This window comes from Coenobita brevimanus, chromosome 53 (genome assembly GCF_032717465.1).
Source record: "Coenobita brevimanus isolate Jiangsu-jjx chromosome 53, ASM3271746v2, whole genome shotgun sequence".
Taxonomy (NCBI): Eukaryota; Metazoa; Arthropoda; class Malacostraca; order Decapoda; family Coenobitidae; genus Coenobita; species Coenobita brevimanus.
The window spans coordinates 41,270,207-41,342,295 of record NC_137006.1 but is presented as its reverse complement, the minus strand read 5'-3'; positions in this window follow the sequence as shown (position 1 = coordinate 41,342,295).

Sequence of the window (72,089 nt, the reverse complement as noted above, 5' to 3'; positions counted from 1 at the left end):
GCAACTGATAGGCTTGGAGGTGTTTTGGTCCTGTTTTGGAGGTGTTTTGATCCTGTTTTGCTCGTGTTTTGGTGTTTTTGTCGTGTCTGGGAGGGGTCCTGGTTGTATTTTTGGAGGTGTTTTGGTCGTTTTTTCCAGGTGTTTTGGTCCTGTTTTCGGAGGTGTTTTTGTCGTGTTTTGAAGATGTTTTGGTCGTGTTTTGGAGGTGTTTTGGTCGTGTTTTGGAGGTGTTTTTGTCAAGTTTTGGAGGTGCTTTGGTCGTGTTTTGGAGTTTTTTTTTGTCATGTTTTGGAGGTGTTTTTGTTATGTGTTGGAGGTGTTTTGGTCGTATTTTGGAGGTATATTAATCTTATGCTGGAGGTGTTTGGTCGTGTTTTGGAGGTGTTATGGTCGTGTTTTGGAGGTCTTTTGGTAGTGTTTTGGAGGTGTTTTGGTCGTGTTTTTAGAGGTGTTTTATCGTGTTTTTGTCATGTTTTGGTTGTGCGTTGATCGTGGTTTCTTGGATTAACCCTGGGATTAGATGAGAAAATAGATAAACCTGCTCCATGTCAGTAAATTGAGACTATCTATCTATCTATCTATACCCCGACGCCCTAATCCCGCAAAGGGTGGCCGCAGACAAAGCGCCTCCAAGTCGCTCTGTCACCCACCATTTGACTGCCCTCCCCCTAGCACTCCCCCCTCCTGCATATACCTCTCAACTCCATCCCTCCACCTCATCCTCCGTCTACCCCTCCCTCTCCCTCCCTCCACCTCACCTACATACACCCTCTTAGTCAGTCTTTCATTCTCCGTTCTCTCCACATGTCCAAACCACCTCAGTGTATTTCTCCTAATTATCTCAACCACATCCACATCCACCCCACAACGTTCCTTCACTTCTTCACTGAGGCACTGGAATGAATGTTAGGAGGAACTGAATGATATATGTTGAATTATACCAAAGCTTTCATCATAGGGAAGAATCACTGAGCATTTCCAGTTGTTATGAAGAGACGGGGAGGAAAAATGAACTGGGAAATTAAGTGGAGTGTTGTGTGGACGAAGAGTAACCACAGTATCATTAAGAGTAAGTGGACCAAAGTGGAAGGAGGTCACTTGATTTCTGACGATCATTTCTGGAGAATACCTGTAATTCTTAGATGTAATTAGCCTGCATCCCACATCGTAGACTGTAACCGGCAACCATACAGAAAGATCAGACGTCCTATCATCATCATCATCATCATCACACTCTTTCCAAATTACCGTCACCGATTGGGAGGTAGTCTACATTTTGATATATACTTTTTTTTTTAAATAATTTGGCCGTAAGAGAAACCTGTCTGGCTGGAAAGTATGAGAATTTGGTGATATTAAGGACGATGTTGAAGGAAGGACGACTCTGATGGAAGGGTGTTTGGCGGGGCGTAAAGTACCCTACGTGGTTGGTGTGTTATGATTGGCGTGAGTGTGTCTTAAGTGTGTTTGCGTCTCTCTCTCTCTCTCTCTCTCTCTCTCTCTCTCTCTCTCTCTCAGACGTTGTTTACAAATGAGGGCTCTCGGTTCGGACCCTCGATTCGTATTTAAAAAACATCTTCTATTCCGTATTTATGAATGATTTTAAGTCTCTATTCTTAACCCCTTCAAGCCATCGACGTCTTTCTTATTTCTTCCTTATTTCAGACGATTTTTTCCGCCCAGAAGGAGAATTTTCGACCTAGAGGGATTAGAGATAGCTTTAGTTAACCCCTTCAATTCGATTTATTTATTGCAAGAAAGAAGGAACCTAAGGCCATACCCCGCACTGTTGTTCCCTCCAAGAAAAAGAAAAGACAACAGAGAGCCAAATTCAAGATCCGTTCATTTCGAGATGCCTGGACACACTGCCTTTGAAACACTGGAGGTCATAGGCAGAGGGAGACAGTTCCAGAGTTGACCTGTTGCATACATGAAGGACTGGGAGTAACGGTTAACTCTTGCCTTAGAGAGTTTGGACAGAAAAGAGATGAGAGTTTGCTGCTAGACGGGTGCTACGTGCCCGCCGTAGTGGTGGAGGAATGCAAGCACTAAGCCCCTTTTACCTTGACGTGGCCCGGATTTTCACCCTTATTTGAGATAGAGGAGTGGCAGGATAAGACAGTACTACAGCTCTACATCCTTTCCGCAGCACTTCTTCGTGACCAGCACCGGGCTAGGGTCTTGTTACAGCTCAGCATTCACGATGGAGAGATGGCAATTTTAGGCCAAGTTAGAGTGAAGAGAGGAGAGTTATGGAAATCCCACAATTAATCCTCAAATATTGGAGCTTTACCTTCCTGTCGCGATTTAATTAGAGTTTTCAGATTACAGGTAAATCCGTAAATCCCCTGACTCTATTTTTTTTTCTACTACCCCCTAGCGATTTTTTTCAACATGGGGAGGATTTATAGTAGTAAAAGGGGTTTCATGAGGCCTGTGTCTAACCCCCCAAGTTCGAGAAATCTCCTATGCTCTGAATGAAAGCGTCTGGGAACATCAGGAATTAGCTAAGAAAAATAAGTCGCCAAACGAAAGGGGTTAAGGCAATTTGGGGATGAACAGGTCTTTCTTGTTGTTTTATTTTCCTCCCTCCCCCCCTGTCTCTCTCTCTCTCTCTCTCTCTCTCTCTCCCTACCTACCTACCTACCTACCTCGGAATTAACCTATTGCTTATGTTATTTCTCTCTCTCTCTCTCTCTCTCTCTCTCTCTCTCTCTCTCTCTCTCTCTCTCTCTCTCTCTTGGATTCCTTAATTATTTTTTACACCAATATTAAAACGATAAAAAAAAAAAACAAGACAGTGTTAACGTGTAATAACGCAAAATAAATCGCTAAGGAACAGGTGCTGGGGAGCCTCCTAAGCCACCTAGGATCCGGGCGTAAAGATCAAGCATGTTCGTAAATGTAAAGTTCGTAAATATGGGCGTAAGAAAGTTCGTAAATATGGGCACTGGCGCCGTCCCCTCTGTGTGCCAGGAAGATTGTGTTGGCCCCTTACCAGATGCTGACCCCCCCACTCCGCCTCCCCTCACCCCTCCCCTCACCCCCCTCACCCCCATTTAGTCGATCCTACTACACCCCAGCCTCTACACCCCCAACCCCATCCTACATCACCCCCATCCCCCCTCTGACACCCCTCCTACCAGCCCTTACTCTCCTCCACCCCATCCCCGCACCTGCATCCACCTTCATCCCCTCACTCCCAATTTCACCCCATCCTATACACTTCACACCCCCTCACCCCTCTCTCACCATCACCATCACCCCACCTCCCTCACCCCCTTACAACACTCACAACTCCTCATCCACACCTATCCCCACACCTCTCTCACCCCCCTCACCCCGTAACAACGTCCACAACGCCTCATCCAGACCTATCCCACACCCCTCTCACCCCTCCCCCTCACCCCTCTAACCCCCCTCCCCCTCATCCCATCCTATCATACCCCAACCCACCCCATACAACCCCTGTCGACTCCAGCTAACCCGCTGAAAATACGAACAGAAAATCAATGCCAAGGTACATGAGGGAGGGTGGCTTGGCTTGGTAGGGGGGAGGGTGATCGTGTAGCTTAAGCCATACAAGAGTCGTGGTTCAAGTGGCTTAGCAGAGTTCTTAACAATTGTGCCTCAGCGATTCATTCTGTCTAGTGCGCCTCGGTATCCTCATATATTTTACTGATCCGTATTTTATCGGGACTATATGAGGGAGGGGAGAGTAAGTTGGGTGGGTGACAGAGCGACTTGGAGGCGTTTTGTCTGCGGCCACCCTTTGCGGGATTAGAGCGTCGGGCTAAAGATAGATAGACTAAAAGCGATATTAATAACACGAAAGATGAATAAATCGCTTAGGGAGAGGTGCCGCGGAGACTTCTATGCAAAATTTTAAAAGCTGAGAATGCACAGGTGTGAGAAAGCTAATATTTGAAGGTAATTAGGACACCTGTAATTGGTAGGTGCAATTAGCCTGCATCCCACCTGACAGAGCGCAGTTAGCAGTGACAGAGAAGGGCCGGAGAGGATGTTTTTCCCATCAGTGCATCCATAGAAAATTAATGACAAAAAAAAAAATCTTTTAGAACACTTCCTTATATCACTATTCTCTTTCCTGTAGTTTTACTCTCTCTCTCTCTCTCTCTCTCTCTCTCTCTCTCTCTCTCTCTCACATTGTACCTTCTAGTTTAAAACCTTCCTCTTCCTATCAGTTCTCCCATTAACCCATTCAGCAAGGGACCATCTCCTTCCATTTCATTCTTCCTATCTCCAGACGATTTTATTCAGCTGAGGAAGGACCTGTTGCGGTGAAGGGATTGAAGCCAGTTCGGAAAACCTCTCCAAAGTCCAGTGAGACTATCTAGAGGTGGCTAAATACAAGAAAAATAAATTATGTCTGACGATTTGAAAGAAAAATATAAAAAAAAACTTACCTCACTAGCGATAAGTATTGAGGTTTAGATGATGATGATGATGGTGGTGGTGGTGATGGTGGTGATGATGATGATGATGATGGTGGTGGTGGTGGTGGTGATGATGATGATGATGATGATGATGGTGATGATGGTGGTGGTGGTGGTAGTAGTGGTGATGGTGATGATGATGGTGATGATGGTGGTGGTGGTGGTAGTAGTGGTGATGGTGATGATGATGGTGATGGTGGTGATGGTGGTGGTGGTGGTGACGATGATGATGATGATGGTGATGATGGTGATGATGATGATGATGGTGGTGGTGGTGGTGGTGGTAGTAGTGGTGACGATGATGACAATGACAATGATGATGATTATGATGATGGTGATGATGGTGGTGATGATGATGATGGTGATGATGATGATGATGATGATGATGGTGGTGATGGTGTTGGGGGTAGTAGTGGTAATGATGATGATGATGGTGATGATGGTAGTTGTGATGTAGGGGCTGTGAGGAATATTTGAGGGGCAGGGTGGTAGTGGTGTAAGAAAGAGAATTGTGGTGAGTTGTGACAGGGTGATATGGAAGAGCTTTCATGTCGCGGCCACCCTGAGTGAACTCTGGGATTAGGCGTCTCGCAGTAGGTAGATGGATAGATAGACAGATTGATAAATAGATAGACTGATAGATAGATGTAGTTCCAGTATAACACATGGAAGGATTGAGTGGAGAGGTGATGAGTACAAGGCAGTAGATAGATAGATTGATAGATAGATAGATAGATAGATAGATAGATAGGTAAACGGATGGACAGACAGACAAACAAATTAACTGATTACAACTTTACGTGAGGGAGATATCTACAGAACTGGATTGTGGCAGACAGGCTTGGAAATTATTATTATTATTATTATTATTATTATTATCATAATTATTATTATTATTATTATTATTATTATTATTATTATTATTATTATTATTATTATTATTATTATCGTTGTTGTTGTTGTTGTTGTTGTTATTATTACCAAGAGACAATATTCTTCAGGACAGGGGAGATCAAGCTTTGCGAATGCGGGTGTAAAAAAAAATCGTGTAACTATGAAAGACACCCTCGCAGTAAAGGAACAAAGGGCAAGAGGTCGTAGGCAGTGGGAAAGACACATGAACTTGATGGCAGTCGTAAGGAGTGACTGTGAAGAAGTGGAGAGCTGGCTGAATCGGAAGGGCAATTGAGGTGGACGGTGACGTGTGGGAGTGTGGAGGGGGCAGTGTGGGTGATGGTGGGGGTATGTGTGAGGGGCAGTGTGGGTGATGGTGGGGGTATGTGTGAGGGGCAGTGTGGGGTGATGGTGGGGGTATGTGTGAGGGGCAGTGTGGGGTGATGGTGGGGGTATGTGTGAGGGGCAGTGTGGGGTGATGGTGGGAGTATGTGTGAGGGGCAGTGTGGGTAATGTTGGGTGGGGGAACTGGGGTTGATGTTGTGGGTGTGGGGGGCTGCGGATGTGAGCAACTTAGGTGGATGTGGAAGTTTGGTGGAGGAAGGAATTGTGGTGTTTGGACCTGTGGAATATATGGAGAAGGAGATCATTGAGGGTAACGTGGCAGCACCATTTCCCCTTCTGACTTTGACCTTTGACCTCTATCGCCCCAAAATATAATCACTTGTTGCTCTGGTAGTCCTCAATCAGTGTTCGAAATTTAGCGCAATTCTGTCCAGGGCGACATGGAGGCGATTTGTTTGTGGCCACCCCTTACGGGATTAAGGCGTCTGGCAATAGATAGATAGATAGAGACACCGATAGACAGAGCCAAAAGTATAACCTCCTTGTTTGAAGTAATGAGAGGGTGACGAGGAGTTACATGCAGAACAGACACGTGAATCACAAAGACCTTACAGTTCAGGCGATATTGGACAGCTCTAGAGGTGGTGTGGGGGTGAATTTAACATTGATTTTCTGTTCATGGGAGTACAAAGGAGGATTAAGCAAAATAAGGCTCTTTCATCCTCCAATGCGGTGCGGGTGAGGGACGCCTTCACCTGGTGGCACTGAGATGACTGGGTGGTGGAACTGCCCGGTTATGCTGTACAACTATACCTCAGGCCCTTCCTACCGCCGAAAGGAGGATGGTGCAACTCTTTGTCTTGCAGTTCTCTGGGTTCATGTTCAGTAGAGCCTGGAGCTACTACTACTACTACTACTACTACTACTACTACTACTACTACGTACCCTCCAAACCACCTGACAGTAACTCTTAAAGGAAAGAGAATAAATATCTATATGCCCAGTTTAAAATGTTAGAAGGGAATGTTATAGAAACGATATGAAGCAGTGTTAAGAATATACAGTAGTGTTGGTTTACAGACGGTGGGTAATAACTATGTAAAAAGTGTCCCCCAAGTTAAATATGTAAATCCATAGGTAGGGAGAACATAATGTAAGGTGCGTACGTTTATAATTCCTCACATTCGTAGTAACAGTTGCTGGAATTAGTCATAACATAGATAGATACTTTCTTCTTGTTCCAAATGATGGTTGAAGATTATAAATGGCGGGCTTTTCTTTGATAAAAATTACTACAGTTATCCATACTCTTGATCAAGGCTGGTTTTCTGCACAGGGTACGTTCATGTTTAATTGTATTTGCTTTTTTTTTCTATGCGAGGAAGAAGGAACCAAAGGCTGAGCCCGCAAAACAGTTCCTTCCAAGAAAAAAAAAAACAGAAACAGTACAAAAGATGATATAGATAGGATGAAATATTATACTGAGGAGTACTATTGAAGATCAGTCTGCAATCCCCGCCAAATTAATATCCATGTTATTGTGTGTGTGTGTGTGTGTGTGTGTGTGTGTGTGTGTGTGTGTGTGTGTGTGTGTGTGTGTGTGTGTGTGTAATTAATGAACTGCCTCAGCGAATGCTTCTCAGTGATTTTGTATACTGTCTGTAAATATAAGGCAAGTACTTGAACCACAACTGCGAACTGTCATGTGAAGGAAGGTGCATGATGCGATTCCCAAACTGAGAGCAAGTGAAGCCAGCTGGAAACGATAATTTACACCAGACAGCAGTTTCCATTACCCACCGACATCAGCCACTTGCGTTTAAAGAGACTGGATTACCATTTCCACGTTGCTGACCTCGTACTAATCCCATTAATCCCTCCAGTACATAGACATATATTATAGTTTACGTTTACAATACGGACTTCAAGACTTTACCGTAATCTAAACCATATGATGCTTTAAAGGATGACAGCCCTGCACTCCTCCACGCCTCATATATACTGCCCTTGTTGCTGCTGTGTTTACTGCTGCCTGTTTATATGTCAGTTTTTGTGTCTTACTGAATAACGTAGTACTGTGTGGAGATTATAAAATGTAAGGATGTTTCTGTGTTACATGCGTCTCTGTTGTAACGTAATGAAGAAGCACAGTCTAATTTGATGCTGGTTTCATTGTTACAGGTAATAAGTTGTGCAGGTACCTGATGGTCTACGTGTGTAAGTACAAGCAATATCCAGTCTATGGTTTATCTCATTCATAGGTTGGGTGGTCACTTCACTGTATTCATCACATCCCTTCTAGTACACACATTTTATAGCCCAAGCATTAACAACTTCAATGTATTTTCTGTCTTAAGTTTTGTCCCTTGAATATTGGCGTTAGAGTCGTTCTTTGGTGAATCTATGGTTAAATTACACAGGTTGGTGGATTTTTAAAACTTGGCTTCTCGGATTTGACAGGATTTCCCACATACATCCTCACCCGCTTCCTCCACCTCTCCTTCCTTACAGTCATCCCTCCACCTCATTCTTGGTCTGTCTCTCCTTCTTCCATTCACCCCCTCGCTCATTACCTCTCGTTTACTTTCATCCCTGCACCTCTTTCTTGATCTGCCTCTCCTTGCAGCCACCCCACTCTCATACACTTTCCAGTATCAACTTCCCAGCTTCGTCTTTCCATCTCATTCTTGGTCTTCTCCTCCTCCAGCCACCAGCCTCTAAGTGTTACCTACTCCTTCACGTGATGCCTTGGTCTCATTACTGGTCTACCTCCCTTTTCATCCAACCACGTTATTCTCACGCCCTTTTCTTTGTATTCTCCTTCCTCCTATACCCCTTCCCCCACCTTGCCCCTCCATCTCATTCTCAGTCTTCCTCTCTGTCCTTCAGTCATATCACTCGTACAGTCTCTCTCATTAACTCCTCCACCTCTTTCTCGATCTGCCTCTTCTCGTTCCAACCACCACTTCCCTGAACTCTCCTCCACATGATCCATTCCGGCCCTCCACCTCGTTCTTGGTCTGCTTCTCCCTCCAAGCACCACTCCCCTAAACTCTCCTCCACACTCGCCACCACTCCGGCCCTCCACCTCGTTCTCGGTCAGCCCCTTCTGCCCCTCCACCTACCTTTTTAATCGCATGCAATAGAGAGGTAATGATACTGCCCTTCTTCATTGTTCCCCTCCCCATAGCCTGACCTGATGTGATTATTCCAACACTGCGATTATTAAACTCAAATAAATCGTCTGTTCTAGCTATTTTTACAACGCTGGGTGGTAACCATATAACCAAACCATATGTGCTCCCTACGTGTCAACAAGTGGGTTGGTGGAGGGTTAGTGCTCCTCCCTGTAAAACAACTAACTCAAAGACAAATGGCCACCCCTTACGGGATTATGGCGTCTGGCAATAGATAGATAGATAGATAGCAAAGCCCTTAGTGATGGAGGGGTTAATGAAGGCCATAAACCCGACACTAACTATTGGAACGTGAAAGAAATCGTCTTTTTTGCTACTTCCAGACGGTTTTATTCAGCTTGAGGATATTTAGTGGTGAAGGGGTTAATGGCTCGTATTCCTGTTGGGTAAGGAGGCTCCCTAACACCTCTTCCTAAGCGATTTATTTTTGGATATGGCTGGTTAATACCTTTTTGCACGTCTGCAGATGATGGCGATATTAGAAGGACTTACACAGAACGGGACAGTGAGGTAGCATCAGCAGATTAAATCGCTTAGGAAAAGATGTTAGGGAGCTTTCATAACCAACGAGAATTCGGCCAAAGAAGGTAACATCTAACCTAACACTACGATTACCGAAAGCTTGAAATAAATCGCTTGTTATAATCAGCTTAGGAAAACCCTCTAGTGTGAAGGGGTTTAGGAGGCCATATCGTACCTCCCCAGCTCGTATTTTAATTGGTTTGAGGAATTTCCGAACATCTTTTCCATAGCGGTTTATTTTGCTCATTACGCCTTAGTATCCTCTTGTATTCCTGCCTGCAAGGGTAGTAGTAGTAGTAGTAGTAACAGTAGTAGAAGTAGTATTAGTAGTAGTAGTAATAGTCGTAGTAGTAGTAGTAGTAATGATAATAATAATAATAATAATAATAATAATAATAATAATAATAATAATAATAATAATAATAATAATAATAATAATAATAATGAAATCCTCGATTGGAAGCGGCTAACTTAAAGCAGAAGGGCAAATCGATGGAAGAGTGAGGAGAGAAGGACCGAGGATGAGGTGGAAGAGTAGGGTGGAGGAATACGTAGAGTGGAATTGATTGGTGGAAATAAGTGGATATGAGTCGTGATAAAGAAGATTACAGACTCCACATACACTTCTCACGTAACTCCACATACTCTCTGGTAACTCCACATATACTCAGGTAACTCCACATACACTCAGGTAACTCCACATACACTAAGGTAACTCCACATATACTCAGGTAACTCCACATACACTCAGGTAACTCCACATGCACTCAGGTAACTCTACATACACTCAGGTAACTCCACATACACTCAGGTAACTAACTCCACATACACTCAGGTAACTCCACATACACTCAGGTAACTCCACATACACTTCTCAAGTAACTCCACATACACTCAGGTAACTCCACATACACTCAGGTAACTCCACATACACTCAGGTAACTCCACATACACTCAGGTAACTCCACATGCACTCAGGTAACTCCACATACACTCAGGTAACTCCACATTCACTCAGGTAACTCCACATACACTCAGGTAACTCCACATACACTCAGGTAACTCATCTATCACTCTCCACACACACACAGCCAATCCTTCGAAGCTTAACTGGCAGAGACGCTAAAATGGTGGTATATTTGCATTTTTTTTTTACCCATGCAAATGATGGTATTGGCACCAGCTCTCATGGTTAATAAAGAGCATAACATTTGCATTTAATTGTGCCCCAAACACAATTGCAACAGCGAGGACACGGGAAAATAACACAGGTCAAGAGGGATAGCTGCTTAAATGAACTTGTGTGGGGGTGGAGGAGGAGGTTGGACGTGGAAGTGGAGTTAACTGGAGCTAAATGAGGTGTGTACGTGGAGTTACCTGAAGTGTGTGTGTGTGTGTGTGTGTGTGTGTGTGTGTGTGTGTGTGTGTGTGTGTGTGTGTGTGTGTGTGTGTGTGTGTGTGTGTGTCCGTCAAACTCCCATTGATAAAGCACACCAACAAGAATAAATTGACAGAAAGCATCATCTTGTACGAAAGTTTAACATGTACCGAACTTGTCATTCTGCTTCAGTGAAAAGGTCTCTTCCAAGGGCAAGAAAATCGTCTGGTGGTAGAAAGAAGAAGCTAAGAAAAGACGCCATCATATTGAAACATTTCTTCGATCTCGACGCCTGTGATATAGAATGAAAATACATGATAAAAGAAAAAAGACGAAAAAAAAATGTATATCAGTGTGTCAAAGCGCTCCCTAACCCTATCACTCCGAGAACGTCATTTATGTAACATCAGCCAGAAGATTTTTACTCAATATACAGAGAACTCGTAGCCCGTGTGGATTCCAGTATACGACGAGGCACTTTAGGAGCTCATGTGATTCCCTGGCATCCCCGCAGGTGTGATCCGGTTGACTGATAGCTGACCTGTACTAAAATATTGAGGGTACTGTCAGGTGGGGGACGAGGATATTTGATTTCTCACCAGGAACTTGTGGGGTAAGAGAGGGGTGTGTCATTGCCTCCTCGCTTTTCAACACATGCATGGATTGGGAACTGGGTCGGGCTGTGAATCGGTGTCACAGTGGACTTTCATTTCGAAATGCTGTGGTTGCTGACCTTGACTCTGCTGATGATGCATTTATCCTCGCGGAGTCGCTGGAAACGCCTGAGTACTCTCGAAGCATTCCACGAAAACGCGAATCCACTGGGACTAAATATCTCACGGCCAAGACCGAGATCCAGGCATAGGGCGGCTTGTTGGACGAAGCAGTACGGTCTGTTCAGGCATGTGGAGAAAACACAGAAGCCTTGAAAAGATTAGCTTACCTTGGTAGAGTGATCCGTAACAGCGGTAAGTAGGATGATGAGATCTGTCGTGGCACTGGTCTGGCCTGTGGTGCTGTTGATTCACTGATTTTAAGTATTTGGTGCTGTCGTTACTGTGCAGAAATACGAAAATCCGCATCTTCAGGACACCGGTGCTCCCTGTCTTGTATTATATCTGTCATACATGGACACTAAACAGAGCCTTGGGGCGGGGGGGGAGACTGACTCCTTCGATACACTGTCATCGCAGATCATGGGATATCGTTGGTATGAACGAATGTGTAATGAACTACGATTCCATGATTAGGCCAACCCCAGCTATACGGGCACCTGGCGCGTTCCCCAGAGGTTGATCCTGCTCGTAGGGTGGTATGTGAGTCATCCCGCCGTGGAGGAAACCAAAGAGAAGGCTGAAACTCGTGGCTGGAGCAAGTCGATCATTGCAGTCGGGAGATACTTAGGGTGGAAGGAGTCGATACCTGGAGTGTTGCAAGGATGTACCCCAGGTGAGTGAGGCTGTGCACCCAGTGGCGTTTGGCCTAAAGTGAATGAGAGAGGACGTTTTTAAGCGAAGTAATTGAATATGACCTCCATCAACCCCTTCATTTTGAGGAGTTATCAAGAGCTGAATATAAACATCTGTTGGTAACGTGAGGAGAGAGAGAGAGAGAGAGAGAGAGAGAGAGAGAGAGAGAGAGAGAGAAACACTTCATCGTAGTGAAGGATTGATTGATTCACCGCCTCCCCCACGCGATATAAATAAAAAAAAAAACATGCGATAGAGGGTGAAAAAAATATAAATTATCGAGGCGTGCCCGTGTCAAAATATCCCATTAACATTTTTCTGGGCCAGATGGATATTTTTCCTGCCATCCGATGTGACCTTAATATATTTTCATGTTTTTGTTCTATTTTTTCTTTTTCTTTTTTTTCCGGATCTCGAAATGGCTACTGCGTTAGGCTGGTAATGTGCACACCAAAAAAGTGGATGTACACGGGTTAACATGCGTACATGGATGGCTAAACGTACACAAATCGAAGCACACAGGAAGCATACACACATGGATGTACACCTAGACATTTGCGCGCGCGCGCGCACGCACGCGCGCACACACACACACACACACACACACACACACACACACACACACACACACACACACACACACACACACACACACACACACACACACACACACACACACACACACGCACGCACACACACACACATTGGTACACGCTTTACTAGGAAAGGAGTTGTCGGAAGAGGAGGGGGAGGAAGGGAGAGGGGGGAGAGTTGGTTGGAGGGGCAGAGGGTGGTAAGGGATGGTAGGGGGAGGAGGGTGCGAAGTGGGGGTGGGGGGTGACTGAAAGGGGAGAAGGAGAGGAATGTAAAGGGAAGGATGAAGGGTGGAGGGATGAGGGATGGTTGTAAGAAGGGAAGAGGGAGGCGGGGGTGAGGGGGGGAGTGAGGGGTAATAAGGAGGAGAGGGAGAGAGGGAGGTAGAGGATGAGAGGAGTGAGATGAGAGCTGGGTGCAAGGGGAGGAGAGGAAAGTTTGGGGTGAAATAGGGAGGATGAGGGATAAGGAAGGGAGGACAAGGGTGAGGGTGAAAGGAGGGGGAGGGGGAGGGATAGTGAATGAGGGAGGGAAAATTAGGTGAGGAGGGGGGGACGAAGGGGAGAGTGGGGGGATGAAATAATAAGGTCTTAAAAAGTAAGGGATGGGGTAGGGGGGGTGAGAGGAGTGTAGGTAAGAGTGGGGGGTAAGGGGGGTGAGGGAGGGGGTGAGGGTGAGGGGGGGGAAGTGAAGTGAGCTAACAACGACTCTCCACATTGACGATGACTACGACCTTCACCTGCTCGATCACTGTTAACCCTTTCACACCCATGACGTCAGTTTGGTGTTTAGTCTTTCTGCCAGACGATTTATTCAGCTGAGAGAGAAAGAGGGAGAGAGAGAGAGAGAGAGAGAATCCTAGTGGTAGCAGTAGTAGTAGTAGTAGCAGTAGTAGTAGTAGTAACGCAGGATTTCGGATTGCAGGAGGGACAAGGAGGCAGTGGAAGCTTACTCTTATTTCCTGCTCTGATTTTGTAGATAAATTGTAGTTTCGTGCAATTCTCTTCCTTCTTATTCATCGCCCCCTCGTTCTGTCTCTCCATCTCTCTCCCTCTCAGTCCATTCTTAATCTCCCCCAGTTCTCCACTCCCCTCTTTTCCTCCCCTCCCCCATATTTCTCCCCCTCCTTCCCCCTCAACCCCCTCCTTTCCCCTCTTCCCTCTCCTCCAACCTCCTCCTCCCCCTCCCCCCGTTCTCACCCCCCAACCACATCAAAGGCACTCAGCGTCAAGTTGTCTGAGGGCGCTTCCTGTGAGGGGCAAGGGGGGGGGGAGATGAAGAGAGGGGTTGGTGAAGGTAATATAGTGCAAGATGGTAGGGAGAGGGAGAACGAGAGGGGAGGAAGGAAGGAGGGTGAGGAAACGTAGGCAGAGGGAGGAAGAAGGGAGGAAGAGGGGAGAGGAAGTGAGGTGAAGGGGAGGAAAAGAGGAAGGATGGAGAGAAGGAGGAGGAAGGAAGAGAGGGGGGAGAGGAGAGGGGAGGAGGAGAAGGGAGGATGAAGAGGAGGAAGAAGAGAAACGAGGGGCGGAATAAGGGATGGAAGGAAGGTTGTGGGGGGGGGGGAGGAAGGGAGGAAGAGAGGGGAAAGGAGGAAGATTGGAGGAAAGGGGAGTGGGGGAGGGAAGGATAGATGGGGGGGGCAGGGAAGGGGAAGCGGGAGCCTAGTGGTTGAAAGTGGAAATTCGGTATCGGAAGAACGCGAGGTCGAGTTATACCCTAACCTCATCAGCCGGAGTATATCTATCTGTCTATCTATTGCCAGACGCCTTAATCCCATACGGGGTGGCCACAAACAAATCGCCTCCACGTCGCCCTGTCCCCCGCCATTTCACTGCCCAGCTTACACCCCCCCTCTCCCTCATATCATATCTCTCCACTCCATCCCTCCACCTCATCCTTGGCCTCCCCCTCCCTCTCTCCCCCTCCACCTCACTCACATACACTCTCCTCGTCAGTCTCTCATCCCCCTCAAAGACCTCATCAGTGCGAGAGGCATTATAAACTGAGAATAATTGTCCACAAGTTTATCTATCTATCCCTTTATCTATCTATCTGTCTATTTATCTATCTATCTATCTTTCTGTCTATCTATCTGTCTATCTATCAATCTAGTATCTATCTGTCTATCTATCTGTCTATCCATCCATCTACCTATCTGTCTATCTATCCATCTATCTATCTATCTCGGGAGTCAAAGGGTTAAGGATTAGAATTTCAATCAGACAGCCAGCACTTCCACATCTATCTATCTATCTATCTATCTATTTGTCAATCTGTGTCTATCTATCTATCTATCTATCTGTCAGTCTGTCAGTCTATCTATCTATCTTTGTCTGTCTGTCTGTCTATCTATCCATCTGTCTGTCTGTCTGTCTGTCTGAAGTGTTATCCCCACCAACCCCTCTCACACACACACACACACACACACACACACACACACACACACCTGACCCCCTCTCACGGTTGGAATAACTCTAGGTGCTTTATTCCAGCCAACATCAGACGGTTTTAGTCATCGGGCAGTGACGTCATAATCCCCCCAGTACCAATACACCAACCCTGAATGAGACAGCACCAGCACGCCCCCAGTATGGACGGTGGGCCTTAGCGTCGGTTTGGTGATATGTGAAGGTGTGATACGTATGAGGCTGATGGGCTTTGGGAAACGGGCTGTCAGGGCTGTACAATGTCCAGAGAAAGATACATGAGAGAGAGAGAGAGAACCGAAACCCACACGCCTCTTGAATTGCTAACAGCTGACCTTTGACCCCTAGGTGCTGACGTCATTACATCTTATTCTCACCACCTGAAGACGGTTGTAATTTCCTTAAGATTTTACGAACTGGAGGGGTTAACTACAGCCTTGATCAACCCCTCCACTACTCTCTACAGATGAGGAAAATCGTCTGGCTGGAGTGGAAATGAAATATAGGAATACGTCTTTGAAGGGAAGAAAACAAGGGGAAGTGAAGATATATACGTAAAAATAATAATAATAATAATAATGATAATAATAATAATAATAATGATAATAATAATAATAATAATAATAATAATAACTCGAAGTCCTGATACATGCAGAACCATACGGGGCTTCGGCAGTGTGTGTGTGTGTGTGAGAGAGAGAGAGAGAGAGAGAGAGAGAGAGAGAGAGAGAGAGAGAGAGAGAGGGCGTGCGTGTCGTAATATCATCTCCTCATAAGAGAGAGAGAGAGAGAGAGGGAGAGAGAGAGAGAGAGAGAGCGCTTGCGTGCCGTAATTTCATCTCTTCATAAGAAAGAGAATGAGAGAGAGAGAGAGAGAACCGAAACCCACACGCCTCTTGAATTCCTAACAGCTGACCTTTGACCCCTAGGTGCTGACGTCATTACATCTTATTCTCACCACCTGAAGACGGTTGTAATTTCCTTAAGATTTCACGAACTGGAGGGGTTAACTACTGCCTTGATCAACCCCTCCACTACTCTCTACAGATGAGGAAAATCGTCTGGCTGGAGTGGAAATGAAATATAGGAATACGTCTTTGAAGGGAAGAAAACAAGGGGAAGTGAAGATATATACGTAAAAATAATAATAATAATAATAATGATAATAATAATAATAATAATAATAATAATAACTCGAAGTCCTGATACATGCAGAACCATACGGGGCTTCGGCAGTGTGTGTGTGTGTGTGTGTGTGTGAGAGAGAGAGAGAGAGAGAGAGAGAGAGAGAGTGTGTGTGTGTGTGTGTGTGTGTGTGTGTGAGAGAGAGAGAGAGAGAGTGTGTGTGTGTGTGTGTGTGTGTGTGTGTGTGTGTGTGTGTGTGTGTGTGTGTGAGAGAGAGAGAGAGAGAGAGTGTGTGTGTGTGTGTGTGTGTGTGTGTGTGTGTGTGTGTGTGTGTGTGTGTGTGTGTTGTGTATGTGTGCGTGTTTTTTTTTTACAGACAGACGAACTTATACAGAGTGGAGATGATATTGCAAGCAGTACCCAACCCTCCAAACAGGGGAGGGGGGACAGGGCGACATGGAGGCGATTTGTTTGTGGCCACCCATTACGGGGCGTCTGGCAATAGATATATAGAACAGAATAAAGCCAGTCTCCTAGCAGTGGAGGCTTGAAATAGGAGACGCAGGAAAATAGGAGACTCAGGGAAATAGGAGACTCAAGGAAATAGGAGACTCAAGGAAATAGGAGACGCAGGAAAATAGGAGACTCAGGGAAACAGGAGACTCAGGGAAATAGGAGACTCAAGGAAATAGGAGACTCAAGGAAATAGGAGACTCAAGGAAATAGGAGACTCAGGGAAATAGGAGACTGAAGGAAATAGGAGACTCAAGGAAATAGGAGACTGAGGGAAATAGGAGACTGAGGGAAATAGGAGACTGAAGGAAATAGGAGACTGAGGGAAATAGGAGAGAGAATATAAGAGGAAATAAGGAGAGCGCTTCACCTTGCCCTCCACAACAATATTCCCGGATTTATTTCAGTAACTTTATTGGGGCATATTTTGTGGCCTTATTTTTACGTGACCTTATTGCTGGATCTTTATTATTCCTGATTTAGAGTTCAAGACCTATTTGTACCCCTATTTCTGATTTTTATACCCATTTCCAGTCCTTATTTCAAGATTTAGGCGAATTTTTCTGGCGTTATAGCAAGGCCTTTCGTGACCTTTCGTGACCTTGCTTGACCTTGCGTGGCCTTTCGCGACCTTTCGTGACCTTTCGTGACCTTGCTTGACCTTTCGTGACCCCTCTTGACCTTACGTGACCTTCCCCCGACAGAAACAGTAAAGAAAATATTAAAGTAAATAAAGGGACCCGCCTCACCTTGCCCTCCACAACTATATTCTGGGCCTTACTTCAGGAGCTTTATTAATCCACTTTCCAGACTTTCCAGACCTTTCCAGATTTTTCATATATGCTTTCCAGACTTATTACTTTCAACACCTTCTTACCAGACCTCCTACTTTCCAGACCTCGTACCTCCCAGACTTACTTTCCAGACCTACTATTTTCCAGACCTCTAGACCTCCTTTCCAGGCCTATAGCCTTACTTTCCAGGCATTTCCAGACATCCCATCCAGACTTACTTTCCAGACCTCTTACTTCCCATACTCGCTTTCCAGTCCTAAAACATTCCAGACCTACCATTTTCCAGACCTCTAGACCATCTTTTCAGACCTATAGACTTACTTTCCAGACATTTCCAGACATCCCATCCAGACTTACTTTCCAGACCTCTTATATCCAAGACTTACTTTCGAGACCTACTATTTTCCAGACCTCTAGACCTCCTTTCCAGAACTATATACTTACTTTCCAGACATTTCCAGACATCCCCTTCAGACCTGCTTTCCAGACCTACTATCCATACCAGCCCCTTTTTTATGAACCAACTATTTTTCAGACATTCCAGACCCATTTTCCAGACCTAATCTCAGACCTACTTTTTTCCAGCCTTATCTTCCAGACTTGGTTTTTAATATCTTAGCTTTTTATTACTACTCACCGTCTCTCATACCTACCACAGCTACTTACAGCCTCCCCTACTGTCCACCTATCCCACTCTCCAGCATCTACTTCCAGCTGCCTACTAACATCCTTCCAGTTACCCTCCTGCTTCCAGTCTCTCCTACTGCTCATTCTCTTCCATTCTGCTTACAACCTTTCCTACTGACGCTCCCTACTGACTTCCCTACTTCCCATATCTACTTCCCGCTTCTCCTACTTAACCCCCTCCACTTGCCCACTTCTATTTCCACCCCCTCCTACTTACGCTTCCTCCTTACTTACCTACTTTCCAAATCCACTTCCAGCCTACATACTGCTTCTCCTACTTACCCCCTCCCACTGCCCCGGATCTACTTCCAGCCTGAACTACTTCCTGCTTGTCCTACTTCCAGCCTAGACTACTTCCTGCTTTACCTACTTCCATCCTAGACTACTTCCTGCTTCACCTACTTCCAGCCTAGACTACTTCCTGCTTGTCCTACTTCCAGCCTAGACTACTTCCTGCTGCTCCTACTTCCAGCTCAGACTACTTCCTGCTTCTGCTACTTCCAGTCCGTACTACTTCCTGCTTCTGCTACTTCCACCCTAGACTACTTCCTGCTGCTCCTACTTTCAGCTCAGACTACTTCCTGCTTGTCCTACTTCCAACCTAGACTACTTCCTGCTTCTGCTACTTCCAGTCCTTACTACTTCCTGCTTCTGCTACTTCCAGCCTAAACTACTTCCTGCTTGTCCTACTTCCAGCCTAGACTACTTCCTGCTGCTCCTACTTACCCCTCTCCACTTTCCCACATCTGCCTCCATCCTTTCCTGCTCCCAACCCTTCTTGCCTTCCAGAACGCCCTGTGCTTTCCAGATTTACAGGCAAATTTGGCCAGGAGCGCCCCCTTTTCCAGGCGATGTGGCCGGTCTCGCGAGGACAAACCCTGGAAATTTTTTGCCCCAATCTCGAGACTCATAAAACTTTGGGGCAACTCTTGGGGGGGGGAGGGAAATAATATGAAAAGTGTTGTCCCAAGAATTTCCATGAATAAGCAATTTGTGAATCCATTACGGGGGATGCCATACTTGATTCTTTGTTTTGTTTTGTTTTGTTTTTTAAATTTTCTTTGACTTTCCCTCCTCCCCATCGTGAAATCTTGAGTCCCAACACAAGATCAACGCTGGGGGAGGATGCTAGTCATGAAGAAGTGCCGTGGAGTGGATGTAAAGCAGTAACCTTGCCCTTTTCTGCCGCGTGAGAAGAGCCACCAGAGGACGGGAAATCTGGCCCAGGTTAAGGCGAAAAAGAGTATAATCCCGGAGTTCATTTTACCGAGGGGTGGACGCGACGGGAACGCTGATTACATTGCCTACACTGTCAACATTCATCGCCCCCCCCGACATCAGACTACAAATGCCAACTACAAATGCCAACTACAAATGCCAACTACATATGCCAACTACATATGCCAACTACAAATGCCAACTACAAATACACTACTAATGCCAACTACATATGCCAACTACAAATGCACACTACAAATGCCACCTACAAATGCCAACTACAAATGCCAACTACGAATGCCAACTACAAATGCCAACTACATATACATACTACATACCCTCTTTTATGCTTCGTCGCCACTCCAAGCCACACACACACACACACACACACACACACACACACACACACACACACACCACTCCTGCATTAACCAACCTTAGCCTGTATTGAATATGGACGGTGGGTATCAGTGCCAAAGGTGTGACATGAGAAGGTGAACCCACTTTACTGAAGGCTGAAGCTTTCCCCCTCCCTTCGACCTCCATCCACCCTTCAGGGGATAGGGAGGGAACTGAGAGACGTTTGTATAACCGGGCAGTCATGAGAGAGAGAGAGAGAGAGAGAGAGAGAGAGAGAGAGAGAGAGAGAGAGAGAGAGAGAGAGAGAGCGGTAATTTGAGAAAGAGAAAAATTGAGAAGGGGAGAAATAGAGTGAGGAGAGAGCTGGAATAGAGAAGATAAAATGAGAGAAACGGGAGGGGATAGGGATAGAGAAATGAGAGAGAGAGAGAGAGAGAGAGAGAGAGAGAGAGAGAGAGAGACAGGGGGGGGCAGGGTAGGGAGAGAAAGCGAAATTAGAGACAGGTAGAAAAAGTGATGAGGGAAGAGGTCAAGGTTGAGAGAGAGAGAGAGAGAGAGAGAGAGAGCAATACCTACCCCCATGTCTCTTCTCGTTAAACATTATAAGTGAATAGAATAAAATGATCCTCTCCAATTTTATCCCTTGTGAGGCGTAGGGGTCCTAGGCTAGGCTCTCTCTCTCTCTCTCTCTCTCTCTCTCTCTCTCTCTCTCTCTCTCTCAAAAATGAAGATAGTTAAAGAGCAAAAATGTATTATATAAACTACCTCATCGTTGTGAAGAAGTTGGGGAGGCCTTTTTTGCTGCGACTACCGTGGATCAACTCTGGGATTAGGTGTTTGAGAGACAGAGAGAGAGAGAGAGAGAGAGAGAGAGAGAAGGGGGGGAGGGAGGAGAAGGAGGATGAGGATGAGATTAAGGCAGAACTACAATAAAGGCGAGATTAAAGACGAGGGGATGAGTTACAATAGAGAGAGAGAGAGAGAGAGAGAGAGAGAGGGGGGGGAGGGAGGGAGAGAGAGAGAAAGAGAAGGAGGGAGAGGAGGAGCTGGAGGAGGTAGGAAGACACACAGACCATCAAACACAGAAAAACAGCAACGCAAAACACACACACGCTACCAGCAAGAGGGACAGCATTGAACCAATAAAACAATTCCCTGTGAGTACTTGTTTCCAAAGTTAAAACTGTTGAACCAATTTGAGGAAAGTTTAGGATGATACTGGGCCTCGTAATGTCGTAAAGCGTGGACAGGAAGACAAAATATTCCCAGCACTGGATAGGAAAAGGAAAAATGTGTGTGTGTGTGTGGGGGAGAAGGGTCGTGTGTGTGGGGGGGTTGTGTGGGGAGGTTGTGTGTGTGTGTGTGTGTGTGTGTGTGTGAGAGAGAGAGAGAGAGAAGCATATCTATAGAAAAATAATACCAAAATACAGACATATAGTTAGGCCTCAAAAATGATAACAGAATTCCAAGCATGTTTTTGGTAGTTTCTCGAAATGGATCTTGAATTTCGCTCTCTCTTGTTTTTATTTTTTCTTAGAGGGAGCAATCTTGGGGGGTCCTGGCCTTGGGTTCCTCCTTTCTTGAATAAAAAGAGGTTTGCTAGTGTGGTGGAGTCAAAAGGAGGGGAAGTGTGGTGGGGTTAGTGGTGTGGTAGGGAGGTGATGCGGTAGAAAGGTGTGGTACAGGGACGAGGAGGTGTGGTACAGAGGTAGTGCGGTAGAGAGGTGTGTGGAATAGAGGCGGTGGTACGGCAAACCTGATAGGACGGCAGTGTCATCACATATAATATTAATAGGTCATATATCTCTCTCTCTCTCTCCTAAGTTGAGTCTTTCTCCTACCTCCTCTCCTCCTTACTCCCCATTCTCCCCCTCTTTTGTTATATTCTTCTCTCTCTCTCCCTCCCTCTCTCTCTCTCTCTCTCTCTCTCTCTCTCTCTCTCAATCCTTTTTCGTTTTTCCTCCCTTCCTTCCTTTCTCTCTCTCTTTCTGTTTTTCTCCCTTCATTCCAGGTTCTATCTTTCTTCCCATTCTCTGTCTCTCTCTCTCTCTCTCTCCCCTGGGAACCGCCCTCCTTCCTCCCTCCTTTGTCCTCTTCTTCAGCTCGCTTCTTCCTTTTGGTTCGTCATTTTCTGGTCTTTTTTCGTCCTTACACGTCCACCTCTCCTCCTTTTCTTATCATTTTCCCTTCCTCTCACTTTCTCTCACTCACTTTTTATCATTTTCCCCATTCCCTCACTTTCTTTCACTCATTTTCTTATCATCTTCCCCATTCCCTCACTTTCTTTCACCTACTTCTTATCATTTTCTTTCGTCCTATCTCACTGTTCATTTTCTTTTACCCCTGTTGACTGGTGTGTGTGTGTATGTGTTTATTTATGCGTGTATATGTATGACTATGTATGTATGTGCGTTTATACATGCATACATACATACAAATATAGATAGATGGGTAGGCAGATAGATTTATATTTAGATGGTGAAGGGGGAGCGGGAGGCCAAGGATGAGATGGAGGGATGGAGAGGTATATGAGAGAGGCGGGGTGAATTGGGAGCAGGGCAGTGAAATGGCGGGGGACAGGGCGACGTGGAGGCGATTTGTTTGTGGCCCCACCCCGTATGGGATTCAGGCGTCTGGCAGTAGATAGAAAGACAGAGGATGCTGAAAAAAGACGCCTTCACACGGTGCACGGATACGAATGGACGGTGGAGCTGCCCGAAAGGAGGATGGTGGACTGCAGGAGAGGAGAGGAGGAAGTTTTAAGCCTGCAGTCCACTGGGTTCACGTGAAAATGAACCTGGGGCAAAATTCTTCTACAGCTGCATTTATGAAGAGATATCGTCACAATCTTACTTATTATTTTTTTCATTTTGTAGTTGTGGATTCAGCGTTCGTAAATATCCTTCAGTGGATTCTCTCTCTCGCTCTCTCTCTCATGTGTGTGTGTGTGTGTGTGTGTGTGTGTGTGATTTTTGGGCACTGAACGCTATAAAATAACCCAATAATTCTGAAACACTTACCGTAATAATAATAATAATAATAATAATAATAATAACAATAACAATAATAATAATAAATGTGAATAACAAGAATGCTCATCATAAAGCCATCGATTACAGTAATAAAAAATAAACAGATAAAGACAGATAGAAAGACAGATAATTATTTAAGGAGTTGCGCTGCAGACTTCAATCCACAACCACTCCGGAACGATATAATATGAGTCAGTGAACGATGACTTTTGAGACTCAGGCGGGAACTCAAACAATTTTTCAGAATATCATGTAGAAGTTTCATAATTCTTCGACTCACTGGGGGAACTATCGTAATTTTTTTTTTTTTAATTGTATCGACTTTATTATATTTTTCCTGTTGTATTCTTAAATTTTTTGCACAGTCGAGGTGTAAATCATCATCATCATCGTCATTATTATTATCATCATCATCGTCACCATCCTCCTCCTCCTCATCATCATCATCATCATTATCATCATCATCACCACCATCACCATCCTCCTCGTCCTCTTCATACCAGCAGATCCCCGAATTTCTCTCTCTCTCTCTCTCTCTCTCTCTCTCTCTCTCTCTCTCTCTCTCTCTCTCTTCCCCCGTCAAGCTCTTCCTCTCGCTCCGCCTCAGGGCTGCCACTCCATCACCCTGGTTGTCCGTCTTATCTCTCCTACGAACTGTTTTTGCCTCTTCAGTAACTTTATCTCCCCTCGCCTCTTGCCTTATCTCTTATCTCTCCCTTATCTCTCAGTGTAATATCTATCTATCTATCTATCTATTGCCAGACGACTCAATCCCGTTTGGGGTGGCCACAAACAAATCGCCTCCAAGTCGTCCTGTCCCCCGCCATTTCACTGCCCTGCTCCCAACTCACACCCCCCTCTCTCATATACCTCTCCACCCCATCCCTCCATCTCATCCTCGGCCTCCCCCTCCCTCTCCATAAGGGTAAATAAGAGTAGGCGATCAATACTCTTTTTACTCTAACTTGGCCCAGATTTTCGTCCATTTGCACATACATCAGTGAGGCAACACTACAGCTCTACATCCTCTCCACAGCACTTCCTCGTGACTAGCATCATATTCTAGTGTAAATCCATTGTAACAACTTGGCATTCAAGGTGGAGAAACTGCAATTTTAGGCCAAGTTAGAGTGAACGGAGGATAGTAAATGATTTTCAGGAAAGAGGAAAGAGTTTTGGGGGTAAAGGTGGTACTTTCGTCGGGATTATTTATTTCTTAACACCTTCCCCTTACCGAATTATTTAGCCCCTTACGTCTGAATATCCTGTGTGTGTGGCAGTGAGATGCAAACTATTTCTCTGTCAGCTCTTTCATGGTGAGATAACTCTGCTATTTTTATTCGCCAACTACAGACGATTTTCTTCATGCTCCCAAACACCTCTTCCCTAGCGATTTATTTTTCATTTGGGTGGTTAATATCGTCTTGTACGGTATTTATGTAGGGTATGGCGATATTGGAAGTATTTTTATACCAAAGACAGACTGGGCCAGGAAGGTGTAATGAGGAAAATAAATCGCTTAAGAAAAGGTGTTAGGGAGCTTCCTTAACGAAAAAGAAATCCTACTTACGAGACGATAATAAGTGCAGGATTTAAGTGTTTTATTTTCCTAACACTATTCTTAATACGATTTATTCTTAACACTATCTATTCTCAACACTATATCTATCAGATCTATCTTCTATCTATTATCAGGAGCGTAAGGGGCCGTGGCTAGGATGACTGTGAGGAAGGGAATTTAAGGACAAGGAGCTAATCTCTCTCTCTCTCTCTCTCTCTCTCTCTCTCTCTCTCTCTCTCTCGAGCGTGTCCCAGTAGAGTTCAGACTCCCAGGTTAGAGTAAAGAGGAAGGGGCAGAATGTCGCAGAGAGAGAGAGAGAGAGAGAGAGAGAGAGAGAGGAAGAGAGGAAGAGAGAAGATAAGGAAGGAGAGAAAAAGGGTAGTGAATGATAGAGAAGTTGCCGTAGTCATTGGTCTCTCTCTCTCTCTCTCTCTCTCTCTCTCTCTCTCTCATTCACCGCCAGACACACATTCATATTCCGTTCCCCTCTTCGGTCAGGTATCTCATTTCCCTCCTTTCCCTCTCCCTCCCTCCCTCCATCCATCCCTCTCTCCCTCCCTCCCTCCATCCATCCCTCCCTCCCTCCCTCCCTCCCTCCCTCCCTCCCGCCTTCCATCACGCAGTATTTTTATGATACGTGATCCATATTAATTAATCAGTCTTTCCCACTTTCCACTAACATTGCAAATTTTATCCCCTGCAACACGTCAACACCCTGCCTCACCGCCCTCCCCCTTGCCCTGCCCCTCCCTCCCTGCCTTACCCCTCCCCTCCCCTCCTGCCTTACCTCTCCTCTCCCCTCCTTACCTATCCTCCCCGTTCCGTGCCTCCCCTCACCCTGCCACACACACCCCTCCCCCTGCTTCTTCCTCACTCCTCCTCTGCTTTACCTTTCCCCTGCCTCACTCCTCCTTCCTCTTCCTCACCCCTCCTCCCACGGTTGCCTCGCTCGCTCACCCTTATTCTTTGCCTCCCCTGCCTCTCTCCCTCTACCTGCCTTCCCCTCTAGTCTCACCCTCTTTTCCAGTTCCCTCTCTCGCGTCGTCCTCTGCCTCTCTCACTCACTTATTCATTTCCTCTCCTGCCTTACTCCCTCATCCACTTCCCTCCGCTCCTTCAATCTCCCTGCCTCTCTCCCTGCTGCCTCACTCTTACACCCAGCTTCCTCCCATACCTCCCTCAATCCCTCCCATGTTGCTCTCTACCTGCACATACTCATCGCTTTCCTATCAACTTGCTAATCCTGGAGTTGACCTGCTTCTACCTGGTCACGTTTGTAATTTACCTTATTTAGCTCATTATATTTTCCGTGCCACTTCTTCGTGACTAGTAGAAAATATCGCAGTGTTAATTTCTTGTCTAGGTTCAGAATTCACGATGGAGGGAGAGTGGTTTTAGGCAAAGTTAAAGGGGAGGGAGTTTAGCATAGTTACCCCTGCCACAACTTCACGCCGCCCTCCCTCATGTACTCTTTTGTCACCCTGTCGCTCCCCTGCCTGTGTCTTATCTATATCCTACCCTGCCTTGCCTACCCTGCCCTGGATCACCCTACCAAACCCCTGCCTAACTCATACCACATCTTTCCTCATCCTGACAAACCTCTTCTTACCCCTACCACTTGTACCACACTCATGTCATATCCTGCCTCACCGTGCCACACCCTTTCTCACTCATACCATACCCTGCCTTGCCCTCCACACTCTACCTTACCCTGCCTCCAACCTCTACGCCCTGCTACACCCCCACGCCCTACCTCACCCCCACACCCTACCTCACCCACCACACCCTACCTCACCCACCACACCCTACCTCACCCACCACACCTTGCCTCACCCACCACACCCTGCCTCACCCCTGCCTCACCCCTACACTTGTGCACGACCCAGTTCCTCCTTCCTTATCCCAAACTTACCATAGAGCCAAACTTTCTCTCCCACTTGTCTCACTTATCTCACAACGCGCCTTACTTGTCTCCCCCTTGCCTCACTTCTCATCTTGCTTCATTTGCCTCACTGCTTCCTTACTTTTGCCTCACTGTTTACTTTCATGCCTCACTCTTCCCTTATTTAATTCACGTTTCCCTCACTCGTGCCTCATTCGTCTCACGCTTGCCTCATTTGTCTCACTTGCCTCACCCTTGCCTCATCTGCCACGCCTAACTCTGCCACACCTGTCTCATGATTTATCTGACTCTTGCCTCAATTATCTGATTTGCCTCACGCTTGCCTCATTTGCTTCAGATATCTCATTTGCCTCACTCTTGCCTCATTTGCTTAACTCTTGCCTAATTTGCCTTAGTTATCTCATTTGTTTCATTTGTCTCACCCTTGCTTCATTCACCTTGCGTGCTTCACTCTTGCCTCACCTGCTTCGTATGACTCATTTACCTCATATACTTCACTTTCCTCACACTTGCCTTCTTCTTTTCCCAATTGCATCATTTTCCTCGCCCTTCCCTAACTATCCTCACTCCTGTATGAAAGAATGGTATGATTCAGTGGTGTAGCAGGGGAGGCAGTGGTGGTATTGGCGGTATGAAGAGTGGTATGTTGAATTCTGTATGGTATGGCATAGTGGTATATGAGGGACAAATGGAGTGGTGTGAGAAAGTGGTATGGTGTGTGTGTGTGTGTGTGTGTGTGTGTGTGTGTGTGTGTGTGTGTGTGTGTGTGTGTGTGTGTGTGTGTGTGTGTGTGTGTGTGTGTGTGTGTGTGTATTAGGACTCCATATTATAATTACAAATCATAATAGATAGATAGATAAATAGATAGATAGACAGCTCTATGCGAGCCTAGGAATGGGAAATGATCTTGCAAGTTACAATGAGGAAAAGCTGACGACAGATTGCGAAGTAGCCAGTAAGGAGATGATGCAGTTAGTTGTCAGCAATTCACCGGTGAACAAAGCCTTGTTGACCATACACACACATACACACATACTCACACACAGGTTTCTAGAACTTTCCAATCACAAGGAATACACGTGATACGTCTCCTGTTTCACCAGAATTTAGGAAAGAGAAGTCAAAAGGAAGCTAGCCATAGAACAGACAGGTCACAGGGAGAAGGACTTAGCAACTTGAGAGAGAGACAGAGAGAGCGAAACAGAGAGATAGCTAGCGGGACTCTACTTTATACTTCGCTCTGTGTGAGAGACTTGTTAATATTTCCAAGACAAATAAAAATAGTCCCATACTATTCTTTACCTCTCCTGTCATTGCACGACAAATGGGAAAGAAGATTATCTACTTACAAAGCTACTCAGGTATGACAACCGCTCGTCCACAAGTCTAATATATATATAACTCCACTACAAGTAACTACAAAGTCTTTTATGACATTTGGTGGCAGCGGTGGGATACGAACCTCGTCTACGAATCAACAGTGAATTCCTACAAAATATCAAGATTGAAAACAAGAATACCTCTCACAACCAGCTCCTGACAGTTCTCTCCAACCAGCCCCTTCCGTCTCCCCGATCATCACGCTGATGAAGAGGTGAAGAGATCACACGACGCCTTGCAAGTAGTTTAACAAAGTACTGATACAATCTTGAAATTTCTACGACGAACCAACGAACTACAACCATCTACAATCAACTACAAGTAACAACTCTACGAGTCGTCTGTATAATCTTCTACACGCACCTACAAGTAGCGGCAGTCTTCATCCCACAACGAGTAAATCACAAGAGAAAAGGACCGAGAAAACATCGACATAGAAAAACGGAACAAACAAACGAAGAGTGAGACACGACTCATAACTCATCCTACTCACTCGTCTTCACTCAAGTTACTCATCGCTACTCATTCACTCACCACAGCTACCAGTGTGGGAAGTCGACGTCATCATGCGTGCTTGCTGAAAAGACGCCACGTCAGTCAACTCACCACCTGCACCACCTCTCACACCATTCCCACCACGGTAAAAATTAGTGAGTTACATAGTTACTTCATTTATACAATATACAGTGATAGACAATAAGCTTCTGCACAAACATATAAAAAGTGCTGTATAGTTACAGCTTAAATACACATACTTACTTCAGTTATCTGCATAACTCAAACACTAAATAATCACCGACAATAAATATTCTACACTGTATATATTCATTCATTTATTATAACATTTATTTACTACCAACGAGTGTTACCATTTATACCTACATAAAATACGTGTTTCATACATACAGCTATACATTATTACATCTACAAAGTGATAAAGAAAATATACCATCACAGTTACTCAGTGAGCGATTAAAAGAACTGCATTAAACATTTATTAATTTAAGCTACCTAGTGGAAACATATAAATTAAGTTACAAGGTAAACTAGAGAGAGAGAAAAAAAAAATGGCCATCACAAATGCCGTTAGCAAGAGTGAACATCTTCAACACAATCGTGAAGACAATGATTTCCACACAGTGCTGACACAAATATTACCCACGATAGGTACAAGTGAACAACAAGTCAGTGTATATAGTTAATACTGTATATAGTGTATATATATATATTTTTTTTATATAAAATAACAAAATATGGGACTATATAATATCATTTTCAATAATATCTGTGCAATATAAACTAAACTTTAAAAAAGTATCCCAAGGAAATTAGCCAGTAATTATGCAACCATGAACAACATAGAAAAAGCGTACACAAACGAAGAAAAACAAACTATAGAAAATCAATACATACAAAAAAAAAAAAAGAAAGAAAGAAAGAAAGAAAGAAAAAGTAAGAAAGAAAAACGAGAGAAATAGAGTAAGATCACATAACAAACAAATGAAAATAAGTGTAAGTGTTACTACATATGTCAAAATACCACATAAACTCCTTCTATAAGTGAAACAAAAAGCAGATTGTTGTCTCCACGAGCCAGTGGCATGTCACATCATCACTATCATGACCGGATTCATATGTCAGGACTGCAATTATTACAATTATGTAACTCCATATTATAATTATGTAACGACAAACGATTACATTATGTTACACTTATTACAATTAAGTAACTACAAACGATATGTAACAATTATGTAACGACAAACGATTGCATTATGTTACACTTGCTACAATTATGTAACTACAAACGATATGTAACAATTATGTAACGACAAACGATTGCATTATGTTACACTTGCTACAATTATGTAACTACAAACAATATGTACCATTTCTGTAACAGTTGCATTAACAAGATGTAACTTTTATGTAACTTTAACTACAATTATGTAACTACAAACGATATGTAACAACTATGTAACGACAAACGATTGCATTATGTTACACTTTGCCAATTAACAGTTGCATTAACAAGATGTAACTTTTATGTAACTTTAACTACAATTGTAAGGCCAAGACACTTATGTAACAGTTGCATTAACAAAATGTAACTTCAGTTATAAGGCCAACACAATTATGCATTACCACAATATTTTGTAACAATTCATAAAATGTTACAATTATGTATGTTAGTACAATATTATAAGTCATACAACTATAGCACAATTCTGTATTACCAGTATCATCATACAAGTTAGGTGAAATATTAGACATTACTAAAGTGATAACTCAATATGTAATGTATAACCTAGCAGTATTGCCATTGCACAATTATATGCGTACGTCTGTTGTACATGCACGTCTTACAAGGTGTTATACAACAACCATTGCATTTATTCAAATATGTATACAACTTGTTTAAAATGTAATATTACTGAATAATCACTATTTACTATAAATATTATATGTATACACTATTCATACAATTATGTTACTTTTCCAATATTATGATTTCACTTAATTAGCTTATAAGTTCATTATAATGTGTATATAATATGTATTAATATATTATGACTATTAACTGTCGATGGTACGCCATTTTCGCGTGACCGAGCATATATTAGGACTCCATATTATAATTACAAATCATTATAGATAGATAGATAAATAGATAGATAGACAGCTCTATGCGAGCCTGGGAATGGGAAATGATCTTGCAAGTTACACTGAGGAAAAGCTGACGACAGATTGCGAAGTAGCCAGTAAGGAGATGATGCAGTTAGTTGTCAGCAATTCACCGGTGAACAAAGCCTTGTTGACCATACACACACATACACACATACTCACACACAGGCTTCTAGAACTTTCCAGTCACAAGGAACACACGTGATACGTCTCCTGTTTCACCAGAATTTAGGAAAGAGAAGTCAGAAGGAAGCTAGCCATAGAACAGACAGGTCACAGGGAGAAGGGCTTAGCAACTTGAGAGAGAGACAGAGAGAGCGAGACAGAGAGATAGCTAGCGGGACTCTACTTTATACTTCGCTCTGTGTGAGAGACTTGTTAATATTTCCAAGACAAATAAAAATAGTCCCATACTATTCTTTACCTCTCCTGTCATTGCACGACAAATGGGAAAGAAGATTATCTACTTACAAAGCTACTCAAGTATAACAACCGCTCGTCCACAAGTCTAATATATATATAACTCCACTACAAGTAACTACAAAGTCTTTTATGACATGTGTGTGTGTGTGTGTGTGTGTGTGTGTGTGTGTGTGTGTGTGTGTGTGTGTGTGTGTGTGTGTGTGAGGTGAGGTGTGTGTGTGTGGGGGGGGGATTGAGGTGAGGTGAGTGGTGAGAGATATGTGTGTGTGTGTGTGTGTGTGTGTGTGTGTGTGTTGAGTGGCGTGTGAGGGGTGACAACGAGGGAGAATGATAATTGTTTGTATAGAGGGAGTACGTGATATAGGTAGGGGTACAGGGGATGTGGACACAGAGGGAGAGAAGGCAGGGAGAGGTGGAGGAGGAAGAGGAAGAGTTGGAGGGGAAAATGAAGAGTAGCGAGGAAGAGAAGATGTAGTGGAAGGGAAGAGTACAAAGGAGTACAAAGGAAAGCAAACAGCAACAGACCATGGTCCTTTCGAGGCTGTTTGTTACAGAGTAGAGTATGACTATGAGATCTAACTCTACATGCTGAAAGATAAGGATAGTAAGGCAAGAAGGCTGTCTCCGCCTCCAAACCCTCCAGTCAAAACTGGCAAGAAAAAGTGAGAAAAAGCACCATACAGCATGGAAAAACTGACATGGAAATTTCATAAGAAAGACTGAAAGGAAAAGTTACATTCTATAATACTTTATCTGTAAGCAACCAGTATGAATAACCTGAAAGAGAAAGTAGTAAAGTAAAATATATGCTCGAATAAATAACTAACTAACGCATGTCACTATGCACGGGTACGTTGAGTTAACGAGCCATCTGCGGACACAGCGTGGAAATTGCACAGTGCACAGTGTGGATATTCAGGAGTGGTGCGGAAGCCTTGCCTGGTGCTAATAAGGTAGGTAGCAGTCAATCAGGCCCCAGCTCCGTTCACTCGACTGTGACAAAGAACTTTCCCATGCGGGACAAGCACACAAGTCACCTTCTGAAGCAGTGACCCCTGGTACATTAAAAAATCCCGATGGTGGTCACTTAACCAACAGGGACCCTCAGTGATCCACAGCCCATCACAGGTCGAAAGTATGAGTAGTGACCGTTAACTCAAGGCTATCTGTGCATATCCTAGTCTGTTCATGTACTATATTTGCATTTAATAAATTGATCCAGGCTCTAAAAAAGAAAAAAATTGTATACACAAGTGTTTTATCCAGGAGTAAACATATTAAGCTGGGGATTAGACGACAGATACTTATCCAAGCGACCTTGAAGGAAGAGAAGAGGGAGATGGAAGGAAAGACAGAGAGAGATGGAAGGGGGTGAACAGGAGGGGATGGAGGGGAAGACAGGGAGAGATGGAGGAGGAAGAGGAAGAGTAATAGGAAGGAAGAGAAAGGGAGGAAGGGGTGGAAGGAAAGAGGAAACGTAAGAGATGAAAGGGAAGAGGAAGAGAAGAGGGGATGGAATGAAAGAATGGAGAGTTGAAGGAAGGAAAAGGGGGAAGGTGGAGGGAGAGAGAGAGGTGTGGGGTAGAGGAAAAAGAAAGAATAAGAGGGAATGGGAGGGATGAGAGGAAGGAGAGGAGGGTAGCAGGAAGAAGACATGAAGAGAGAGAGAGAGAGAGAGAAACACATCACACCATACACCCTGACCTTCCACACGCTCGTAAAAATGTTTCCTTCCCTCTCCCTCCCTTTCTCTTCCTCCCCCTCCGTATCTACCTTCCTCTCCGTCTTTCCTCTCGCCCTCCCTCTCTGTTTCTCTCCCTTTCTTCTGATATTCTCCCTCCATCTTCTCTCTCTCTCTCTCTCAGCCTTTCTTTCTCTTTCTGCGTATTCGCTTTCTCCCTACATCTGTCCCATCCGCCTTCCTTTCCTCCTTCTCTCTCTCTCTCTCTCTCTCTCTCTCTCTCTCTCTCTCTCTCTCTCTCTCTCTCACTTTACGACCCAACATACCTAAGTACCTCCCAGTTTTTATATGTAACGTAAAAAACCAACACATTTTAAAGAGTAGTAGTAGTAGTAGTAGTAGTACCAGGCGACGTCCATATGTTTTACCTGGCACTCTCTTGGTATGGCATTTTGGTAGCAACATGTGGCCGTGAAAGAGGTACTTTGGTAGGAATATGTCAGCTGTTGTGGTAGGGATGTGTGGTCCTGGAGTGAGTGTTGTGGTAGGAATTGTGGTACTTGAGTGAGTGTTGTGGTAGGAATGTTTGGTTCTGGTGGTAAGATCGTGTGGCAGTGTGGTGGCAATGTGTGGTACTGTAGTGGGTGTTTTGGTAGGAATATATTGGCTGTTGTGGTAGATGTATGTGGTACGTAAGTGGTTGTTGTGGTAGGAGTGTGTGATACTGTAATGGGTATTGAGGTAGGAATATGTGGTACTGTAGTGGGTGTTGTGGAAGGAATATGTGGTACTGTAGTGGATGTTGTGGTAGGAAAATGTGGTGCTCATGTGAGTGTTGTGGTAGGAGTATGTGGTACAGCAGTGAGCAAAGGTCTTCCAATAATTTCTCACCAACACTGTGTCCTGCCTTCGTTATATCCCACTCCTCCTCACACAACAGATTAAACTTCCCTTATAATACTCCCTTCTAGCGCACTTTATATTACTGTCACAGAAATATAAACCGCATAACTCAAACATAAACCACGTAACACAAACTGCATAACAAAAATAAACCACGTAAGACAAATGTAAACCGCGTAACACAAAAATGAACTGCGTAACACAAAAATGAACCGCGTAACATGAACATAAACCACATAACACGAATATAACCACGTGATAAAAACAATCACATAAAAAATAAACCATGTAACAAATACGAACCATGTAACACGAAAATACCTCGTAACACCTTCCAATATCCGTAGCAAACACAGTCTAAGTCATACAGTCGTCTCATGCTTGGTTCAAATTTTGGAGCACTCCGCGCATGACGTCACGGGGTCCCGCAGCCGTCAGTTGGCTCGGGGCAGCGGTGGGATTGTGTCTCCCCTCAGTCTCTTCTCACTCGTGCGTGAATTTCGGACGTGCGGCATCTAAAAACATGCCAGTTTAAATCTGGAATAATTTCCGAAGCTAATGAGGTCAAAATTAGATTCCAAAGTTTACCTTTATCAAAGAAAATTGAATATAAAGTTTTATAAGACGATGAGTGACTTTTGAAGATTATTATCCAACCACTGTGTCACGTACGTCCGCATATTGTAATATAATACATGCTTGCATTTACTTCAAATGTCACTCATCGTGTTATTAAACTTCATAATCAACTTTAGTTTTCTTTGATAATGGTAAACTTTTGGAGCTAACTTTGACCTCTTTAGCTCTGGAAATTATTCCATATTAAACTGGCTGCTTAGCCTATATTGCAAGCAGATTACAAATATATGCATTAAAATAAGAAGAGCTGTAGATTTACCACGCTCCTCAGTGTTGCATAAACCAATGAGCAGTCTTAATTCAAACGTTTCTTGGCTCTAGCCAGAGGAGCTGAGTGAACAGGGTATACTTGTCACACTTGAGTTATCCCTTTACTTTTCGTTTTCTATGGAAGGCCATCTGACGTCATTCTCATGACGTCATCCACCTGTGCGTGAGACGACTGTATATTACTTAGACTGTAGTGGTAAAGGCAGAGAAGAGGCTGCAAACTTCATTTTGTGAACGTCTTTTTGCGAACTTTGATGTACTTGAGCAATTTAGTACAACGAATACTATTATTATTATTTTTTATAGCTGATTTTGATTGTCCCCAAACGGTTTTCTTCAGTTGAGGAGAGACTTTGCGATCTTGGAGGGGTTGGATGCGCCCTTCATTAACCCTTTCAGTACGAGCAACCCCTCCTGAGCTGAAAAAAAATCGTCTGTCAATAGCAAGAATGAATTTGGCGTCTACCGGGCGAAGCAGGTGAGCAGATATCAGCGACTGTACAGGTGGTCTTACTCTCTTCTACCTGATTTTTATAAGTAAGGGGGGATCTGTCATAAGTGGTTGGGTAGGTAGGTAGGTGGGCAGGCAGGCAGGTAGGTAGATGGGCAGGCAGGCATGTAGGTAGATGGGCAGGCAGAAGGTATGTAGGTGGGCAGGCAGGCAGGCAGGTAGGTGGGCAGATGGGCAGGCAGACAGGTAGGTAGGTACGTGGGCAGGCAGGCAGGTAGGAAGGTGGGCATGCAGTAGTAGTAGTAGTAGTAGGAGTAGTAGTAGGACTGGATGGAGGTGATGTTTGCAGTAGTTGTAGTAATAGTAGTCTAGTAGTAGTAGTGGTAGTAGTAGTAGTAGTAGTAGTAATAGTCATAGTAGTAGTAGTGGACAGCAGGCTAATGTTTCCCCTCTGCAGTCCACCATTCTCCATTAGGGGATAGGGAAGATGAGAGACTTGTATAATCCGGCCGTGGAGCCACCCGGGAATATTAGTGCCACCACGGGAAGGCGTCTCTCTCCAATAAAGAAGTTTAAGGTCATATCTAGCCCTCTCCCGAACGAAAAATATCTAGAGAGAGAGAGAGAGAGAGAGAGAGAGAGAGAGAGAGAGAGAGAGAAAGAGAGTGCTGGAGTTGGCAAGAAATAAGTATGAACATGTATATAACTGTATTCTGGGATTTGAGAGCAGACAGTGACTATGGTAGGCCTGTTTTCATGTGAGGGAACTGGTCCACTCTCTACTTAAATACCAAGTCCACACTGCACAGAATTTGATGAGCCTTAGTTTTATCAGGGGGTCTCCTTGGTTACTAGTCAAAACAGCCCCCCCAATCTAACCACATTTGGCCGTCAAACAAGGTGAATGAGATTAGAGATTTTGTCAGGTTAGGGTAAACAGACTACACCAACCAGCCACTTGAACGACAGAGGAGGGAGATTTGACTGTGTGGCCGTGATTCTTGGGTCTCCTTGGTTACTAGTCAAAGCTGTGAGTGTGGTCGTGTTTACTGGGTCTCCTTGGTTACTAGTCAAAGCTGGGAGTGTGGCCGTGTTTACTGGATCTCCTTGGTTACTAGTCAAAGCTGGGAGTGTGGGCGTGGTTATAGGAAATGATAAACTGTGTCTCTTCCTTTGTTACGCCCATAACCACGTTTCTTGCTTATTTCATCTTTCGGGCTTCCTAAAACCTTTTGTTAAGCGATCTATTTTTATCACACTTCATTGTCCTCTTCTGTGTCACAAAAATCTTTCCAATAACGCCATAGTCTGCATAAATAACTTACAAAGGGATATTCACCACCCGTATCGGAAAATAAATCGCTAAGGAAGAGGTATTAGGGCGCTTCCTTAGCTGGCGAGAATAAGGACCTCAGTCTTGCCTCAGTCTTGCCTCAGTCTTAGTCGTGAATGAATTAATGTGTTTACGTTGCCTTGCCATGTCTCTACTAACGAGGCTTTGTTTCTTTATTTACAGGTATGTGTGAGATGCGAACTTGGTCACCTTTGTTTGGTGGATTTCCGTCACAGGTAATGCCCTTTAAATCAGTACATGTATATAGCTGTTATTACTATTATTTTTTTTACTTTCATCATTTGGTCTCCGCACCAAAATGTAAAAAGCTGCTGTATTTTCCTCAGTTTCATCTTTCTTCCAAACTTTTTTTTATTTTTTACTGGTCACCATTCCTTTATTTCTTCACCAAACTTTGCACAATTGTTCGTTGCTCCGGTAGTGCCAGACACCTTTTTTTTCATTTTTTTTATTTAGGTCTTTTAACGGGATTTATGGGACCAGCAGGCAAATTTTAAGTTCCTGTGATTTTTGTATGCAGCCTCCGTGAAACCATTTAATGTACGTTTTTCCTTCACAGTAAAGATTCGTGTCTTCGATAACCAGTGCAAAAGGAATAAAGTAAAGAAGTATTAGACGGATGAAAGGCCATGTGCGATTTTGCGAGAGAGAAGCACCTTGTTTCGTATTCTTGTCGTTTATGCAAGCTCCGTAACATCTATTCCTAAGCGATTTATTTTTGGATATGGTTGATTAGTATCCTGCTGTACGATTTTTTTTGCCGAGTATGGCGATGTTGGAAAGATTTTTATGGTACAGAATAAGACAGTAAAGTGAAATAAGCAAAATAAATCACGCAGGAAAAGGTGTTAGGGGGCTTCTTTAATCGACGAGAATACCGGCCCTTATGTGTGAAAATCCTTAGGGAGGGACTGACTGAATGGGCCGCTCCGAGAGATGCTTCCACATCTAAAAATAGGACATCGGACTGAAGGGGTGCAAGGAGGTATAAATGTTAGTATTGCACTGCTATGTAAGTCACACACACACACACACACACACACACACACACACACACACACACACAGTAAGAGAGAGAGAGAGAGAGAGAGAGAGAGAGAGAGAGAGAGAGAGAACGAGCGTGCTGTCCATGATGCCTAATGAGCGTGCAGGTAACAGGCAGGTATGAGGACGTCCAGGTAATTACGGGCGCAATTTGAGAGAGAGAGAGAGATTTGAAGACCCCAACACACCCCACTTCCTGTTTATTTAGTACCTGTAGACTGGCATTATTACAGGTGCGAATTTCTCTTAATAATTTTCGTCTCTCTGTCTATCTGTCTATAGTCAGACGCCTTAATCCCGCAATGGGTGGCCACAAAAAAATCGCCGCCATGTCGCCCTGTCCCCTACCGATTCGCTGCAGTCCCTCCAACTTACACCCCCCTTTCTCAAATACCTCTCTATTCCAACCCTCCACCTCATCCTCGGTCTACCCCTCATTTCTCCCCCCCTTCCACCTCACTCACATACACACTCCTAGTTAGTCTCTCACTCTCTATCCTCTCCACATGACCAAACCACCTCTGTGTATTTTTCCGAACGCTTTCTATTACATCCACATCCACACCAAAATGCTCCCTCACTTCTTCATTTGTTAGTCTGTCTTTCCATGTAACTCCACAGGCTCCTAGATAATTCATTTCCACTGCTCTCACTCATGACTTGTGTCCCTCCAACAAGGTCCAAGCTTCACTTCCATACGTTAGAACTGGCATCACATTACAATCATGCAGCGACTCTTACTTCCATTCTTACTTCACTGTTTCTCATCACTGTCTTCAATTAACCAGCAACTTTTCTTCCCTGCTGTACCCTTTCAAGCACTTCATCCTCTAAACTTCATCCTTACTCATCACACTACCCAAGTACTTAAATGCACTCACATTCTCCATTTCCTCATCATCCAGCCTCACCGTGCATTCACTGACTTCATTTTTCTCGAAGACCATAACTTTACTCTTCCCTACATTCGCCTTGAAATCCCGTACCTTATACACTTTCTCAAACTCATTCACCAAGCCTTGAGTTTCATCCATTCAGTCCAGTGGTGTATTTTTGTGCCAGTGCGGGGTTGTGTGTGTGTGTGTGTTTGTGTGTGTGTGTGTGTGTGTGTGTGTGTGTGTGTGTGTGTGTGTGTGTGTGTGTGTGTGTGTGAAAATTGAGCAATAAAACAAAGGTTGATGGAGAAGAGGGTGGGTGGAGAGAGATGGTAGTAGTAGTAGTAGTAGTAGTAGTAGAAGCAGCAGCAGTAGTAGTGGTAGTAGTAGTAGTAGTAGTAGTAGTTGTTGTTGTTGTTGTTGTTGTTGTAGCAGCCCAAGGTTCATGTGAAACGTGATCCCAGTGGACTGCAGGCTTAAGTTGATATGCAGTGCACCATTTTCCTTCTGGGGGGGGAGGGAAGAAAGTGAGGGGAGTTTGTATAGCCAGGCAGTTCAGCGACCTAGATACATCGGTGCCGCCACGTGAAGGCGCCCCTCTGCAGCACCTTGGGAGAGAGAGAGTAGAAGAGTTTGATGCACCTACATGCGTGGTACTGAATGGGGCGCCTTCTTCCGGTGGCACAGAGCTAGCCGGGCAGGTGAGAGAGAGAGAGAGAGAGAGAGAGAGAGAGAGAGAGAGAGAGAGAGAGACAGAGAGAGACAGACAGAGACAAAGACAGACAGAGAGAGAAAGCAATACAGTTCAGTAGCCAGTAAGCAGGTAAAGTCATCAACAAGCACTAATTGCACCTGTTAGCCGTGCATGGAGGAAAATAGCCAGTTAATGATGCTCTTCCCAATGCTAATAATGGCGCTTAATGTGGCCAGGGGGGAAAAGAGGGCATATTGGAACGATTCACCCTCTCAGTGTAGTGACGTTTGTTTCGGAGTTGTTATTTTTACCTGAAGACTCTACCTGCTTAACAGAGATCGCTTGTCAGTCCTTTTATTACTTCCTTCTTGCCAGACTGCTGTGGTTTTCCTTCCTTTAACCCTCCTTCCTCTTTGGTTTACCTCTCAGAATCGTCCTTGCCTCCTTCATTTTCTCCTAAACCCCCGTAGACCAAAATTGCCAAGCTGTGTGCCGCCGGACCCTTGAGGATATTGACCAAAGAAAACGCAAATATTCCCCCCAAAAGACCCTAACACTCACTAACACTCGATAAGCTTATAAAAATTCTCAGCTTAAGAACCCGTGGCCAAAAATCTCTTCGATATGGATCCTACACAGAAAAGGACCTAAAATGGCTACTTCATGAATCTGACTTAAGCTACATCTATGAAGAATCTCAGTGTGTAATTTTTTTACGACTTAAGAACCTCTGAATTTGACTTAAGCATCTGGGGATCCTATAGGGAGGTCTCAGGAGGGCATTTATAGCTGTTGTATAGGTTCTAGGGTGGTGGAAAAGGGATAATTTCAGCTCGATCCTCAGAAAGTCAGTAAATCAGTGACACAGGCGTTTGTAAGCCAGTCCTTGGGAGGGTCCGGAAAAAAAAAATAAATGAATAAAAGCTTCCGAGACACGTCAGTTCATCGGCGCTGTTCGGTTTCTACCACACACACACACACACACACACACACACACACACACACACACACACACACACACACAAGAAAAGTGAAAATTAGCACCACAGAACGAGTACGTAAACTAAAACTGCACTGGCATTATGGTTGAGCAAAAAGACAAACAGTTGATGGCCATTAAAGGTAAACATCATTATTATTATTATGTTTTGGCATTATGGGTAAACAAACTGATTAGCAAAAAAAATTCCTTTAAGCCAAGTCAAAATCTGTAGTAGCATTTTTGTATATTTCAGACTCCTGTATTGTTTATTTATGTATTTATTTATTCATTTATTTATTTATTTATCTAGTTATTGGTTATACAGCTTACAATATTTCTCCACGGGCTTTGTGTGTGCCGTGAAGACTGTTAAGAACGCCCTCACTTTTTTGGATGTATGTTCGTGAGAAAGAATACACATCTGCTAGTTTCTCTGTTATAATGTCCACTGATCTTTGTATTTTCTCTCCTTATGACTTGGTGTATTGATGATGAATGAACCAGGGAATAAGTGACATAGTTCCTCATCACATCAGCAACCAACACTCCGGTACATAATATAAGTAGGTGTGTGTCCTTACTTATAAACCTGGCTGTGCCTTAAGGGAGAGGGATAAGAATAGGGAAGACTTTTGGTAGTAGTGGTAGTCAATCAGTTAGTCAGTCAGCCAGTCAGCCGGTCAGTCAGTCAGTTAGTTAGTCAATCAGTCAGTCAGTCAGTCAGTCAGTCAGCCAGTTTTTTTATTTCGTAAGATAAATTACACAGAACAAATTATTAAACATCATTTATAAGAGAAGAAATATTTACACACCAGTTACATATTTTAACTAATAATAAAAAATATATATATAGTTTGGTAATAATGTGCATTTAGATTTGCCAGTACTAGTAAATACTTATGTACATCAACACATATACACACAAATACATAAATCAAACCTGTAGCGATTTGTGTACATGACTCAGATTACAAGGAAGTGAAAAATAACACAATACTGAATGTGCTCTGCGTTCCTCATGGCTCTGTATGCACTCTGTTCCGTCTCTAATTATATCTATGGTAGAGAAAGACATCTGTATTTTATATGTCTTTAAAGAAATTACAGTAAGAATATGGAAGCAAAAATATCCACATCTCAAAATAGGTAGGTAGAAATTAGTAAGTTTGGTGATAGACATAAGCTTGTAAGGTATCGTGCACAGGTGAGGGGCGACGAGGTGCCTAATGAGTAACTGATTGCAAGCCTAAGGTATTTTCGTGGTTGTAGTTTCCTTCCTTCTGCAGTCCACTAATCCTCCTTTCTGGGGATAGGGAGGGAGCAGAGGGACGTTTGTATACCCGGGCAACGAGGCAGCTCAGTTATATAGGTGCCACCACGAGAAGGCGTCCCTCTCCCCACTCGTAGTGAAGTGCTACTCTGACCCGTATTCCTGTCGGGTAAGAAGGCTCCCTAACACCTCTTCCTAAGCGATTTATTTTGCTCATTCTTACAATCCTCATCCAAGTCGTTTAAATCAACCACCATTTTTAGCAAACATATACAAGTTGATCTTAACCAGCCGTATCCAAAACTAAATCGCTAAGGAAAAGGTGTGAGGGAGCTTCCTGAAGATTCCGAAAGACAAAATTCATCTCGGTAGAGCCACATTCTCCCAAACTATATATATATATATATATATATATATATATATATATATATATATATATATATATATATATATATATATATTTTCAGCCGTCTAATAAAAAAATCCTGTGGTTCCAATACTTTTATATATATATTTTAAATTCACGCATCCCCCCCCCCCCTCTTTTTGTCCATTCATTAAACTCTTCATCCAATCAGCGGTAAAGTTGTATTTGAAGGTTTTATTTACTAATTCATTCAGCGTTGATTACATTTTTTTTTCCACCGAGTTCCCGTGTGTGGCGTCATTACTGTTTTCATCAATATTCATTCATTCATTCATGTGTGAATTTGAGTACGTGTGTGTGTGTGTGTGTGTTTGGGTGGAGGTATATGTATGTATGGATGGTTGGATGTGTATTTGAGTGTGTGTGCGCGTTTCTGTATTTCTATATTAACGTGTGTGTGTGTGTGTGTGTGTGTGTGTGTGTGCACCGGTGTTTATTTATGTATGTGTTTGTATGTGTGTGTGTAGACGGCTGCACTGATAAAAAGATATACGATAATTACAGACTGTGAGTTAGATGGTTATTTTCCTGTTACAAATGAAGATTGGAAAGTGATATACGAGAGAGAGAGAGAGAGAGAGAGGGAGAGAGAGAGAGAGAGGACAGACACAGACACAAACACTGTAAAAAGAAAGAGACATTGAGCTTTAATGCATCGCAAACGAATGAACACAGGTATTGAGACAGACAGACAGACAGACAAGACAGACAGGCAGCACAGGAAAACTAGAAAGCGCTCAGCAAGTGCATACCTCCGCCAGTGCTATTGTCATTAAAAAGGATCCGGATCCGGATCTGTGGATATAAGATCCGGATCCGCCCCACAATTTAATCAATACTTTTTGGTGCGTGGCCCACCTTTCCACAAAATGTCATTGAGATTCAGTGAGAACCTTTAGAGGTATTGTGCCGGATACTCCGGATCCGGATCCGCCCCCAAATTTAATCATTTCTTCCCTGGCCCATGGTCCACCCTTCCATAAAATATCATCAAAATCCGTTTATAACTTTTTTAGTAATCCTGGTAACAGACAGACAGGCAAACAATCAAACAAACGCCGGCAAAAACATAACCTCCTTGGTGAAGGTAACAAAAGGACATAGAGCTTTAGAGCACTGCAGACGATTTAACAGAGTGAGAGAGAGAGAGAGAGAGAGAGAGAGGGAGGGAGGGAGGGAGAGGGAGAGAGACAGACAGACAGACAGACGGACAGACAGACAGACAAAGACAGACACAGGGAACGCAGTAAAAACAAAGGGACACACAGCTTCAGAATATCACCCAGGTAAAGAGAATGTGACTATCAACAACTTTGCAGGGGTGACATAAGAAAAGGAACGTGGCCTTTTCCTTCAATACCCCGAAGACTGAGGGGGAAAATCTCTCTGTCGGGAAGGGAAAAAGAGAGGATAAAAAAATATATAAGCTGTCGATATTAAGGGGAAAAGATGTTTGGAATAGGGGAGGGAAACGTGTGTGTGTGTGTGTGTGTGTGTGTGTGTGTGTGTGTGTGTGAGTGAGTGTGTGCGCCAACGAATTCATCTTTCCATCTTTCTTTCTCTCTCTGTCTGTTAATCCTTTCTTATTTTTCTGTCTGTCTGTCTGTTGGTCTGTTTTCCTATAGCACGTCTTTTGAGTAGGGGAGGAACAACTCTATCTATCCGTCTGTCTATCTGCCTGTCTGTCTGTCTGTCTGTCTAATCATATATCTGCTGTGTCTGTTTTTATTTGGAAAGCTAATACAATACCTATCTATAGATCATCATATCTATTTGTCAGGGAGAAAATATATATCAGTCTAATTATTTATCTATCTATCTACCTAGTGTAATGTATCTATCCATCTCTCAAGATTCTCTCTCTCTCTCTCTCTCTCTCTCTCTCTCTCTCTCTCTCTCTCTCTCTCTCTCTCTCTCTCTCTCTCTCTCTCTCTCTCGGTCCAATACAATCCTGTGAGGCATCAATATATCGGATGTTTCTCTGTTGATCCATTCTACTGTTGGTCCATTCTCCTGTTGGTCCATTCTCCTGTTGGTCCATTCTCCTGTTGGTCCATTCTACTGTTGGTCCATTCTACTGTTGGTCCATTCTTCTGTTGGTCCATTCTACTGTTGGTCCATTCTACTGTTGGTCCATTCTACTGTTGGTCCATTCTTCTGTTGGTCCATTCTCCTGTTGGTCCATTCTACTGTTGGTCCATTCTTCTGTTGGTCCATTCTACTGTTGGTCCATTCTTCTGTTGGTCCATTCTACTGTTGGTCCATTCTTCTGTTGGTCCATTCTCCTGTTGGTCCATTCTCCTGTTGGTCCATTCTACTGTTGGTCCATTCTTCTGTTGGTCCATTCTCCTGTTGGTCCATTCTACTGTTGGTCCATTCTCCTGTTGGTCCATTCTCCTGTTGGTCCATTCTTCTGTTGGTCCATTCTACTGTTGGTCCATTCTTCTTTTGGTCCATTCTACTGTTGGTCCATTCTACTGTTGGTCCATTCTACTGTTGGTCCATTCTACTGTTGGTCCATTCTTCTGTTGGTCCATTCTACTGTTGGTCCATTCTACTGTTGGTCCATTCTACTGTTGGTCCATTCTACTGTTGGTCCATTCTACTGTTGGTCCATTCTACTGTTGGTCCATTCTTCTGTTGGTCCATTCTACTGTTGGTCCATTCTACTGTTGGTCCATTCTACTGTTGGTCCATTCTTCTGTTGGTCCATTCTACTGTTGGTCCATTCTTCTGTTGTTCCGTTGGTCCATTCATCCGTTTTCTTAAATTGAGATAGATAAACAGGTAGGGAGAGAGATAGATATACATACATACATACATACAGTACATACATACATACGTACATACATACACACATACATACATACATACATACATACATACATACATACACACATACACATACATACATACATACATACATAAATCCATACATACAGATAGGTAAACGGATAAGCATATGATTAGATAGATAGACAGATAGATAGACAGATAGATAGATACCGGTAGATAGACAATAAACAAAAGTCACATAATTCTATAAAAACAATACAAATAGAATGGAACTGACTTATTTCCTGGTCCTTATTATCAAGGTAGTGAAGGCATAATGGGTTGTCAGGTAGATAGATAGATTGATAGATAGATAGACTGATAGATAGATAGATAGATGGCTAGATAGACAGACACATAAGTAGGTAGATAGATAGATAGACAGACAGACGCATAGATAGATAGATAGATAGATGGCTAGATAGACAGACACATAAGTAGGTAGATAGATAGATAGATTGACAGACAGACGCATAGATAGATAGATAGATAGACAGACACATAAGTAGGTAGATAGATAGATAAACAGACAGACGCATAGATAGATAGATAGACATGGCTAGATAGACAGACACAGATAAGTAGGTAGATAGATAGATAGACAGACAGACGCATAGATAGATAGATAGATAGATGGCTAGATAGACAGACACAGATAAGTAGGTAGATAGATAGATAGACAGACAGACGGATAGATAGATAGATAGATAGATGGATGGACGGATCGACAGCCAGTTCGTCTCTAAATAATGGAAAGGCTTTGAAATGTTTCCTGTCCCTATTGTAAAGATGGTGAGGGCATTATCAGGGGTTAGACAGATAGATAGATAGATAGATAGGTAGACAGATGGGTAGATAGATAAACAGACAGATACAACACCAAATCTCTCCTTCCTGTATAGGCCTTTGAACTTTTCCTCCTCCCAATTGTAAAGGTGTAGGCTTTACAAGATGTCAGATAGATAAAATGATAGATAAAGAGATAGGTAGATAGATGGATAGGTAGATAGATAGATGGGTGGGCAGATAGATAGATAGATAAGTAGATAGATAGATGGGTGGGCAGATAGATTTATTAACTGATAGATAAATAAACACACCAGAAAAACGCCTCTTCCTCTATAGAGAACAAAAGTAGAAAAACTGCTTTGAGTTCTTCCCCTTGCCTATTGAAAGGTGGTGAAGGCATTATGGTGATAGATAGAGAGACAGATAGATAGATAGACAGATAGATAGATAGATGGAGGTACGGTAGATAAATACACCATAAAAACGTCTCTTCCCTCGATTAATAAAAAAATGAATAAATAAAATGGCTTTGAGTTCTTTCCCCCTTCCTATTGTAAAGGTGGTGAAGGTGTTATGAGGTGCTGGTGAATGGAAAGACCTGATCCATCTTCCCTTGGCGAGATGGAAGAGACAGGTGCGATGGTGGGGGGAGATTGGGGGTATAGATGGGGGATAGAGCGTAGGGAAGAGGGGGGAGGAAGGGCGAGGGGTGGGGAGAGAGGTGAGGGGGATAGGGCGTAGGAGGGAGGGCTGGGGGTGGATCGTGGGGGACGAGGGATGGGAGATAGGACGTAGGGGGCAAGGGATGGGGAATTGGGCGCAGGGAGGAGAGGTGGGGATAGGACGCAGGGGGCAAGGGATAACGGAATAGGGTATGGGGGGCGAGGAATGGGAGGAGGGGTGTTGGGGTGAGGGATAGGGGAGGGTTCGTGGGGTGAGGGATAGGGGAGGGTTCGTGGGGTGAGGGATAGGGGAGGGGACGTGGGGGATAAGGGTGGGGGAGGGGTCTTGAGGGGGCGAGGGATGGGGGAGATGGGGACTGATAGAAACGCGAGGGGAGGAGGGAGCTGGGGGCAAAGAGGGTCAGGTGAGCTGGGGCGAGGAATCAAAATGAGAATCAGATTTTTATTTTACCTTCTTTCTGTGATTATTCCTTATATAAAAATACAAGATACCGTAAATTAAAGTAAATATAAAATACATACAATTTTTATAGTCATTTCGTTACAGGCTTATTATCTAATCCTGTATTCTCACTGCCTCTTCCATAGCGATTTATTTTTGAATACGGCAAGCTGATATCCTTTTGCACGTTATCCATGTAGGGTATGGCGATATTAGAATGACTTTATGTAACACGGAGGTGAGTAAGGTAAATAAAATAAATAGCCTAGGAAAAGATGTTAGGGAGCTTCCGTAACCGACCAGAATTTGAGCCATTGTCCAAGTTGATATATTCACGTTGTTAGAGTTCTTAGTACACATTTCCATTTTTTTTTTCCCAAGAATTTCCAGGAACTGTTGGTTTTGACACTTGGTTTTAGCTTCCAATAGACTTTTTTGTAGCGTGTCTATGTACCTATTAGTTTATTTATCTTTTCATCTGTCTATACATCTGTCTACCTATCTATTTATCTATCTATCTATCTACTTCCAGTCCATAGGAAACATCGGCTATACCATGACCACCCCTAATACTGAGATTGCTTAAGAGAGGGCATGACATTACTCTTATCTATGTATGTCTATATGTATGAATTATGTATGTATTTATGTATTAATGTGTATGTTTATATGAATGTATGTATGTATGTCAGTCTTAAGTATTCTGTAGTGATTTCTCTAGTAGTGCTTATCTACAGTATTACAGGTGTTTACAATGGATATTCTTTACATAAAAATACAAATTTCTGAAAAAACAAGTGTATATATAAATCACTTACATTATTAACAATTTCTAGGTACATAAAACGTCTACTGAGAGAGGGTGAATAGAATTTTTTTTTTTTTGGGGGGGGGAGAGGCTAGGGAGGGGGGAAGGGACAGGTGGAAGTGGAGTTGGGAGGGGGAAGGGACAGGTGGGAGTGGGGTTGGGAGGGGGAAGGGACAGGTGGGAGTGGGGTTGGGAGAGGGGGAAGGGACAGGTGGAGTGGGGTAGGGAAAGGAAATGAGACAGGTAAGAGTGGGGAAGGGAAATAGGAAGAGGGGGACGTGGGGAAGGGAAATGGGGTAAAAGGGGGACGTGGAAAGGGGAGGGGTGCGTCAGCTGGGATTTGGCTGTGACTGGCTATCGACTCCACAGCAGCTGCGGTGACCAATGGGGCGTGGGAGGTAGCCAGCCCCGCCCCTCACCACTCACAGTCAACCTCCCTCATGCCTTTGTCTTGTGCTGGCTGAATGATTACCTTTTTAGCCTCCGATACCTGTTATAAAAATATTACTTAGGATATTGTCACTCAGTATACTGCCATCATATTTCCTCTAAGTATACTATCATCATATTTCTCCCTTGTATTTCACCTTGATATATCTAGAAATACATTATCTCCCTACGGTACGATATTTAAAACATTACTCACGATATTTTCTGTCTCTTGCCCTTGTATTTCTCCAACTACGATAGAATTCTGCGATGCTTAAATACAGTACACCAACGATAATGTCTGTTTTATGGAACCCCTGTGTTTTTCTGCCACTGGACTACGATGCTGTTTTTCCTGTAATACTTTAAATGCATCCTACGGTTTTTTTTTTTTTGGTATATAGTAGTGGTAGTAATAGTAGTAGAAATAGTAGTAGTAGTAGTGGTAGTTGTTGTTGTTGTTGTTGTTGTTGTTGTGGGCCCCCAGTCCTAACACCAACTTCAACACTTTGCAAACCACACAGAACAACATTACGCATTACCAGTGGCTGCACCAATACCACTCCCCCACACCTCACACGTACAAACTAAATTCCTCCTCTACAAGAAAGTATTTTGATATGAAACACAATCACAGTGGACCCCGACCTTGCCCTTAACACCCGCCATTACCCGACTGAGCCACGCAGCACAACAAGACACATAAAACATTCAACATATAAACATTACCAGACCCTCATCCACACCCCATCTCCAGATAATTCCAACACTAGTAATGAAGAAACACCTACATACTCACTTCACGGACGGCCAGTACAACACCTAGATCAAAACACTCTATTAACAACTTCCCTCTCCTCACATTCACCCACTGGAGGTGTAATTAGATGTATGGAGTTCACATACTATCACATAACACACATACCACTTCACACGCCACACATACCATCATATACCACATCACATATCACACATACCATCACATACCACACATACCACCACATACCACATCACATACCACACATACCACCACATACCACATCACATACCACACATACCATCACATACCACATCACACACCACACATACCATCACATACCACATCACATACCACACATACCATCACATACCACACATACCATCACATACCACATCACATGCCACACATACCATCATATACCACATCACATACCATCACATACCACATCACATACCACACATACCATCACATACCACATCACATACCACACATACCATCACATACCACATCACACACCACACATACCATCACTTACCACATCACATACCACACATACCATCACATACCACACATACCATCATATACCACACATACCATCACATACCATCACATACCACATCACATACCACACTGAGACGCAGGCACAACAACGGTGTCGAGCCTGTGGGACGACTCCATAGCGGTAGTTGCTTACTTGCGGTCAATGGGTCTGTTGGGCATGGCAGATCGGGGAACAACAATTTCCACCAGGTCATGTCACTTCACCAGGTCATGTCACTTCACCAGGTCATGTCTTTTCACCAGGTCATTTCACTTCACCAGGTCATGTCACTTCACCAGATCATGTCATTTCATCAGGTCATGTCACTTCACCGGGTCGTCACTTCACCTGGTCATGTCACTTCACCAGATCATGTCACCACCTAGCCATGTCACTTCACCAGGTCATGTCACTTCACCAGGTCATGTCACTTCATCAAGTCATGTCTCTTCACTAGGTCGTATGATTTCATCAGGCCATGTCACTTTACTAGGTCATGTCACTTCATCAGGTCATGTCACTCAGTTTTACCATGTCACGTCACTACCACCAGGTCATATCATTTCACCAGGTCATGTCACTTCACCAGGTCATGTCATTTTCACTTTTACCATGTCATGTCTCTACCACCAGGGCATGTCGAGCGGGGCACGTCACTCGCCTTGGGGTCACGTCACTGCCAGACACCCCCCAGCATAAGGCATTCAGGAGGGAGAGAGGGCAGTGTTATGTCAGTATAGTGTGAAGTGCTGTAGGGCAAGTCATGTTAGTGGGGAAGCAGACCTCAATCATGTCCCAGTGAGGTGAGGTGAGGTGAGGTGAGATGAGGTGAGTTGAGGTGAAGTGAGGTGAGGTGAGGTGAAGTGAGGTGAAGTGAGGTGAGATGAGTTGAGGTGAAGTGAGGTGAAATGAGGTGAGGTGAGGTGAGGTGAGGGCAAAGGGGAACATGACTGTAATATGGCCGACCCGTGTGACATGAGCCCCGTCACCTCTCTCACTTGAAGGGGTAGTGTGGGTTGCATGCGCCTCTCCACACCTCACAACAATCACCTGCAGCTATGGTTTTTTTCACCTTAACTTGGCCCAGAGTTTCGTCCTTTTACGCCTTATATCCCGTAGCAGAGAGAGAGAGAGAGAGAGAGAGAGTAGTTCTTGATATATGCCCGTATTCTCCTCAGTTAAACTCCCTAACACCTTTTCCTGTGTGACTTATTTTCTTTATTACACCTTACTGCCCTATTCTGTGATATATAAATCCTTCCAGTATCACCTTACTGTGCATAAATTACGTACAGATGATATTAACCAACTATATCCAAAAATAAATCGCCAAGGAAGAGGTGTTAGGGAGCTTCCTTACCCAACGAGATTTAAAGATAAGAGGAAGAATCTGTATTTCTTGTCCATCCTATAGAAAAGAAAAAAAAGACAGTCACGTAGGTATTATTCCTATTGTTACTCATATTTCCTTTTGCAGTATTAACAAGAGCGAGAAGAGATGCATTTTTTTTTCCTTCGTACGGATCAGGTTTTGGTAATTACGTTTTGAATTATGTTTTTTTGAGAAGTATTAGAGACAGGGAAATATTGTGGACTCACTGTGTATGTATTTATTTATTTATTTATTTGTTTAGTTTTTGTATGTTCGTGAAAGTGTGGTGATTAAATTGATGGTTTCTTTGTTTACGTTAGCTGCTTCGTCAACTCATTTGTTTGTTGATGCTGGCTGACGTGGCGCCTTCCATCTTCCTTATTTCCTCCTCTCCTCCTCATTCTCCCTCCTTTTCCTCCTCCCCCCTTCCTTCTTCTCTCTTTCCCCTCCCCGTATTGTCCTCCTCATCCTTTTCCCTTCCCAGTTCTCCCACTTTTCCTTCCCTTTCCCTTCCCTGTCTTTTCTTTTTATCACTTCCTCTCTCTTCGCTTTTTTCCCCTTCCATATCCCTCCTTCTTCTCTTCCTTTCATTCTTCCTTTTCCCGGCATCTCCTCTTCCTTTTTCCCTTCCCTCCCTCACCATATCCTCTTTCTTTTTCCTCTCCTCTTCCTCCTTCTCTTCCTTTTCCCTCCCCTCTCCTTCCTCCTTTTCCTTTCCCTTTCCATCCCCCTCCGTCTCTCCTTTTGTCATTCTCTCCCTCCATTTCTCCTCAGTTCCTTTCTCCCTTTCCACATCCTCCTCCTCCTCCTCCTCCTCTTCCTCCTCCTCCTCTCTCATTCTTCCTCTCCTTCCTTTCTTATTCTCTCTCCTCTCTTTTGCTCCCTCCATTCCATTCACCCTTCATCCACTCTTTCTTCCTCCTCTCTTCTTTATTCTCGTTTCCCTCTCTCTTTCCTCCTTTCCTCAGTCTGTCCTCTTCCTCCTCCTCCTCCTCCTCCTCCTCCCATTTGTTTGTCACCTAATCCAGTTTATTTCTCTCTCTCTCTCTCTCTCTCTCTCTCTCTCTCTCTCTCTCTCTCTCTCTCTCTCTCTCTCTCCTTTACAATTTTCCTCTCTTGTTTTTGTTTCTCGTCTTTTACTCTTCAATCTGTTTTTCGTCTTTCTTTCTCTTCCTGTCTTTCAGTCGTTCTTCTTCCTCTGTCTGTCTCTCCCCTCTTTCCCTTTCCATTCGCAGTCTCTCTCACTCTCTCTCTATCCTCCCCCCTCTCTCTCTCTCTCCTTCCGTCTTTCAGTCTCTCTTTCCTCCCCTCTCTTTCACTTGTTTTTCCTCTCTCTATGTTTCTCTCCTTCAGTCATTCAATATTTCCTTCAGTTTTTTTTTTCCCCACTTCATATATCCTGTTTTCTTCGTTCATTTTTCCTCTTCTTTCCTCTTTCCTTTCCTCTTTTACTCAGTGTTCGCCTACCTCCTTCTCCTTCTCCCCTCTTTCATGTCACTCTCTTATTCCCCTCCTTCAGTTCCCTCCCCTCACTTGATGTAGTGCTGCTTACCCCTTCCTTCCTCTTTACCATCCTGTCTCCCTCTTTCTGCCCTCTTCTCTTCCTACTTCTCCTTTTCCTTCCTATCAATATTTATTTCTATCTTATCCAAGTGGTTCTACACCGAGTGACAAGCCCACTGGTTTCCTGTAACCTAGGAAACTACTTACAACGCTGGGTGGCAACCATACAACCGTATTACGGGGTGAAATGGAGCCTACTATGATGCCCCTGTTTTCTGTGTGGAGAGATGCAAATGCGGCGTCCATCCAGGAGTCAAACCACACTTTTCCCCGCGCCTCGTTGTGGTGATGCGCTGTCAGCCGTAAGGAAACGTCGATTCACTTTACATGGCGATCCCGAAGGGGCAGTTGCTTGTCTGCGGTTGATAAGTCTGATCGGCCATACGGACTGGGGTTCACCAACAACACCAGCAGCAGCAAGTTCCTTCCCCTCCTGTACTTTCCCCCTCTTTCTTGTTCATTTTTCCCTCCTCTGTCAGTCTTCCTTTCACGTTCATGTTAATCATTTTCAACCCTTAGTTATACATTCATTCACTCTCTCTCTCTCTCTCTCTCTCTCTCTCTCTCTCTCTCATTCTCATTCATTCTACTCTCTTCGTCCCACTTTTTTCTCTTCATTCTATCTGTCTTTTCCTCTTTCACCTTCTTTCACTTTTTATTTTCCTAATTCACTTCCTTCCCCTGCGTTATTTCCCTCTCATTCTTACTCTTGTCATTCCCTTCTGCCACTTCCATCCTCTCCTTCACTCCCCTTCTTTCTTGCCCTTCACCCCCTCTGTCACTTCCTCGCCCTCCTTCACTCCCTTCCTTGCTCTTTTTCCCCCTCTCTGTCAGTCTCCCTCACACCTTCCTATGAACCGTATTGATTTCCACCCCCTCTGCTTATGACAACATCGACCTGTAGTGGATGGCTGGGGAGGTGTAGGGTGTAGGTGAATTTACACTTGTACACCTTATTTATTGTTGTTTATACACTTTCTCACTCATTCACACTTTTTCTACGCTTCCTCCTCTATTAATATCATTTCTTGCCATCTCTAGTACTCATTGTCACCCACACTCACTATTCCAAACCCTTACTCACCCTGACTCACAGTCCCTCACCCTAGCTCTCACCCACACACACCCTCACCACAACTACCACCATAACATCCTTCAAGTATCCTCGCTACCACTATCTCCACACACCAACACGCCTACACCACCACGACCATCCACACACTACACCGCTATCCACACAGCACAACGCCACCAGTACATCCACACCACCACCACCCCATGACCCTCACCACCTACAGTACACCCACACCATCACATCCACACACAAACTGCCACCACTCAAGTACCTACACACCCACACCACACACTCACCCACACACACACACACACACACACACACACACACACACACACACACACACACACACACACACACACACACACCAAATATCATCTCTATTCACCCCATAAGAGTATTGGGAAAGAAGTGACATCAAAGAAACTAGATAAAAGAACAATTTGTGATGGTAATGTAGAGCTGGGGGGAGCAGGGAAGCGTTTTTTGTCGTTTTCACTCTTGGATGAACTCCGGGATTGGGCGCGCTTGGGTCAGGAGATAGATGGATAGATAGACGACAGCTCTTTTATATCGATCGGCTTTACTGCACCTGAATAAAATCGTCAGGTGGAAAAGGAAAGCGAGATGATGTGCTCGAGAGATGCTGACTTTAACAGACCTGGGAAAAGTAAGGAGAAATTGAGATACCTTTTCCTTTACAATCATGGCTATTATATTTACAGTCATAATTATTTCCTTAATTAAACTTAGTATCTTTATAGTTGATGCTAGGGAAGTGGGTGAGGCTGGGTTTCCTACCTTTTGAGACCCGAGTTCGATCCATCCGATTTCCAGTCCGTTTTTTAATTATTTATTATTATTATTATTATTATTATTTTTTTTTTTGGTGGGAGGTGGTGGCCGGGTGTCTATAGAGGTCGCCTGTTGTTTAAAAGGACGGGAGTTCGATCCGAGGGTGAAGTAAAGATTAGCTGGGTGGATTTATTTGCGTTAGACTTTACTGATCTACCCCAAGACCCACCCACATGTCCTAAAATCACCTCCACTAATACCTGAATGGGACAGCCCCAGTGTGTATTCAGTATGGACGGTGGGTATTGGTGCCGAAGGGGTGACAGGCGAAGGTGTGTGTGTGTGTGTGTGTGTGTGTGTGTGTGTGTGTGTGTGTGTGTGTGTGTGTGTGTGCCACATACGAGGATTACTGGGCCTTGGGAAACGGGCTTAAACCCATGGTCAGAAACGGATACATTAAAAAAAGAAAGAAAAAAAAAAAGGCTCCATCTTTTGCAAACTTGACTTATTTTCTTGACAAACTTATTTCTTTACAAACAAACTTGACTTATTTTCTTGACAAACTTATTTTCTTGACAAACTTGACGTATTTTCTTGACAAACTTATTTTCTTGACAAACTTAACGTATTTTCTTGACAAACTTGACGTATTTTCTTGACAAACTTAACGTATTTTCTTGACAAACTTGACGTATTTTCTTGACAAACTTGACTGATTTTCTTAAACTTATTTTCTTGACAAACGACGTATTTTCTTGACAACCTTATTTTCTTGACAAACTTGACGTATTTTCTTGACAAACTTATTTTCTTTACCAGCTTAACTTATTTTCTTGACAAACTTATTTTCTTTACCAGCTTAACTTATTTTCTTGACAAACTTATTTTCTGTAGTAGCATGACTCCTCCCTTCACAATCTACAACACTGCAATATGAGGCCAGTGGCATGGAAATTGCAGAGTCATTGTTTTGTGTGAGAGCAACATGCCTGGTGGTTAGATGGAAGTTTGGGGGTGAGGGAGGTGAGGGGGGAATGGTGAGGGAGTGAGAGGTGGAGGCAGAGTGGGGGGATGGGTCTCAGAGGGGTAGTGAGGTGAGGGGGGTGGTGAGAGAATGACAGGGGGAGGCAGGGTGGGGGGATTGGAGTTGGAGGGGTAGGGAAGTAAGGGGGATGGTGAGGGGGAGGAAGAGGGAGTGGCAGGATGGGGGGACTGGTCTTAGAGGGGTAGGGAGGTGAGGGGGGTGGTGAGGGAGTGAGAGGGGGAGGCAGGATGGATAAGGAAGTTAGGGGGGTAGGGAGGTCAGGGGGGATCGTGAGGGCAGGGAGAGAGGGAGGCGGGATAGGGGGATGAGTGAGGATGTAGGGTGAGACAGGGTGAGGGGGGCAGGGTGACGGTATAGGAAAGACGAGGCGAGGGAGGGAGGGTTAGGGGAGGTGTGACAGGGTGAGGGTGAGGGGAGACAGAGGGAGAAAGAGGAAGGGTGAGGGTGAGGGGAGGCAGGGTGATAGATAGGCAGGGAGAGGAAAAAGAAGGGTGTAGGAGAGGAAGGGTGAGGTAAGGGACAAAAGGTGAGAGGTAAGGAGGAGGGGGGAAGAAAGGGGGTCAGGGTAAGGGGTAAGGGTGAGGGGTAGTAGGGTGAGAGGGGGTAGGGGCAGTCCGTCATGTCAGCTTTAGTCCCTTTATCAAGTCAGGTCAACCACAGAACTTCCCGCAGACGTCAGGTACAGGCAGGCCGTCTCGGGGGGTGGCCTGTCTGACGTGGCGCAGGGGACATGACTACCTTGAGGGGAACATGACGGGACCTGGAGGGGGAAATGACGTGGACCTGGAGGGGGACATGACGGGACTTGGAGAGAGAGAGAGAGCAAACAGACATAAAGGGGGCAGGTCGAGCACTTAACTGGGGAACAAAGTCTTTTAACAATATCCTCTCCATTCAAGCTGTCTCTCCCTCTCTCTCTCTCTCTCTCTCTCTCTCTCTCTCTCTCTCTCATTAATGATAATGGTGTCGATGATGATGGTGATGAGAATGAATTGATAATGGTGACACTGATTATGATGATGATAATGATGATGATACTGATGAAAATAGTGGTGATGATGATAATGATGATATTGAAGATAGTGATGATGATGATGACGATGGTGATGATGATGAGGAGGAGGAGAGGATGATGAATGCAGTAATGGTGAAGGTGATGAAAAAATTGCTCTTTCCTTCGCTTCTTTCTGCCCTTCCCTCCCCTCACATCACATTTCTTCCTTCACCCCAGACACTCGCATTTGTGTGTGTGTGTGTGTGTGTGTGTGTGTGTGTGTGTGTGTGTGTGTGTGTGTGTGTGTGTGGTGTGTGTGTGTGTGTGTGTGTGTGTGTGAGGTGCAGTAAACAACAAGCGATTTATCCCACACGTTCCCACAATGTAATTTATTTTTGTTTAGGGCCAGTGTTTGTGACGTATTGTGTTGGGGGCAGAGCTCGTGTGGGGGGAAGGGGGTGTGGAGGAGGGAAGAGGAGGAGAAGGAATGGAGAGGGGAGGGAGGAAGAGAAACTGAAGAGAGAGAGACTAGAAGGGAGGGAGGATGATGGGTATAAAGGAGGGGGAGGAAGAGAACTGAAGGGAGAGAAAGGAGTGGAGAGGAGGAGGGAAGAGGGTATGGAAGAACAGAAGGAGAGAAACTGAAGTGAGGGGAGGGAAATGGAAAGTGGAAGGGAGGAGGGAAAGGGTGGGGAAAGGAGAAGGAAAGGAAGGGAGTGGGGATTCGGGAGAGGGAGGAAGGGAAAGAATGGGGAGAGGAAGGGAAAGGTGGAGAGATCATTGAAGGAAAGAGAAACGAGAGGGATGGAAGGGGAGGGAAGTAAAGGAAGCAAGGAAAGTGGAAAGGAGGGAAGGGATATGGAAGGGAGGAAAGGGAAGGAAGAAGGGAAATCGGAAGGCAGGAAGAAAAAAGAGGAATGGAAAGAGGGAAGAGAAGGAAATTAAAGGAAATAAGTGGAAAGGGAGGGAGGAAAGGGAAGGAGAGGACTAGGGAAGGAAAGGAAAGAAAGAGAGAAAATGGTAAGAATGGGGAGGAAGGAAAGAAAAATGGTAGAGATAAGAAATAAGTGGAGTGAAAGGAAGGAGGGAGGAAAGTCATTGGAAGAGAGAAGGGGGGAGGAGGGAGAAAAAGGGGAAAGGAGAAAGGAAGGAGGCTAATGGAGGAGAAGAGAGGGAAAGCAAATGGGAGGGAAGGAGGAGGGAAGAAAGAGGAAAGCTCGTGAAAGAAGGGAAGGGAAGGGAGGGGAAAGAAAACACTGGAATGATTTGGAGTATTTTACACGTGAACTCAGTGCCTGTTCGTCACTCGCATTTGTTTACCTTTTCATTGCATCTGTTCTGCTGTGTCTGTTTGTGCTTTCGTGTTGCTGTGTTTTTTTAATCTGTTTATATTATTGCCTTGTGTATGTGTTTTTTTTTTGTGTTATTTGTGTCGTTTCCTGCAACACAAAGGAGCCAAAGATTAAGAATTATGCTTTCCACCCAAAATCGGATAAAGGTGAATCAGCACAGAGTTCGTTCATTTCACGCTACCTGGCTACAATGTGCTTATAGAAACTGGAGGTCATAGTCAGAGAGAAATACGGATTGAGGAAGACAGTTCTAAAATGGAGCACTTGCATAGGTGAAAGAGTGAGAGTCCCGGTTAACTCTTGCATTAGAGAGCTGAACAGGAAAGAGGTGAAGTGTGTAAAAGGACAGGTGCTGCACGCCCGTTATTATTATTATTATTATTATTATTATTATTATTATTATTATTATCGTTTATTTGGTGTGTGTGTGTGTGTGTGTGTGTGTGTGTGTGTGTGTGTGTGTGTGTGTGTGTGTGTATTAGTGAGTTTTTCTTACAGTGTCATGTGGATATTTAACATATTTTGCTTTTTTCTTTTTATGTTGTGTGTAGATGGTTAGGCCTTTGAGATGGTACCAGGATTCCGGTGGCTTGAATAATGTGTAGATGAATGTGTGGCCCATTTCACTAAGTATGCTATGGAACCTGCCTCGCCCATCTTTATGTGGAAAAATAGATTGATGATGATGATGATGATGACAGTGATGATAGTGATGATGATGGTGATGATATGATGATGATGATGATTGTGGTGATGACGATGATGGTGGTGGTGATGATGATGATGATGATGATGGTGGTGATGATGATGATGATGGTGGTGGTGATGATGGTGGTGATGGTGATGATGATGGTGATGGTGATGATGGTGATGGTGATGATGAGGATGATGGTGGTGATGGTGACGATGATGATGGTGATGATGACAGTGATGATGGTGATGATGATAGTGATGATGATGATGATGATGATGATGATGGTGATGGTGATGATGAGGATGATGGTGGTGATGATACTGATGATGATGACGATGGTGATGGTGGTGGTGGTGGTGATGATGGTGGTGATGATAGTGATGATGGTGGATTTATTGTGTGTTTGTGTCTGTTTTGTCTTGTGTTTTCTTTATATTGTTTTGATTTTTTGTCTTCTTGTTTTTTTGTTTTGTTTTTTTTCCTCGACCTCCTTCCTGGTGTGAGTTCCGGCTTCCTGGACCTTGGCTTTATTCTCTCCCTGTCTCTCTCTCTCTCTCTCTCTCTCTCTCTCTCTCTCTCTCTCTCTCTCTCACGTATTCATGACCGCTCAAAACAAGTACGTGCCAATGGAATCTAGACAAAACAAGGGTAGAAACAAACCAGCGTGGTTTAATGCCGATATTAGCAGAGCAGTTAAAGAAAGAAACCGTCTCCACACCTTGCTTAAAAGTCACACCAGTGAATTACTCACAGGGCAATATACCAGTAGTAGAAGAAAAGTTAAAAATCTCATTAGAACAGCTAAACGACAATTTGAAATTGATATAGCAAAAACAAGTTCTACGGATCCTAAGCTTTTTTATGGATACATTAACGGCAATAAGAGACTCAAGGCGGGCGTTGGTCCACTTATCAGCGACGAGGGTGCTCTTATCTCGGACGATCAGGAAATTGCCTCTACTTTAAATAAGTTTTTCAGTTCAGTTTTCACAGTAGACGCCAATGACACCATCGAAGAGAATCAAATGTCAGTCCAAAACACACTAAGTGATATGCATATTAGCAGTAATGAAGTGAGAGATAAACTTAATAAAATGAACAGTAATAAGACTCCCGGCCCAGACAATTTCTACCCTAAAATACTAAAAAATGTGGTGGACGTAATATGCAGTCCTCTAACATCTATCTTTAACAAGTCCCTACAACAAGGAAAGGTTCCAGCAGACTGGAGACTGGCTAACGTGACCCCCATATATAAAAAGGGCAGTAGAGATCAACCAGGTAATTATAGACCAATTAGCCTAACCTCTGTCTTGGGAAAGATCCTCGAATCATTATTTAGAGATAGGATAGTTGAGTTCCTAGATACTAATAACGTAATTAGGAACAGCCAGCATGGCTTTAGAACGCGGAGATCATGCGTGACAAATTTAATTGAGTTTTACGATACACTTTTTAAAATGAATGATTGTACCAGGTCACTTGATATAATCTATTTAGACTTCCAGAAAGCCTTTGACAAAGTGCCGCATGATAAACTAATGACAAAAGTAAGATCACTTGGAATTGACGGAAATATTCATAGGTGGATACGTTGCTGGTTAAGTGAGAGAAAGCAACGAGTCGTTATAAATGGAGTAGAGTCAGACTGGGCTCCAGTGACCAGTGGTGTTCCTCAGGGATCAGTGTTGGGACCAGTCCTATTTCTTATGTATATTAACGATATCGATGTTGACCTAAACAACTTCATTTCTAAATTTGCAGACGACACAAAAATCGGCAACACTATATTGACTGAAGAAGACAGAATTAGCCTTCAAAATTACCTTAATAAAATTATCAGCTGGTCAGAAAAATGGCAAATGCCCTTCAATGTAAGAAAATGTCAGGTACTGCAATGTGGGAAGAAAAACAAAAGGTATGATTACGAAATGAAGGGCCAAATCATTAGCAAATCCTCACTAGTTAAGGATCTAGGCGTACTAATTTCAGACGATCTGAAATGTTCAGATCAATGTATCTCTGCCGCCAATAAAGCCAACAGGACCCTAGGCTTCATCAAAAGACATTTTACATTTAAAAGCAAAGATATTGTAATCCTCCTATACAAAAGCATAGTCAGGCCACACTTAGAGTTTGTAGTGCAATTTTGGGCGCCTCACCTAATTAAAGATATAGAAATACTGGAAGCGGTCCAGCGTAGGGCTACCAAGTTAATCCCGTCCCTGAGGAATAAACCATACCTCGAGAGACTCAGGGAATTAAACCTATTCTCTCTTAGAAAACGGAGACTCAGGGGACAATTGATTGAATGTTTTAAGATGCTAAAAGGCTTTAGTAATACTGATTCAGGCAAGCTATTCACAGTAATTGCCGAGACTGTAACTCGAGGAAATGGTATGAAGTTGCAAGCAAGGAGGGCTAATCTTGATACAACCAAAAACTTCTTCACTTACTCTGTTGTAAGCGAATGGAATAAACTCCCTGGGAATGTGATTGAAAGTGGTACCATAAATATATTTAAAAAGAGACTGGACATGTATCTCGACGCAATTGGTATCGTTTAGTTAGGATGGAGCAATTATTGCATAGTCGCGTCTGCATTCATCTGTCTATTAGACACAGACAGTATTTTATGATATATATAATAGATAAACCTTCTATTCATCTTTTGATAAAAAAAACAAAAAACAAAAAAAAATTGCATGCATAGAGTAAGTATGTGGCTGTATGCCCAAATTTTCCTTTTCCATATTATTCTACTTTCTGCCGATCCTATAAAATTCCTTCAGGTTTTTCATTCCTGCAAGGTATTACTTCCTCTCTTGTTTCCTGTACGGCAAATGCCGGAGGGTCTGGAGGGTGGGGGAGAGAGCCTTCTGCTGTGCTATCCTTTTCTCCTGCTCCTATGCACTATATTAGGATTAAGGCCGGACCACCTCGTAGGGACCGTAAGGTCTGTGTGGTCTGTGTATCTATGTAACTCTATGTAACTCTCTCTCTCTCACACACACACACACACACACACACACACTTTGTATTCATGTCTTCCTCGCTTCTCTCACTCCTGCTCTAATTCTTGTCTCTTTAAATCACTCTCTCTCTCTCTCTCTCTTATAGATTGATGCTATTTGTTTACCTTTGTACTCCTTTGTATTCCTTTGTACTCTCTACCCTATTGATGTCTTTTTCTCCTCCTCCTCCTCCTCCTCCTCCTCCTTACCTATCACCTTTCACCCTTACCTTTCCTTTTTCTCCCTTCTTCACTCACCCTTCTCCTTGCCCATCCTTCCTCTCCCTTGCCTATTCCCTACACTCCTCCCCTTCCTCACCCTAGCCTTCCCTCACCCTCACGCCCCCTCACCCTCACCCTCCCTCACATTTTCCCTCCTTCACCCTCCTCTTTCCTCAACCTCACCCTCACTCTTCACCCTCCTTCTCCCTTCCCCTCCCTCACCCTTCACCCTCCTTCTCCCTTCCCCTCCCTCACCCTTCACCCTCCCTCTCCCTTCCTCTCCAGCACCCTTCACCCTTCTTCTCCCTTCCCCTCCCTCACTCTTCACCCTCCTTCTCCCTTCCCCTCCCTCACCCTTCAACCTCCTTCTCCCTCCTCACCCTTCACCCTCCTGCCTTCTCCCTTCCCCTCCATCACCCTTCACCCTCCCCCACCTTCTCCCTTCCATATATTATTCCTTCTCACCTTATCTGCCCTTTTTGTAAGGAGAGAGAGAGAGAGAGAGAGAGAGAGAGAGAGAGAGAGAGAGAGAGAGAGAGAGAGAGAGAGAGAGAGAGAGAGAGAGAGAGAAAGAGAGAGAGAGAGAGAGAAAGAGAGAGAGAGAGAGAGAGAGAGAGAGAGAGAGAGAGAGAGAGAGAGAGAGAGAGAGAGAGAGAGAGAGAGAGAGAGAGAGAGAGAGAGAGAGAGAGAGAGAGAAAGAGAGAGAGAGAGAGAGAGAGAGAGAGAGAGAGAGAGAGAGAGAGAGAGAGAAAGAGAGAGAGAGAGAGAGATTGTCTCCTTGATAGAAAGTCGAACAAAGGACTAAAGGACTCTATCTATCTATCTTTCCATCTGTCTATCTGTTTATCTGTCTATCTGTCCATCTATCTATCTATCTATCTATCCATCTGCCTGTCTGACTGTCTGTCTGTCTCTGTTGCCAGACACCTAAATCTCGTAAGGGTTGGCCACAAAGAAATCGTCTCCACGTCGCCCTGACCTCTACCATTTGGCTGCCATCCCCCAAACTCACAGCTCCTGTCTCATATCACCACTTCATCTCGTCCTTGGTCATCCCCTCCTCTTCTCCCCTCAGCCTTACTCACATTCACTCTTCTTGTCAGTCTCTCAATCCTCATCCACTCCACATCACCAGAAAAAACGAAACTCAGAAATAAGACCCGTTCAGTTCGAGATATCTGGACACCCCTACGTTAAAGACTGGAGGTCGTAGGCAGGGGGAAAGCCAAGGAGTAAAAGATGATCCCCGAACCACCAAAGTAACTTGGCCTAAAACTGCCACCTCTCCCCCTTGAAGGCTGAGCCGTAACAATAGATTAACACTTGAAAACGATGCTAGTCACGAGGAAGTGCTGTGTGAAGGATATAGAGCCACGCCGTTGTCTTCTCCCACCACTGAGCTACGTGAAATAAGCTCCAGAAGGATGAAAATCTTGGCCAAGTTAGAGTGAAGGGAGTATAGCATCATGACTCCCTCTGCCTTACGTTTTGAAGCAGAGGATGAAATGGGGTGGATGTTTTGCGTCATGTCTTACAAATAAATGTTTATTATAATTTTCCTGATGCAGTGAAAAAAAAGAGAAATATATATAACAAGTGAATCATATTATTTGACACAGAAAAACAAAAAATATATATATAAAAAAAGGGACCAGAAATAGTGCACACATTCAGTCCATCCACCGCCTCATCAGACACACCTTGGATTTGTCTTCGTATATATTTATTTATTTATTTATCTTATTTATTTAATGTGGGCATCTTACGTGGAGGGCTGAGAATGCTGGTTACCTCCTGTTGAAGAGAGGTATTTACTGTGTGTGTGTGTGTGTGTGTGTGTGTGTGTGTGTGTGTGTGTGTGTGTGTGTGTGTGTGAATAGACGGGTAAATAGTAGTAGTAGTAGTAGTAATTGCAACACAAGGATCTGAATATGAACCCAGTAGACTGCAGGCTTAAGTTGCCCCCCTTGCAGTCCACCATCCTCCTTTTAGGGTCTGCGGGGGGGGATTGAGGGACATATATATACCCGGGCAGCTCCACCACCCTCCCAAATCAGTGCCACCACGTGAAGGCGCCCCCCTCCAGCACAGACCAGAGGCAACACGAAATGAACGCCAGGATGGATGAAAGGATGGAGAGAGAGAGAGAGAGAGAGAGAGAGAGAGAGAGAGAGAGAGAGATGGGCCAGTAATGGAGGGAGAAAGACTGGAGCGGTGAGGAGAGAAGTATGGTGATAGGAGGGTGTGATGGAGGAGGAGGGGGGGAGGGAGGGAGAGAGGTAATAGGTAGGGAGGGGCAAAGGATGAGGTAAGGAGGGAAGGTTAGGGAGAGAGAGAGAGAGAGAGAGAGAGAGAGAGAGAGAGAGAGAGAGAGAGAGAGGTTTAGAGGAGGAAAGAATGGAAAGTGAGATATGAGACAGAGAGAGGTATGAAATGTGTGTGTGTGTGTGTGTGTGTGTGTGTGTCTGTGTCTGTGTGTATTGTAACATCCATTTATTGCGTGATTAACTATACCCTTTTCACATAACTTGGCCCAGAATAATATCCTTTTCCATTTTATTTCACGTAGCTGAGTGGCAGGGAAAGACGATGCTGCGGCTCTACATCCTTCCCATAGCACTTCTTCGTGACAAGCATCGTATTCAAGTGTCGATCTGTTACAACTCAGCATGCAAGACGGAGAGATGGCAATTTTAGGCCAAGTTAAAGTAAATTTAGTAATGTTAAGAAAGCTGCCAAAAGTGTCTTCGCTTCCCACACCTGCAGAATGAGCAATGTACCTACAACCCTGTCCATTCTTGCTACCTCCAGACGATTTTTTTATTTATTAATATCTATATCTAATTTCTCCATTTCGAACAGCTGAATAAAATCGTTGCGAGATGGTAAAAATGAAGGGAAAAAATGAAGGGATTAATTTGAGAGAGAGAGAGAAAGAGAGAGAGAGAGAGAGAGAGAAATAGGTGACACATAGAAAGAGACTGGCAGAAATGGCGACAGGTGAGTGAGAGAGAGGAGACAGGTGCTGGGGTAAAAGGTGCTAGGAGACTGACAGACTAGCAGACAGACGCACACATGGAGAGAGAGAGAGAGAGAGAGAGAGAGAGAGAGGATAAGTTGGCGTAAGATGGAAAACATTGGGACGCGAGAAATACGAGAAGGAATTCGAGACTAGACGAATTTTTGTCGCAGTGAAAGTTGCATTTAAAACAATATAATAGTTTTCAAAAATGTAATGTGAAGATTCAAATACCATGGAAAAAAAAATATGATAACAAAGGGCTACTGAAATGGATGGAAAATTGGCATAAATAGAGGGTTAAGATGTCGGTTTGAAAATATTACAGGAAATTCGAATCAGGGTGAATTTTGATTTGCAATTCAACCGATATTAACTCCTGCACTTCGGTGATGTATTTAATGTATTTATTTTTATTCCTTCTACCACCAGACGATTTTATTCAGTTGGTGAAGGGCCTTAAGCGGTGGAGTGGGTGATGAAAGCAGTACCTAACCCCTCCAGTGCATGTTGTCTCCCGTAAGCTGCAAGAAATCGTATGAGAAAGGCAGATATATGAAAAAGAGGACGTCACCGGATTGAAGGGGCTTAAAAAATATACAGAGCTAACAGAACCTAGCCCAGCATGATCAAGCAGAACCCAGTACAAATCTAACCCAGCTCAACCGAACCCAACCCAACCCATCCCAAGCCCTGATCTCTCGCGGTCATCACCCTCTCCAGAGTCTCACCCACTCACCCAACTTTCCATCTCGCTTCACATTCGTCTCCCGGGTAACTTTATCTCTCCTTCGTCCTCGCAGTTTGGCCTTCCTTCCTCTCTCCTGTCTCCTCTTCCCTCGCTACGCTCCTTGATTTCTGATGTCACCGTATTTCTCTGTGGTTTCGGGTCGTGTGCGGTTAGCTTTTGATCTTGTGTCATTTATTTTTCATACTCGCTCCCTCTAGACGATTTCATTCAGCTTAGAGACTTTTGCGAGATAAGATTTAGCCTCATTATCTTCTTCCATAGCACATAAAATAATCCGGTACCAGCAACGATAACCTACTCTCAGATCTCGTCATTTTTTGAAAGCATTGTTCATTTTTCACTGCGTTACGGTGCACATAACGTCAACATTGTGCATAACTTCTCACAGCCTCCCTAATTCTTTCGTCGGTCCATCGTATTTTATTCCACGTCTTACAAACTAACGAATCTTTCATCGGCTTTCGGTGTGCACATCATCTATATTTCGGAACTTTTCATAAACCCTCATATATTTATCATAGACTGACGGTCCGAAATTCGTCAGCTTTTTTCGTCCGAGGTAAAGCATTAACTACTTCGTGTTTCGCTACAGATGTCGGTGATGCTACAGTTCAGGCCGCCCCTCACAACCCGCGGCGTCAGGCAATAGTTAGAAAGGTGGGTGGGATGGGGTGAAATGAGGAACTGGATCTGACGAGTGTATGGAGAAGAGTGGAGTGGAATGGAACAGAGATCTGTTTTCTGAGTCAGTATTATGTTTTGGGAGTGAAAGAGGATGGTGTTCAAGTCTGTTCTTTGATTCAGAAGATGGTTTAGATGTGAAGGAGTAAGGAGTAGGATCAAGGACTACAGAGATAGGATAAAGTGAAGGAATGCATGAAGGAGGGAGGAGTGGGAGGGAGTGAAGGACTGCAACCAAGACGGAAGAAGGTTGAGGGGTATACGAAGGAAGATTGAGTAGAACTGAATGACCAGAAGTAAGAATGAAATACTTTGAATGAAACAGGAAAATGTGTACATGCCTCACACCACCAGTCCTGCCACCATCCCTGCCACCATCCCTGCCATCAGCCCTGCCACCGTGACGTCATAGGCGGCAGGTGGCATTGGTGAGGGTGCTTCAGTAATTAAATTCCCGTGACGTAGCCCGCCATACCTGTACCTCCGCCGCCACACCGCTAATGGTATAATGGCGGCGATCATACCACACCTGCGCCACACCAGTTATACCACACCTGCGCCACACCAGTTATACCACACCTGCGCCACACCAATTATACCACACCTGCGCCACACCAGTTATACCACACCTGCGCCACAACAGTTATACCACACCTGCGCCACAACAGTTATACCACACCTGCGCCACAACAGTTATACCACACCTGCGCCACAACAGTTATACCACACCTGCGCCACAACAGTTATACCACACCTGCGCCACAACAGTTATACCACACCTGCGCCACAACAGTTATACCACACCTGCGCCATGCCTGTTATACCACACCTGCGCCACACCAGTTATACCACACCTGAGCCACACCAGTTATACCACACCTGCGCCACACCAGTTATACCACACCTGAGCCACACCTGTTATACCACACCTGAGCCACACCTGTTATACCACACCTACGCCACACCAGCTATACCACACTCACCTCTACTCTGTTCATTTTAACCTGGACTCTAGTACCCGTCTCTCCATCTCGACTTCAGCTGTAGCAAGAGTTTAGCACTAGAATAAGTATAACAAAACAAGGGACACATTTCATAGCCGCACCCACCCCACCCTTTTCCACCATCCCATCGCGTCCCAAAAGGTGTATTATGTTTTTTAATACACCTCTCTATCACACCCCAGGCACACCTCACACACACACACACACACACACACACACACACACACACACACACACACACACACACACACACACACACACACACACACACTCAAACACACCCCAGAGACGGCCCACACGCACACCGGATATTCACATGAGATTATCACTAGAAATCTGTACTAGTCACGAAGAAGTGCTGTGGAAATGTAGAGCTGTAGGATTATTGAAAGTAGAATTGGTGTTAGTGAGGAAGTGCTATGGAAAATACGTAGAGGAGCCACGTTGTCTTATTCCGTAATTGAAATACGAAAAATAAGCCATAAGAAAAACGAAAATCAGTGCCAAGTTAAGGTGGACGGAGTATAGTATATTGTAGGAAAGTATAACTGCCATACCACGCCTGTCACATCATACCACACGTCACACCACACTATACCACATCACACCTGTCATATACCACACCACACTTGTCACGTCACATCATATCTGTCATACCACACCACACTTGTCACGCCACATCATATCTGTCATACCACACCACACCACACTTGTCACACCCTCCACACCTGTCACACTACACCACATCACACTTGTCACGCCCTCCACACCTGTCATACTGCACCACACCACACGTCACAATACACCACGCCACACATGTCACACCACACCACACCTGTCGTACTATACCATGTCACACCACACCACACCACTCCTCACATCTTTCACCGCGCCAGACCACACCATACCTGTCACTACACCACACTTACTACACCACACCTTTCACACCACACTACATCACACCTTTCACACCACACTACACAATACCTGTCACACCACACTACACCACACCTGTCACACCACACTACACCACACCACGTCACACCATACCTATTACACCACATGTCACACCACATCTATTACACCACAGCACACCACGTCACACCATACCTATTACACCACATGTCACACCACATCTATTACACCACAGCACACCTGTTACACCACACCACGCCACACCTACCACACCACACTACACCATATTTCAACACACCACACCACATGCCACACCACACCACATCACACCACACTTGCACTCCCCAACACAGGATGATGCGACAGGAAACAGATAATTAGAGGCAGATTAACAGAGAAGAAACTATTGCTAAATGTTCTAAACGTCGATTGGAGAGAGAGAGAGAGAGAGAGAGAGAGAGAGAGAGAGAGAGAGAGAGAGAGAATTCCTTGTCTTTTTTCATTAATTCACAGCCATCCTACACCATCATATTTTTTCCCTTTGTCAATTTTCCATATTATTTTTTCAACAGTACCATGTGGAGAGGAAGGCGAATGAGAGACTGACGAGGAGAGTGTATGTGAGTGAGGTGGAGGGGGAGAGAGGGAGGGGGAGGCCAAGGATGAGATGGAGGGATGGAGAGGTATATGAGAGAGGAGGGGGGGGTATGAGTTGGGAGCAGGGCAGTGAAATGGCGGGGGTCAGGGAGACGTGGAGGCGATTTGTTTGTGGCCACCCCGTATGGGATTAAGGCGTCTGGCAATAGGTAGATAGATAGGCCTTCTTATAACCTCTTCAGCCCCAGGACGTAATTATTTTTATTTCCCGTAGCCCTTTCACTCCTCTGACGTAAGGTGTAGTTCATGCTTGCTATCTCCAGACGATTTTATTCAGCTGGAGAAGGAACTGTGATAGAGGAAGGCTTAATGAGGGCTGTCTCTAACTCCTCCAGTTCCAATAATCACCCCTAAGCTGAGGAAAATCGTCTGGGGATGGAAAGAATCAGCTGAGGCGTTACAGGAATAAGGGGTTTACGCACTTGGACAGATATGATAAAGTAGTCGGTGAAAGATAGTGGTGGTGGTGGTATAATAGTAGTAGTAGTAGTAGTAGTAGTAGTAGATGCAGTAGTAGTATTTGTGGTTCCATTCTCACCTGTGCGTGAAACCAGTGGACTACAGGCTGAAACTAACCTCCTGTAGTGCATGATCCTACTTTCGGGGGATGAGGAGCGAGTTGAGGGACGTTTGTATACCCGGGCAAAAGAACCACCTGTTTATAATGATGCCACCGCGTGAAGGCGTCCCTCTCCATCACCTCATCGCGTGGGAAGGTGTTAATTACATAATAATAATTAACCTGTAATAAGCTGTGCATCGTGGGAAGGTAGGGGGGTGTAATTAGTGCAGGTGCTTGGCTTAATAGGGTTCATTATACGCCGTGATCGTTGCGTGAGGCCATTATACTTGCATCATCTTATTATCGCCCCCAAACAGGCCAGGTATCTTACTCCCCACACCCCACACCCCACTCCCCAGCACACCCCACACCCCCATCCCGTCCCTGTTCACTCCCTTCATTTTCATTCTCCGTCATTACCCCCCCTCCCTTCCTTGTCCCCCCTTCTTGCCTGCTTCCTTCTCCTCTCCTCTCCTGCCATTTCACTCCCTTCCTCCACCTTCTTCTCCTCCCTGCAATCGTCTCTTCGTCTCTACTCTCCTCCATGGTCCTTTCCTCCCCCACCTTCCTCCTCACGCCTTCTCCCCTCCCTTCCCCTCCCTCTTCTTCTTTCCCTCTCCCCCTCTCGTTTCTTTCCTTCCTCCCTTTCGTCACCTCCCCGTCCCTCCGTCTCCCCTGCCCCCTCTTCCTCTCCTTCCTCCTTCCCTTCCCCTCTCCTCTCCTTCCCCCTCTCCCCCTTCGTCTTCCTTCTCCCTCCCTCGCCTCCTTTCCTCCTCCTTTTTTCGTCTCCCTTCCCCCTTCTTCCCACGTCTCTCCCTTCCCATCTCCCCTTCATCACCTTCCCGCACCCCCCCCTTTTGCCTCCCCTTTCCCCTTCCCTACCTCTTCTGTCCTTTCCCCCTTTCCTTCTCCTCTCTCCCTTACCTACCACCCTGCCGTTCACATCTCAGGTCTCTCACATCACTTCTCCCTTTTGTTACCTCCCCTTCCCTCCCTCCTTCGACTCTTCCTACCCCCTCCCTCCTGCTTTGTCTCTCCCTTCCCCCTTCCCTCCCTCGTTTCTTTCTTCTTCTTCCCTCTTTCCTCTCTTCCCTTCCCCCTTCCCTCCCTCGCCTTTTGCCTTCCCCATCCCTCAATCGCCTCTTTCCTTCCCCCCTCCCTCCTTCGCCTCTCCCTTCCCATTCCCTCTTTCCTCTCTTCCCTTCCCCCCTCCCTCCCTCGCCTCTTTCTTTCCCCTCTCTCCCTCATCCTCTCTTCCCTCCCTCGTTTCTTCCTACCCCCTCCCTTCCTCATCTCTTCTCCACCGCCCTTTTCTGCTCCCCCTCCCCACGCCCCACCCTGCCGTTCACGCCTCGCTGGGTCAGACAGGGGCGTGCTGAGATTAACCAAACTCATATCAGATGCTTCAACAGCCTTTATAGCCGTTCGTAAAATTCTTAAGTTTTCTGTTACAGCCTGAAAAAGCATCTGAGTTTTCATTTTATCTGTCTGACTCTTTATCTGTTATTTATTTATCTATCTGTGTCTATTGGTCTGTCTGTCTATCTATTTCTATCTATTTACCTGTCTATATCTGTCTATTTGTCCTTCTGTCTGTCGGTCTGTCAGTGGTGTTCATCTTTCCACCTGTCTAGCTGTTAGTCTGTGTCTGCCGAGCTGCTGTCTCTGTTTAACTACCTCTATATCCGTCTCTCTGTTCATTTGTTTTCTTTTTATATCATCATCATCATCACCATCATCACCATCACCATCACCATCATCATCCTAACTCTCATTTCCACGTAGAGGTAGAGTGAGGTGTAATTCACAATGAAGGAAGGGGAAAGCACAAGAAAGGAAGAATCCTCGCCAGCATACTCACCTAACTCAACCACACAATTATCCAGCCACCCTAGAATCCCAACTTCCCACACAGGCCCATCCCTCTGCACGTACTGGATTTTATGTGTGTTATGTTGTACTATTATTCGTTACAGAAGCGCTTCACATACGCAGGCTGGGTTACAGATTCCATTCAGTATATGTCATTCATTCGTTCACTGAAATTTGAGGTTCGTCTTTGCTGCACTTCTCTCTCTCAAATATTCAAGTTACCCCTTCGATACGATGACATAGTGGAGGGTAGTATGAGAGAGAGAGAGAGAGAGACCAGTATTTTTGGCCAGGTTCTATCAGCTTCTCCCGACACCACCCAGACCTCCCGACACCTGACGCCTGTGACTGACACCTTGCCTGACACCCCCAGCACACCCCTAACTGACACCCCTCCTCACACCCTCGCCTTCCACACTGACACCAGCCTGATACTTTGACGCTGCCTGATATCTTCACCCTTGGGGGGAGTCTGGGTGCGCTGGTAAGGATATCCAGCTGGCAATTGGGAGAACCAGAGAGCGATTTTCGGACCGGTCAGGCTGGTGGATTCAGTTTGTTTCTCCCTAAGCTGTGTGGTGTAAACTGACAACTGCTGATCGTGTTCTTGGGGAAACTAAGGACTTAGAAGAAAATAACACTCTGCCCAAATAGCCTACTTGCAGTTGATACGCATGAAATTAAGCCTCCTTCACCCCTTCAGTACGACGCCATACATTTCCTGTCTCATACTATACCCACTGTACTCTAACTTGGCCTAAAATTACCATCTCTCCATCTTGAACACCGTGTTGTAACAAGGGATTAACGCTATATTATGATGCAAGTCACGAAGAAGTGCTGTGGAAAGGATGAAGAGGACCACGTTGAATAGCAACGAAAGGACAAAAATTGAGCCAAGTTGAATTAAAAAGAGTATACGGCCAAAGGAAATTTTTTAAACACCAAGGAAATCGGTTTTAGTGGTTAGGTACAGAATGGTGGAATGATGAGGTCCTCTTTGCTGTATTCTTAATGTTTCTTTGATATATATATTTTTTCCTTTACCTTGCGTAGTTTAGCATAGTCTAGCCTACTTAACAACACTTCAGGCGATATTTATGTCTTGTTTCGTCTCTCTCTCTCTCTCTCTCTCTCTCTCTCTCTCTCTCTCTCTCTCTCTCTAACCTCTTCACCAAGTCTTACATAACAACATTTTATGCGATATTTACGTCTTGATTCCTCTCTCTCTCTCTCTCTCTCTCTCTCTCTCTCTCTCTCTCTCTCTCACCAAGCCTTTCATTTCCTCTCTTTCAGATTCTCACCCCATCATTTAACACCTCTTATGCGATCTAATTCTCTCCTCATGTGGATTCAGTGTAAGTTAAAGGCGCTCCACTGTACTCCTTTCACCTTAACTTGGCCCAGATTTTCGTCGTTTTGCAGGTAACTTCCCTTGCCAAATAACACTGTGCTACTCTACGTCCTTCCCGTAGCACTTCTTCGTGACCAGCGACATATTCCAGCGTTAATCTCTTACAACTCCGCATGCAAGATGGAGAGATGGCAATTTTAGGCCAAGTAGAGTGAAAAGGATGAAGAATGCACGGTATGTTCCTTCCTACACCCCATGAAAATTTGCAGATGAATAAAATCGTCTGGCACATAACAGGATTAAATGAGG